Genomic DNA, 71,156 nt, shown 5'->3' on the forward strand with positions numbered 1-71,156 from the left:
TGGTACTGTATCAACTCCAAATGCACCCTCTTCATGCAAGAGAGTTCAGGAATAAGAAATAATCGAAGCCCCACTGTTCTACCACTCTAGGTATAGCTCACATTTAAAAGGTTTTAAACTAATTTTTGCAGTTGGTTGCTGTACAGTATGCAATGTATGCGATTATTCGTCTCAATTACATAAGACCTCACCACTGAAAGAAAATTTGTTTTTATTGAAACACAGAATAGTAAAAATGGATCTTTGGAAACTATCCGACCTTTTGTTCAAGGAAAATTGAGGCCATAAATCTCACAAGAACCAGGAACTACCTGCAGAAAGCAGGATTCCTCTCTCAGTGCACACGCTTCCGTTCCGAAAACCTATACTTTTCTCACATCAGAGTTTTATAAGTCTCCAGGGACAAGTTCCATGGTGTTATCACTAAAAAAGGTGTGTGTGTGTGTGTGTGTGTGTGTGTGTGTGATCAGTAGACAATGCTTTTGCACTTTTCTTGGCAACCCCTATGGTATGGTACGTTCTAAAATTCAGCTACCTTATCAAAGAGCTACCCTGGCGTAGTAGATAGAGCACAGCGCTCTCTCGGGCATATCCCTCTGAGCCCAGATCCTAATAACACTACTTACTAGACCATCCTGGCCAGTACACCCAACTTCCTTGAGCCTTAGTTTCCTACTCAATAAAATGGAGACGACTCAAGTTTGATGTGAACATCTGAAAGGAAAACATTTAAGCTACGGTCAGAGGAAGGTACACAGCCCACCAAACTCAGGGCAGAAGCGGCTGACTCCAGGAGGTTCGGGAACCAAGGTCCCAGGGCCGCCTGGGACTTCAGAGGCTGGAGTCCCGCCTACATCTTCTTGGCCTCGGTGGCTGTCACCCCAAGATCCCGACAGTTCTGGGCTTCGTTCCGGAATCTAACACTGTTTTAGAGCCTTGTTTTCTCTGCCCGAGGCCCGAGCTGGTCGAACAGAGCTTCCGGGCTCCTCCGCTGCCGCTGGCATTCGCAGGAATCCAGCACAGAGCTCCATCTTCCCGTCTTTCTGAACCTGACCGAAGGTGAGCGGTCACCGCCCCGGATAGCCACCGCCCTCCCGGGGCCGCAGCGCCACACACTCGAGCCAGCTCAGCAGGCGGAGGCCACGAAAGCCACGTTACCTAGGAAACTGGGGCGGGGCCTGGCACAGACCGCCTTTCGGAGAAAATTTGCGCAGGCGCACAGCCTGGTTCCGACTATCGCGAGAACCGCTTCCCGGAAGTTCCACGTCAGTGGGTCAGCCGGTCCACGGGTCGGTGGGTTCCTCAGGATCAGTGACGCCCGGAGCCTGTGAGAGGCTCGGGCTCGGACAGTCGGAGCCATGGTAGGTCGGGCCCTGCGGGACAGAGAGCGAAGCTCACCGGATGCGGCGGGTTCCGGGGGCTCCCGGGCTGGGGACCGTGGTGAGACGCGGTCTGCGCCCCTGCTGCGGCCTGGCGGGGTCCTCCCGTCTTGTTGGAACCCTGTTGGCCTGGAGGCTGGGGTGGTTTGGGTGCCTGCGAGTGAGCAGCTGCTGGCTCTCATGGCAGTCAGGGCGCCTGTCTGTGCACCCGCCTTCTGCACTGTGTCCAGTAGCGCCAAGTGAATGCCAGGGGCAGAAAACGGACCCCAAAGGCAACTTGGAGAAAAATCACTTCATTCTGTCATTAAGCTGGTGTCTGTCTGCTAATCCAGCATCCAGGTTGCGCGCGGTGTTTTGATAGTGTGCAGACCCCACATTGCAAACTTAGAGGAAAACAAAGTCAAATGTGTATGGAGTCAAAGGTGGCATTTCAGTCGTCGTTTTCTAGGGGCAAAGAAAGATTGGGAAATTGTTTCTAAAACTCGCTTATGTGATTTTTCTGCGCTTTTTAAAAAAATCATCACCGTCACGCCCAAATGTGACCCGAAATGCCTCTGCACAGGATTGTTACAATGTAAAACGTGTGAGGCTATCTTTCCTGGGAAAAAAAAGTAAGAAAAAAGAATCAGTATTTGTATTCGTAAATATTTTCTTGCCTGTTTTATTTTTTTATGGCTCACATGAGCAAATATTGTGGCGATTGAAGACTGGAGGGGAAATAATTCCAAGTCCCTTACCTGGTGGTTTAAAAAACACTTAAGACTACATTTTCACAAAGCAGATTGTGGAAAAGTCGAAACAGGATTGGCTAGTGAAAGGCATGGCAACTCCCAGGAAACCTCTTGGAGGAAGAGTTTGTGTTTCCAACTCCTCCCATACCATCCTCATTTGTACACTTTATTGGGTTCCCAAAGTCGAGAAGCCACCTCAACCGACCTTGTATGGTAATCATTTTATATTAGACAGCTCATGTTGATTGGGTCGTTTTAGAGAAGGCCTTTGGATCTGCCTAATTTCATCTTGAGACATTTTTTAATAGTCCAATATTGCTTTCATTTCTTTATGCGATTTCCACACCCACAGACGGAACCAGCTTTGAGTGGAAGACATTTGGGGGAAAATACCATGAACATGCATTGACATTTATCTTCTGATTGTATAAGTCTTTGACCTTGTATCGGTGTTTTAACTAATCTAGAGATGGCAGAGAGCAATGGGTAGATTAGAAGCATATACCACACCATTTTGTATAACTGGACTTGAGCAACCATGGGTTTTGGTTTGGTGGAGGGTACTGGAACCATCTGCAGACACCAAAGGATGACGATATTTTAAGTCTTGAGTTGAAAGCACAAAACATGAATGTATATGTTTGCCCACTTACCATAGGAGTATTTACTGTCTTGCATTTTGCTAAACAATTACCAGCTGATTTTCATAGCAGCCTGTAGATAATTATGAGTAATGCTTATGAGATGGTTACTATAAACCTTGCACTACTCTAACTGAACTCTGAATTTACTGCTCAAAGCACCAAGAGGTAGATATTATTATCCCTGTTTATGAAAGTCAAACTTATTACTGCATATCTAACTGTTGCAGCTGAGGTTTGAATGTAGCAAGACTCTGGGCCTTGTTAATCCACCTGTTCCTCTCCCCATTCCCAAATAAATAAGGTGTGGAGAGAAAGACCTCTATAAGCAGTGATCCTGCCCTTAAGAAATATTCACTCAGTAAGCAAGAAGAGCTGTGTGCACAGATGTACCTGGTGAATGGGGAGGAGTCCTTCTGGCTAGGCTGATCAGAAAGGGCACATTGGTGACAGTGGCATTTGAACTAAGTCTGGGGATGAGGACACATTGTGAGTACTTTAACCATCCAGGACCTGCTACAGTAGCTTTTATATTGTGACTGTGATGGTAAGTATGACTGCAGGAGCTCTTGCCTGCAGTAACAGACATTTTCAAAGTAGTGTCTGCGCATTGGAGTATGTGGAGTTGTACTGGGTTGTTCAAAGATCCCTGAGCACTTTGATCAATTTTAAATCATTGTGAGCATAGAGTATATATTTATAAGTATATACTTGGATGTGGTAGTTTGTGCGAAAGACCCCACTATGACTCCTGGCATAAATATTCTTCCTGTTTGTTGGCTCTAAGATGAGAGGAAGAAGTTAAATTTGTGACAGTAGTGAGTAGGGCAGAGGTTCAGAAGACATTGGGACGATGCCGCCTTCCTGATTGGCGTATGATTTAAAGATGGTGGCTTGAGGTGGATAGGACCTAGTGACAGTGGAAGTATTCTCAAGGGACCTGAAGAGTTAGAACATGGATCCTGAAAACAGTTGTTGGAGGTGAGGGAGGCATGCATTGATGAGCAGTAGACAGTGACCTACACCTGACAGAGATCCAAAAGAGGGGCAGAGAGACCGTGGTGGGTGTTTGTTTCAGGATATTACCTCTGTTGGATCCTCATGTGTTGAAAAGTCACCCTAAATTTCTGTCCCGTTCATGAATGGAACAGTGCAAAGAAGCTAGCCCAATAACTCATCCCGCCAAGAAAGCTTTCAGGTTGTGCTTTAGGCTTGTTGAAAGGGAAATGCGTTTTAAATTAGCCCACAGGAGAGAGTAGAACCTGCTGCTCCAGGGCATCGTTGTCTAATGGGTTACTTCTGAAATGGCATCCCTGGGAGAAACAGAAAACAGTTGGTCAAATCATTTCTGTTCCGTGGTTCAGGTAATGAGGCTGACTGGAAAGGGGCAGTTTTAAAACTATTGCTATTTTATGGCTTGGTTTTGTTCAAATTAGTTCTAATTTTTCAGTGTTTCTATAAGTTCAAAAGGCCTTCATGGACGTGAATAAACCTTTGTTGATCAGACATTACTGCTTGTCTACAGTTTAAATATCCCCCACCCCCACGTCTGATTAGTTCCAAAGAGCTCATTTCCTATGGCTTAGGATGACTATAGCTTCACAGTAGTTCCTCGTATAACAGTAATGGCATAGACATGAAATTGTGATTTAGTTTAGTTTGCATTTATTTACCTGTCTATAAAGTAGATGTTCTAGAAGTATCATCTGTAGTTCCTTAGAGGTCCCTTACTGTTTTCTGAAGTCACAGATCCGAAGTTTCACCAGTAGTAGGATGCTATTGGCCTTTCCATTAGGTTTATATTTGCACTGATGAGAGGTGACCATGCTGGAACATGCTAGACTGTGCTGACGACACACCCTTTTTGAGACAAGAGTTTTACCTTGTGGCCCAGGCTGACCTTGAACTCACAGTCCTCTTTTCCTGGGCCCAAAGTGCTGAGATTACAGGAGCACACCACTACACCCAACCTGATATATTCTTGATTGTCAAACAGTTGTTTTTAAAGTAAGACTTTTTGTAAGAATGCTCTTGATGAAACAGTAACTATTGTTCTGCTGTCAATCTGAACACCTGAGTAGGCATCTTCAAAATATTTGCATGACAGAATGAGGATGTGTAAAATATTTGTAAAGCCACGTATGTCTGGTGCAAAAGGCACTTCAATACAGATGAAGTTCAGGTTGCAGGCATTACCAGATATGGTGCTGCTTCTTCAGACATTTATTAGACATAGTCTGGTAACTGAAAGACGTTACCTGGTCCCTGACCATGTTTGTTACTGATGATAGAATTTTAGAGACTGAACTTCATGTATTTCTCATACTCAAAGGCCTATCAGCTAAAGTAGGTAGTGGTATTAGTAAATGTGACTTTTGATTCAGTGTAATGAAATATGTCATATTTGTGGATCTGTGTAACTCAATGAACCATCATTTCTCAAATGACCAGTGTATTATGTTATAAAAAGCCAGGCAGGAGTTGATATCTATTCAGAATATAGGATAGACCCGTGGATTTGTGACTTGAGATCCCACAATACAAGTGTTCTTTAAGGAACCCCCTTCTCACTCAGGCAGCATCAAAGCAACATCCATTCTCCAAGAAATGATTTACATACTCTGCTTCCTAACTAGACGTGTTTGAGGCCAGGGGTATTTGAGGTGATATTTTTGTTACATATCAACATTATCACTTGAAGTCCTCATAAATTTTAAGTGTATAAAGAAAGAAGTCTGGATAAGTAAAATTTAAAAACCACTGCTATAAATACAAACTTAAAAAATATCTCATTTTTCTAAGTGTGATTAACATGTGTGCATTAGACTTGAAACTATTCAAAATTTAACAAAGTCAAAACAGTTGTTTCATAAGCCTCTTGATATATCATTTCAAAAATATTTTGACTTAACAATTTAATTTTCTCAACAATTTTCTTTTCTCCTTAGCCTCTTCGACTTGACATCAAGAGAAAGCTAACTGCTAGATCTGATCGAGTTAAGAGTGTGGATTTGCATCCTACAGAGCCATGGATGTTGGCTAGTCTTTACAATGGCAGCGTGTGTGTTTGGAATCATGAAACTCAGGTAAGACTTTATTAGCAATAAAATACCACTACTAATAAAGAAGCACCAGAGTCCAACAGCTGTATGTGTTGCTTCTCAACAGGAGTTAGGTTTGTGTGGGTGTTGCTTGTGGGAGAAACTCTTCTGGGCATATTGTATGTGGTATTTAAATACAGCAACGTTGGTGTAGATAATATTATCACCAACTTTTGTTCTGCTTCTTTTTCCCCTCTGTCACGTTGCCATTCATGTATGTTGAGAGTGGCAACAGCATTTTTAGGGGTGAATCCAAATGCTCTTAAATTTCAAATAAGGAAATTTGGTGCTCTTTTTGAGGTAGTAGGTACAGTGTTTTAAAACAACAGCAGTGTTTTATTATTTGGTGCCTACCTGCTGCTAATTTACTGGCGAATCTTAACCATATGAGTCTTGATTTATTACTCTGAATGGATGATAATTGTTGTGATCTTTGCATGACAGAACTGGTAAGCTCGTGTAATAAATGACAGGCAGTTGTTTCTGACTCACAAAGAACCGTCTCAGTGTGAGCTGTTGCTTTCTTGACTTAGATGGAGCACTTCTATGGCTGGAGCATGCAGCCTTCTCCGCTCTTTAGGTGGTTTAGCTCCTGGAGTGTGAGTTGACTTTTCTTGCCATTTGTCCACTGCAGCACCTCATGTGTTACTCGATCATGACGGTTTGCTCTACAGCTGACCTCTTTGCACTGCTCCAAACAGCCTTGGATTTGTTAATGATTCAAAAGATTTTGTGCATTTTTCTGCTATCTTGCAGACTGCACATTCAGCAGCTCTGCTGATGTCATAGTTACCTGGTAGCAGCTGTGTATCTTGGTGGCACTTATTCAAGCTTTGTCTTAAGAATCTTTGCAGTTCTTAGCAGTTCTTGTAAACTAAACTCTATTGGTTTTTTTCAGTGTGTCTTGGTTAATGAGCTAGTAAGATGTGTTATGTTCCTGATACTCTTCATTATTGCTTTCTTGGTACAAAAAGAGGCGTTAAAAATGATAGCTTTGCCAGGTCAGGACAACACATGCCTGTAATCCTAGGCAGAGGCAGGTGGATCTCCAAGTTCAAGGCCAACCTGGTTAACAGAACAAGTTTCCAGGACAGCCAGGACTACACAGAGAAACTCTGTCTCAAAAAACTTTAAAAAAAAAAATTTAATTTTCATAATTTTAAAGAACAGACATTTAAAATGGAAAAGCAAAGAAATCTGTTCATATCTGACTTTTCTAGATTCCTGAATTTCCCCTTAACTTATGTAGATGATCCATTCTGAGCACCCAAGGGACATCTAAACTTCTTAGTTTTCATGCTTACTAAAACAAACGAACAATAACCACAAAATCCCCATAGTATTTTTCTAGAAATAATGTTGCTAAGATGTGAAAAAAATTATATCTTGTTTGAGTTATTTCTATGGGCTCAAAAAGTTTTATTTTTTTTTTGAAAACAGAGTCTCTCTATGTAGCCCTAGCTCTCATGCCTCAAAACTCACAGAGACCCGCCTGCCTCTGCCCCCAGGTGCTGGGGTTAAAGGTGTGCGCCACTGCACCACTACACCCCATTTATGGCTTTTTTTTTTTTTTTAAGATTCATTTTTATGTGCATTGGTGTTTTGCCTGTATGTATGTCTGTGTGAGAGTGTCAAATCCCATGGAACTGGAGTTACAGACAGTTGTAAGCTAACATGTGGTTGCTGGGAATTGAATCCAGGTCTTCTGGAAGAGAAGCCAGTGCCCTTAACTCCTGAGCCATCTTTCCAGTCCCTTGTGACTCAATTTTTAAAGGAAACTTAAGCTAACTGAACAGGTAGTTGAGTGGACTGCACAGCAGCTGAATTCAGCACTGTTGTAGGTGTAGGTGCACAGTGGTGATGCCTCCTGCCCTTGCAGAGCATAGTGGGAAGATAGAAAGTGAACGTGATTCCCCCTGAGCAGTGGTACTGAAGGGAGTAAAAGTTTCGAAAGAGCCAAAGGCAACACTTGAAAGGAGAGGAGGGCCAGAATGCCATCCTGTGACCATCTGCTTTCTCTTTTAATTTTCTATTTTCAAATCTGCTAAAGAAAGGGTGATTAGTCCCTCTCCTGCAATTTAATGTTGAGATGTCATAATTCTTTAACAATATTTTAAACTAGAAATGCTTTATAGTCTGATGTTTTAAGTACAGCAGAATGAGGCTTTTCAGTTATTTCCTCGTAATTCAATCTGTTTATTCTTGTTAACATTTCAAGACACTGGTGAAGACATTTGAAGTATGTGATCTTCCTGTTCGAGCTGCAAAGTTTGTCGCAAGGAAGAACTGGGTAGTGACAGGAGCAGTAAGTACTTCTGAATATCAAACTCTATCCTCTGATTGGTCAGTGGTTATAAATACCAGTTGCAGAATTGTGATGCCTGATTGGTTTAGATAATTAATTAGATGTAGCATTTGAAGGATGGATGTTATGCCTTGCCTTGAGCCTATAATAATACTGTTTAGCTTTTTATGCAGTTTACCTCATAGTAGTGACATTTTAAACTCTCTACTCCTAGGATGATATGCAGATTAGAGTGTTCAATTATAACACCCTGGAGAGAGTACATATGTTTGAAGCACACTCAGATTACATTCGCTGTATTGCTGTTCATCCCACCCAGCCGTTCATTCTCACCAGCAGTGGTAAGAGACAAGCTGTTTCAGTCGTGTGCACTCTGAGTAATGATTTCCTTTCAGTGAGGCATGTTAGACTTCAACTGCTGTTAGCAGTGGAGCTCTCACTCCAAGCGTCTTTTAAACTTTTGAATGCATTACTGTGCCATTGATGCTGCCCACCTGTGTATTTTAATGAAATAACTGTATTTAGGATGACATTGCAATTGCTCCAATTCCTGTCAGGGAAAATACAAAGGTCTAGATGCTTCAGTGTCTGGGGAGCAGAAAGCTCGTTAGTATGCTGATGAGTGAGCCATTGGCAGGTTGCCATGGACACTGGTTGGTTTGTCTGCATATTCAGATTACCTAGCTCCATGGTATTAGTGTAAAGCAGTGGTCCTGTGGGAGGGTGATTACCCTGGGTAGCCCTGAGTTGGTAGTAGTCTTTGAAATGTTCTTAAATTATCAAGTGAGAACTTTTATAAAAGCAGTCTGTCTCATCAGACAAATGCTGCCTCTTTCAGCAGTCAGCACTGTCCAGTCAGACTTAGATGGTGATCACAGTTCTTCTTAAATTAAATTAAAAGATTTTTTATCCTCATGGTTTTTGTCTGCTTTTAGTAGTTAATATATACATTTTGTCCCTGTTCTGTAGTTAGGTTTGCCATGAGGTAAATGGGTACTTGGAGATCTTTTCTAGCATTGGCTCTATGGTTTAGATAACGGAGTGTGTAAACTCTGCTAGTGTGTTACCTTAAAAGAAACCAAGACTGTCTCACTACAGAAATGAAAAGCAAATTGCAGCTGACTTGACTTTCTTATGTTGTAGATGACATGCTTATTAAGCTCTGGGACTGGGATAAAAAATGGTCTTGTTCACAAGTGTTTGAAGGACACACGCATTACGTTATGCAGATTGTGATAAACCCCAAAGATAACAATCAGTTCGCCAGTGCGTCTCTGGACAGGACCATCAAGGTAGGTGTCCACTCTGCTTTCTGCTTTCCTGGGCCTGGCCAGAAAACTGCTCCTGTGCTCTTGTAGAAGGAACACTTGCCATATTCAAGCAACATGGTGTAAAATGAGTGTACACTCTAGGATCTTAAGATAGGAAGCGTTGCCATGATTTTCTAGGTCGCCGTTTTCTGTGTGTCCTTTAGTCATTGTTACCTCTTCCTCATCATTTGTCTGTGTCACATTTAAATTCTGTCTCCTGCCATTTCCCCTTCCTGTCTCTGTTTGTTCTTCCTATGGGCTGCTTTTATCTATAGAGTTAGTCTTGTCAGTTCACACTTTCAGAGCAAACTACAGCTACCTAAAAGTGAAATACAGAATTGTCAGGGCCAATTTGGGCTGTTGTTATAGACACCAGTATAACCTTGGCTATATACTCTCTGTCCTCTAGAAATGCCATGAGTATTCACAGAACATTGCCTTCCATCAGCAATTCCTCAGGACTTCTGGTCTTTTCATTCTCCCATTTAGATTTATTTCTCTCCGGACATTTCTCTTCTGCATCTCTCTAAGGGTTTGCACAGTCATTCTGAGAAACTCAAGTCAAGCACCTGAGCTCTAGACTGTATGCCACTCTCCCTAGCTTTTACTTCTATTAACAGTCTTCACATTGAGTCATAATTTATGTAATTTGGAATCCTTTATCCCCATGACAGACTGGATGTTTGGGGCGGGAGCTGTGTCTCCCCTTTCACAGCCCCAAGAAGACATTCTGAGAGAACAGCACAGTGCCTTGGCTGTACTGAACACTGAGTACATGCATGCTGCAGCAAGTGTAGTCAGATTTCTGGACATACTGTCTCTCTGTACATTGACTTAAAATAAAATTCAAGTCATTATTTTTGCTTACATATATATAATATTTTTATTAATTTAACTCATATAAGCTATTATGTGTTTGAAGATCTTCAGATTTTTACCTAACCTTGTAACCTTTTGTTTAATTGCCCTTTTGACATAGGTGGGAAACAGATCAGCTCTAACTTCTTTACTAAATTAGGTTTATATATTTACTTTTGAGTCAGGGTCCCCAGTGTATCCTAAGGTGGTCGAGAATTTGCTGTGCAGCCCATACTGGCCTCACATTCTCAATTTTCTCAACTTCCCAGTTGCTGGGAACATAGGCTTGTGCCTCTCTGCCTAGGTTTTCTTTCATTTTAGTACATGTTCCTAATCCACTAAATTGCCTGTCAAACCCTTACTTACCTTTAAGCAGAGATCTTCAAAGTGTTGCACTCTGCCTGTATACCGGTGTTCTTAGTTTGCTTTCTGTTGCTGTGATGAAACACTGACCAGAAGCAACTTGGGGAAGAAAGTGCTTATTTATCTTATAGCTTTTAGTCCTTCATCTAGGGAGGTCAGAGCAGGAACTCATGCAGGAACCTGGAGGCAGAATAGAAGCAGAACTGTGGAGGAATACCATAGTTAATGACTTGCTCAGCATGCTTTCTCAGGCCATCCAGGCTCACCTGCCTAGGGGTGGCACCCCCCCTTAGTGTGCTGGGCCCTCCTGCATCAATCATTAATCAAGAAAAGGCCATTCTAATGGAGGCATTTTCTCAATTGGAGCCCTTCTTCCCAGATAACTAGCTGTGTGAAATTGACAAAACACTAACTGGACACGAGCTGAACCATAATTTGTATGGAGAAGCCTGGCAATTGGCATCTGCAGAGAGCAGTGATTATGCTCCCTGGAAGTTAACACTCTCTGTCTTGGCTGTGGTGTTTGCTGAGGAGTGGGTGGAGCTGCCTCTCAGAGTGCTGACTGGCAAATGTTGCTGTTTTCTGAAGGTGTGGCAGCTAGGCTCTTCATCACCAAACTTCACTCTGGAGGGACACGAAAAGGGCGTGAACTGCATTGATTACTACAGTGGTGGCGACAAGCCGTACCTCATTTCAGGTGCAGATGACCGTCTTGTTAAGATATGGGATTATCAGGTACAGTTCCTATACCCTTCCTTGCTATATGCTGGACTTGGTCTTTACTGCTTCCTATAGCACTGCTGAGACTTGGATGGAAGAACTCTTTAGAGAGTCTTAGTTAAGGCCCCAGTATTTACACCTAAATTGTGGTCCTAGAATTCTCCTACTTATAAAAACAAATACAAATGCATTTTAAGATTTTAAGAACAAGATGCCAGCATGCTTATTGTTTGTTTAAAGGGCTTTTACCTTGTCATATTAAAGCACACGTGTCTGAGTGCCCTCATTCCCAGACTTCTGTATCTGAAAGAACACAAGCACAACAGTGAGTGTTGTGATGTAACCTCGCTCCTAGGTGTGCACTCACGCCACACTTCTCACATCATAAGTAGTTTCCCAACAGCAGAGTATAGTGGTACCATTGATGTATTAGGGAGACTGAGGCAGGTGGATTGCTGCCAGGCCAGCATGGGCTACATAGCAAGACTCTGTCTGGGAAAAAAGTTTCCACAAGCAAGTAGGCCTAAAAAAATAAACAAACCACAATTTTACTTTGAAACTTTCTTAGATTTGTGTTAATCTAGAAAAAAAATTAAAAGGCTAAAACAGTATGGTCTCCTTTGACCACAGGTGAAGTCTGTGTAATAAAGAAATTGATTATGTCATAGATAAAAGTAATGTAATTATCAGGAAAATAATATTCAGATGAAACCTATCTCTTGGGATTTTCTTTAAGTGTAATAATCACATTTACTTTTACCTATGACATAATTAAAGAAAATAGTCATATATAAAACAAAAGAATAATGCTTTTAAAATGTCTGTATTAGGTCTGTTGAGTTTGCCATAACAACTATCAGGCAGAGAGAAAGTGCACTGAGAAAATTAAAGATGTGTTATTTGCTTTCAGTACTGAATCTGTTTTCTGTGTCTTGATTTCAGAATAAAACTTGTGTGCAGACCCTGGAGGGGCATGCCCAGAATGTGTCCTGTGCAAGCTTCCATCCTGAGCTGCCCATCATCATCACAGGGTCAGAAGATGGTAAGTCAGAGTCAGTGTCACTTGTGTGCTTGACGTGGCTCACTGCGTGTTTAGACCAAGTGGTGCCCAGCATTCAGTGGGAGATTTCTAGCTGTTTCCATATCTGGATTAGGATTCTAGGCTTACAATATGAGGAGAATAAAGCGGCTTTATCACCACCATTCTAGTGTCTTTTACACTACCACTTAAATAAAAGGATATGAGATATTTTAGAGAGGAACTGAAAAAGCCTGTGATCTGGAGTCTGACAGACCTGAGTTCAAATTTGACTGCCACCTTGCAAATACATGTTTTGGGTAGATTAAGAGATGAGAACATGCTACTCATAGAAATATAGCAAGAGGGAGAAGAAGTCACACCAGCAAACATGTGATACATGTTTTTACACTTAAATTTAATTGCCTAGTTCTAGTTTCCTAGTTGTAAATTTTTTGCTATTTCATTTTTGTTGCTTTGTAAACTCAGATAAAGAATATAGATCTAGCCGGGCGGTGGTGGCGCACGCCTTTAATCCCAGCACTCGGGAGGCAGAGGCAGGCGGATCTCTGGGAGTTCGAGGCCAGCTTGATCTACAAGAGCTAGTTCCAGGACAGGCTCCAAAACCACAGAGAAACCCTGTCTCAAAAAAACAAAAAAAAAACAAAAAAAAAAAAAAGAAAGAAAGAAAGAAAAGAAAAGAATATAGATCTAAATGCCATAAAATTACTAGAAATTACTTTTATTGAAATAGAAAGACTTCCATGCAGCTCATTCACCACAGTTTATCTTAGATGTTCATATCCAAAAGGAAAGCTCACATCGTTCATATCCAAAGGGAATGTTCATGTTGCTTTTTAGGAACGGTGAGAATCTGGCATTCTAGCACCTACCGGCTTGAGAGCACACTGAATTATGGAATGGAGAGGGTGTGGTGTGTGGCCAGTCTGCGAGGGTCCAACAATGTCGCTCTGGGCTATGATGAAGGGAGCATCATTGTTAAGGTAATTAGACTTTCTTTAAATGTGTAGACATAGGCAGAGCCACTGTTGTAAGGCCATCTTGCAAGTCATCAGTTGTGTTAAATTAACATTTCTGTCATTAACTAGAAGAGATTAGGCAATGACAGTTTAACATGTAAGAAAGGAAATAAGACTCCATGAAGGGGAAACGACTGTTGTGTGGTTTTTGACTTTGTTTTAGTCACTAAGAGCTATCTGTCATTGTTCAGCTTGGTCGGGAGGAACCTGCCATGTCCATGGATGCCAATGGAAAGATAATCTGGGCCAAGCATTCAGAAGTTCAGCAGGCCAACCTAAAAGCAATGGGTGATGCTGAAATTAAAGATGGAGAAAGATTGCCACTGGCAGTAAAGGATATGGGCAGTTGTGAAATATATCCACAGACTATTCAGCACAATCCTAACGGGAGGTAAGCTGTTGCTAACATCCCTCTCAGAGCAAGTTCGCATCTGCACAGCACATGTCCTTTATCCATTCCCGTGCTAGACCTTGCTCCATGGTTCCACAGTTGCAGGCAGCCACGTCAGTTGATGGAGTTGACATGCAGAGTGGCACAGTGTCATTGCATGGTATTGTTTCCTTGTACTTCAGATGCACTGGATTTGTGTTCTTGGGGTCAAGGACCTGGTCCTATCCTACGAGTGGGTGCTAAGTACTCCTTACTGTTCCTATGGAAGACTAGCTCCAGTGTCTTCTGAAAGTTTGGGATTAGAAAACTTGTGTTTCTTATTCACAATCTGAATCGTCAGTTCTGTTTTCCTTTAAGATTTATAAAATAATAACTGCTGTGTGAGAGAAGTTTCTACAACAGTAAGTTTAACTCAAATGTCTAGAGCAGTGGTTCTCAACTGTGGATCTTGACCCCTTTGGGGGGATCACGTATGAGGTATTTACGATTCATAACAGTAGCAAAATTTTACTCTTATGGTTAGGGGTTACCACAGCGTGAGGAACTGTATTAAAGGGTCACAGCACTAGGAAGGCTGAGGACCACTGCTCTAGAGCCTTATAAATCATTTTATAGTGTATCTGGATGTCTTAAGCCATCTTCGCTATCATAAATGACCAAGTATGATATCAAATTTTAATCAATGATGACTACATTTTTTTAATTACCTTATGAAAGTTAAGACATATATATTAATATCTTCAAACATTTTTTTGCTATAAGGTTCATTTTACCTTTGACTGACCTTTAATAACAGACATTATTATTTTCTAAATGAAATTTGAAAAGAGGTATTTTGTCTATTGGGGAAAGATGTTTGGGTATGTAACATTCTGTTTTTGTTATTTAAATGTTAATGATCCTGTTTATTTTAATAAATTTATCAGTTGAATAAGATATTTTGTTCCTCTAAATGATGTACATCGGTGTGCAGGTAAACTTGCTGTAAGGTAGTGCCTTGTGGTGTGAATGCCATGAGCACGGTGGGCATCTTGGTGCTCAGCAAGCACTACCGCATGACTGGAGTTCTCTGCATCTCCAGCTGTGCTTGCTCTCCTGTCTCTAGGCTCTGTTGTTCACCAGAGAGGGCCACTGCAACAATGTTTTTGTCATTTACCCTATATTGATAATTGCTTTTGGACTCGTTGCTTAGAATATTATATACAGCATATTCAAAGAAATGTGTAACTAACATTCTACATTATAATAATTGACTAAAGAAGCATTTATTACTGAGTTATTTTATTATAAATGTGGATTACCGTTTCCTGACACCTCTTGCGATTGTCATTGTGACTTCTGTCATTTCTAGGTTTGTTGTGGTGTGTGGCGATGGGGAGTATATTATCTACACAGCAATGGCTTTGAGAAACAAGAGCTTTGGGTCTGCCCAGGAGTTTGCGTGGGCCCACGATTCTTCAGAGTAAGTTTTAGTTGCATGATGCCTAATTGTAAATAGGGTATTGGTGCCAGTGTGGTTGGTGCTTTTCCATGTTAAGATAGTCCCCCACAACAGCTTCCTTGAGGTGTTTGGAGAGGATAAACTGCCCTTCTCCTGTCTGAGTTACCATCGAGCCGGCTCACTCAGGCTAATGTAATAAATCCATTCAACTGGGGATCTAAGACCTGTATCTGAGGGAATCCTATGATAGGACTTGATGCTTGGGGTTTAAGGCAAAGTAGGCCCTGCATCAAATTCTTAGGAAGCCATCACAGGCATGGCCTCCCAAGGGGCTGGCTGCCCTTTATAAAGTAGTTGGGCAAGATGGTGCTATGCCATGTCTCCTGGACAAGAACTTTAATGGATCTTCTTTTAAAAACTCAATTTCTGCATGTCCCCTATTGTTCATTCTTAACCCTTTCTGTCTGAATTCAGAATATTCATAAAATGCTCTCATGAAAGCAGAAGTCACCTTAGCTCTCTATAGTGTATACGGTTCATAACCACCAACAAAGTCAGATTATCCCCATCTAGTCAACTCACTCCCCAGCCCCAGGCAAACACTGATCTGCTTTTTGTTATGGTGTAGGTCAGAATTTCTTCTTTAGATGTCTTTGGGGTTGCATATCAATGGAACATTATAGGCATGCATTCAACTATCTGGCTTTTGAGATCATCCATGTTTTTATCTGTATCAATAAGTTGTTCTTTTGTGTGTAAAGTAGTATTCCTTTGAATGGATGTACCACAACCTAAACATTCACCTTTTGATGGATATTGGTGTCATTTCTGGTTTCTAAAATGGTTTGTAAACCTTAGTAATTTGCATAACATATAGTATGAAACTCATTCATTATTTGTTTAACTGTAAAGTTTTTGCTGTATCCTAGGACAAAAACAGGTCACTGAATTTTCAAATGGGGATATATTTTATATTTTTGAATAATTAATATTAAATTAGAAGTATTTGAAGATATTTCTAACATTTGATGGAATTATGGTTTAGTGTGTAATAAGTCGTTTCCTCTTTTCCTTAGGTATGCAATAAGAGAAAGCAACAGTGTTGTAAAGATTTTTAAGAACTTTAAGGAAAAAAAGTCATTTAAACCTGATTTTGGAGCTGAAAGTGAGTGCTATTTATTTATGACACATTTTGAGAATCTTTGTAATGGCTCAGAATATTTGAGTGGAATCTCTCTGTGTCCTTTTAAAGGTATCTATGGGGGCTTCTTGCTGGGAGTCAGGTCTGTGAATGGCTTAGCCTTCTATGACTGGGACAATACAGAACTCATCCGCAGAATTGAAATTCAGCCCAAGCATGTGAGTGTCTCCTCTGGTTGCTTTTGGGAGGTTTCTCTTTGAAATGTCTGAGTCCCTCATGTCAAGAAGGGCCCTTTGCACACTGCTATCCTGGTCCTGTTGCACTGAAGACCATGCCATTTATCTAAGAAGTGCTCACAATATCAGTTCTGCATTGGAATCAGATAGTAAACACGTTGGAATCAGATAGTAAACATTGGCTATTTGTAAAAACAGAATGTTATACAAATTCCAAATGCCATTCAAATTTTAAATGATCTTAACAAAGTGAATATGCATGTTGAAGAAAAGAAATTAGGGAATTTTTAATGTGGAAAAGCCTTTCCATGCTTCATATGCTGATGGTCAGCTGCCCTTCTCCAGTAACAACCTTAGAGATGCCAGTTGGTTGACAGCTTTCACTGTTAAGACATTGCTATTAGGGAGCATCTTGCCTCCCTGTGGTCCTGAATCTGTCTGCTAGAGAATAGGGCCATGACCCACAGAGGGTACTGGCTTGTGGTAGTGTTTTTTTCTTTATGTATGAGTGCACATACGTGTATGGAGAGAGAGAAATAAGGAGTAAAAATCACTGGTTTAGAGAATTGGGAGCAGAGCACCCTTCCTGAATGACAGCACTCCTGTCTCCCATTGGCTTTCCATTGCTGGGCTAAGTACAACAGCCCTGTGCTGTCGCCTTCCAGATGTATGTAGTGCACTACACAGTTGCTACCCTTCCTGTGAGACCGATCCTGGAGTGAACAGAGTGTACAGTTTTTGGTGGCTGCACAAGAAGGCAGATCAGTTATCTGTGTTTCTGTTTGTCGGGTTGCAGATATTCTGGTCTGATTCTGGAGAGCTGGTCTGTATTGCCACTGAGGAGTCATTTTTTATTCTTAAATATCTGTCAGAAAAAGTCTTGGCTGCACAGGAAACACATGAGGGGGTTACTGAAGATGGCATTGAAGATGCCTTTGAGGTAAGTGTCTCCGCTCAACTTAGGCTTTGTTTTTAATATTTTGTATTCTTAAAACAGATTACGCTGATTTTAACATTTCTGTGTAAATTAGGTTTGGGGAGAGTGAAAGTTTTGATAACATAAAAATTTAAATCTTGGCAAGTTGAAAGTAAATATGTTTGAAATAAATGTGTGCTCTGCAGGCATACTCTGATACCTTCACTAAGGAAAGTTGAAGATGTTTGGTTCTAAGACTGTTGAGCCAGAATAATTCAAATGAGCCCTGAAATGGGAGAAACAAACCACCCACTGTGGGGATAGACGTCCTAAAGGACTCATGTGTGTTGAGCAGTTTAGATAAACAGTGAGATTTCACAGTATGAATATTCATGTAACACTGTCTTTAAATGAAGACAGAAATTCCTGGGTGAATGTTCTCGAAATGAATTTTACTTTGCATTCCTTATGTTCCCTTACCACCTTCATCATATCCAGCTTGTTCACAGGTGTCTGGTGTTGACTACGATAGTAATAGTCTGTTTTCTTTCTATAGGTTCTTGGTGAAATTCAGGAAATTGTGAAAACTGGGCTGTGGGTGGGTGACTGCTTCATTTACACCAGTTCCGTGAACAGATTGAACTATTACGTGGGAGGAGAAATAGTCACCATTGCCCACTTGGACAGGTACTGAAGATTATTTTGCTTTTTTCTCTTAAGCAGCCTAAATTTAAAAGTTCTTTGTGAACCAAAGGTAGTGTTGACTTGGAACAGTGATGGGATGATTTCCCCACACTAGTTTTAGTAAACTTTCTGATGGTAACCAAAACCACATCCATCAAATGTAAAGATTTTGAGCAAGCGAGGAGTGTGTGTGTGTGTGTGTGTGTGTGTGTGTGTGTGTGTGTGTGTGTGTAATATTGTAATCATAGAATAGGGCTTCAGTTTTATTTCTGTGTCTGTTACAGGACAATGTACCTCCTGGGCTATATTCCTAAAGACAACAGGCTTTATCTGGGGGATAAGGAATTGAACATTGTTAGCTACTCCCTGCTGGTCTCAGTCCTGGAATACCAGACCGCTGTCATGCGGAGGGATTTCAGCATGGCTGATAAAGTCCTCCCTACCATTCCCAAAGAACAGAGGACCAGAGTTGCACACTTTTTGGAAAAACAGGTGAGAGGTTTTGCCTACCTTCCTTTTTATTTTTTTTCTCTTCTTTATTTTTAAAATGAGCATTTGACAGAATGTTGATATGGATTGTAGAATGCTGTCTCCTGTTTCTTACTGACCGCTGATTGTCTCACCAAGTCAGGTTTCTCAGTTGAGTTGCTGTGGCCGCATGCGGCACATTTGGCTTTTACTCGTCTTTAAGCTCGGCACTCGGTGCCTGTCAGTGTTGGTGCTGGTCTTAGCAGTCCTCTCATTCCCTTTTAAGTTCTTGATATTTTTATTTCTAGCTAGACATGGGAGTGCACAACTTTAATTCCAGTACGAGGGAGGCAGAAGTAGGGATATTTTTGAGTTCTAGGCTAGCCTTGACTACAGAAACTCTGTCTCCAAAACAAAAACAAAAACAAAAAGTACTGCATCTTGTTTTAACTTTTTTTTTTTTTAAAAAGTGTTGTGAAATGCCCATAACAAATGATCATTATTAATGTGCCTTTTGCCTAATGTAACATTTTTTACTTCAGTTACATATTCACAGCATATAGAGTAGGTTTTAGAAGGTATAAATCAGATGTTCTTTCCTGTCCTCCAGAGGCATTTACTGTTTTCATGCCTAAGGATAGAGTGATAAACTAACTTTATTTTTCAACTTTAGGCATTTCATGTGAGTAGGGATTCTTGGGTGTGGACATCACAGGAAGGGGTGCAGTCCAGAGAGTCACCTAGTGAATCTAGTGACTTTAAAACCTTCTAGGTAGCATTTTGGCCTGTCCACAGCTCTGATGGAAATGACACTTCAGTAGTTTAATGCAGCTTCCCCTTGAACTAGTTAGATATGATAGAGAAACTACATTTGCCATCATTCTGTGGACTGAGTAGAAGCCAACTCAGAGGCTGGACATTTAGGATTTCCTTTAGTTTCTCTGCATTCTTAACATTGTTTTCTCTCGATATTCAATACTCCCTTTTCCAGATGTTGTGTATCCCTGAGACTGGAGACCCTCAAAGAAAAGACCTGTGTGTCAGGGATTGGAGGGACAATAGTGGATCTGTACTGTCTGCCTGCCTTAGGCAGTTTTATCTTTAGTATTGTTCTTTATAAGCTACCGTGGGGTTCTAAGCTGTACACCAGGTTGTGCTCTCCTGTCCTCACTTTTTACTCTTCTACCAGCTTTCAACCTTTCAAAATTTGGTTCGGGGTCTGGAGATATGGTTATGTGGCTGGAGAGATGGCTCAGTGGTTAAGAATATCTGCTGCTCCTGCAGAGGACCTGGGTTTGGTTCCCAGAAAGTACTTACCAGCTTACAACTCAATAATTTCAGTCCCAGGGGAATCCAAGGCCCTTTGCTGACTTCTGCAGGCACCAGGCACACAACATAGTGTGCTTACATACATGTAGGTCAACATTCATACACATAAAATAAAAATAAATCTTAAAAAAGTTCTCTTTAAAATTCGTATTTTAATTTTATTTTATTGTTAATGTTATCAAGTTATTAACCCTATTAATACATTAATAATGATTTTTTTTATATTTTAATTTCACTTCACAGTTGTAGTTCCTCTCCCTGTTATTAGGAATTTATGCCCCCCAAACGAAAAACACCTTTAGTATCATCTTAGTGGAGATTAGAAATACAAAAGCAAGCACATGCTACCTCTGTTCTTCTCTCCCTACCTGACCAGTTTCAAATTTCCGTCTTTGCCCTGGGGTTTCTCTTGTGTCAGTGCTAGTGAAGAAAAGCAGTAATTTGGGATTATTTTGAACCAGTATTTACACTGCACCAGCGGGTAGGTGAGGGAAGTGGAGTGGTACATATCCTGCAACATAAAGCCATCCTGATGTGTCCAGATTGAACTCTGAAAGTTGTCTGGCTTCTGTCCTGACCACTCCATAGTAGGCTTTTTCCTCTAGTATGCTGAGAAGTAAAGCACCCTATTTCCTTTGACACTGCTACATTCCCAGAGCTAAAAACTTGCCCCTCAGTGGTTCTGTCTTACAGAAGTTAACTTTGTAATTACAACATTTGTTGTAAAATCCTGTCCTGATGGCTTAATAGAGCATGAGAAGGAGACCTTTGGCTTTCTTCTTTTGGACACTTGATAGGCTAAATCTGAGACCAAATAAAGCATAACTCTGACAGCTCATCACTGCCTGTACCCCAGCTGCTAGATGACCTTCAGATGATAGAAAATTGAAAGGTTTTGCTTTTCACCTGTCTTTCTCTTCCTGTTTCTGTCATTAACCTTTATAAAATGGAACCTGAACTAGATGACCTCTAAGGCCCACTTTTGAGGTTACCAGCAGCTGCATTTACCTGAGCTGTGTGCCCCCTCTAAGGCCTACTTTTGAGGTTACCAGCAGCTGCATTTACCTGAACCATGTGCCCCTTGAACCCCTGAGGCAGTCACTAAAATTTTATTTAAATTGTATTTAATTAGGACTTATTAAAATATATGAACTTTAGTTCTGACCCACACCCAGCTCTCCCAGAAACCTTTTAAGTTGAAGTATTTATTCCTATAGCATCCTTGTCACAGGATGATCTTAAAGATGTAAATATGAAGTTTAATTTTAGAAATAAAAGCACAAAAAATAGGAATGTGTAAAATTTCATATGCCAAAGATGGCTCCTGATTTGCACTGTTGGTAGTTAGTATCTTCTTGACTGCTAATGGATGTCAAATAACTTGGAGTTAAACTCCATTTGGTCCACTGTGGGCTATGGTTTCCTGTCAGTAAGGTCTTTTGAGAAATAGTTTGTAGTCTGTATACTCTATGTGCACATTCTTTGTAAGTCACACATTTTCTTTTTAATAATGTGTAGGGCTTCAAGCAGCAAGCACTTAAAGTATCCACAGATCCTGAACATCGTTTTGAGCTTGCTCTTCAACTTGGAGAGCTGAAAATAGCTTACCAGCTAGCAGTGGAAGCAGAGGTATGCTCTAGTCCATGACTTTCCATAACTCAGGAGGGTCAGTAGGTACTTCTGTGTTTTTGCTGAAACATTTTCTAACTAATGTTCCTCAAGGAATTAGTGACTCATTTTGGTGAAGCTGTTGTCTCTTTGATCTTTTTCAAAAACGCTTTGATAGCCTTTGCATAAATTAAATGGGTTAAACTTAGCATACTGTTAGTTGTGTAACCTGAGAAGTTTTTTCCTGTCTAGCTGGCTCTCAGAATCTAAACATGTCAACAATTTGCTGTATTACAAACTTGTGAGAGGCACTGATTTTAAAGAATTCTGATATTCTGTAGATCTTTGTATATACTATGTACTGGCAATTATGTGTTAAGTACAGCATTTACAAGAAAATTAATTTAATATTGTACAAAAAATTGTAGCTATCAAAAGCATTTAAATGTGTATTTTATTTGATTTCTCAGAAGCTACAAATGACCATAATCATTACTCAATATTTAAGGACATAATTTTCTACTCTTCCTAAAGAGTATTACTGATTTGTTAAAATAATTGCAGTCTAATGTTTAAATTCCATTTATATATGTAATTAAACATAAAAATGAGTTAATGATCCATGTACCATTTGAATTTTGTTCATGTGATTTTCCTTTCATTACACATTTTTATCATGCCTTTCATTGACTGACAGGGCCCATTTACCAAACGTAACTCAAAAATTATATAATGTGTGTCTATCTTCAAATGTCATCACAGCAATGTTCAAAGTAACAGAATAATACTGATATTGTTAGTTTAAATGTTTATTTCCAAAGATGTTTTATCTTAATTTCTTATAGTCAGAGCAGAAGTGGAAACAACTTGCTGAACTCGCCATTAGTAAATGTCAGTTCAGCCTAGCCCAGGAGTGTCTGCACCATGCCCAGGATTATGGGGGTCTGCTGCTCTTGGCCACTGCCTCTGGAAATGCCAATATGGTAAACAAGTTAGCAGAAGGCGCGGAGAGAGATGGCAAAAATAACGTGGCATTCATGAGCTACTTTTTACAGGGCAAGTAAGTATTATCTCAAGGTCTAAAAGATTTTAAGGAGTTGTAGGCAGTTACTTCTACGCTGACTGTGAGGATAGCAGTGTTTGAGAGGAATATGAAACACAAATCCTGGGAAGAGCCCGTGGACAGCTGAGTGTTGTTGAATAGTGGGGGCAGCCAGAGAATAGTGTTACTTACCGTAGTTGCATGAGCTGTTCAGGGTTACAGAGTCTACCAGTTACTTACTCTTAGACCATTTTTTCGAATGGTAGCAGGAGACAGCTGTTCTTTTCCAAGAGGACTAATGGCAGAGGACTATCTACACTGTGCCGTTTTGGGTTTGTTTTTTGCAAGGATGAGGGATGAAAATGCTATTTGCTGCTTGAGCTCCACTTTGGAAATGTCATCAATTTCTAGGTCTAGCAGAGTTAATGCAAGCCAAGTCATGTAGGAAGTATTATTACCCTTGCTGTACATGCCAATTCTTAAAAATCCTAGACTCAGTCATCAAACATTTTTCTCTGAACTGTATTACCGCTATACTATGACATGCTACAGGGTGCATACCAAGCTTGCCATAACTCTCCTTGAAAAGTCCCATTATATTCTTAGTTATTCAAACTAAGTAAGCTAAGCACTGCCATGAACGCTGTCTTATCCCTCACACCCCTGGTTTTGTAGACAATGTTAAGGCTGGCAACAGAAGTGAATGTGTAAGGGGTTGGGGCATTCTTCTTCTGCAACAGGTTCACACTTTAATCTCTATGTGCTATTACTTCTCTAACAATTCCTCTGCTTTCCTCTGTAGGCTTGATGCTTGCCTAGAGCTCTTGATCAGAACAGGAAGACTCCCAGAAGCTGCCTTCCTGGCCCGCACTTACTTACCCAGCCAGGTCTCAAGGTATGCACTTAGTTTAGGGAGAAATGTTTCAGCTGAAAACAGGGCCCAATTGCTTCATCTGTTTGGTTCTCTGATGTCTCTAATATTAGGGTGGTGAAGCTGTGGAGGGAGAACCTCTCAAAAGTCAACCAGAAAGCAGCAGAGTCCCTTGCTGACCCCACAGAGTATGAAAACCTTTTCCCTGGATTAAAAGAAGCATTTGTTGTTGAAGAGTGGGTCAAGGAGACACATGTGGATTTGTGGCCAGCCAAACAGTACCCTCTTGTCACGGTGAGTGGCAGAGCGCCAGCTTCATTTAGTGTGACTGCAAGGAGGAAACATCCATGAGCCTAACTTCAAATGGGTTAAGAGCTGATGTCTGGGATTTGGACCAAGTGTTCAGATTATTTCTGATTTCAGAGTATTTTATTTTATCATTGTTTTATTTTGATAGCCAAATGAAGAGAGAAATGTCATGGAAGAGGCAAAAGGCTTTCAGCCCTCGAGAGCCACAGCTCAGCAGGTTCGTGAAGAACGTGTGACAGCGTGATTGACATTGTTGATTGAAATCTCTTGGCAAGTTCCTCTGGCTTCATATTTACCTCTTATTGAGTTTTCAGGAACCTGATGGGAAACCTGCTTCTAGCCCAGTTATCATGGCCTCCCAACCTACCCAGAAAGAAGAAAAGGTGGGTCAGACATCCTCCACCCTCAATCAGGAGGGCAGGCTTTTAGATGTCTTTGGTATCATATTTCAAAGAGGCTTCAAGTGGGACCATGCTCTTGTCAATATCAAGGGAACTAGGTTCTGGCTTTGGACTGTGAACCAGGTAACTTAGTACAGCACTGTGTAACATTTGCCATCTCCCTTTCCTTGTAGAACTTACTAGAACTAGAAGTCGATTTGGATAATTTGGAATTAGAAGATATTGATACAACAGATATCAATCTGGATGAAGATATTCTGGATGACTGAACAGTTTGCCGTTTACTTCAATAACAGATCAAGACAAATACAAATTGATCATCACCCTGACCAAGAACTATGGAAACCCCTTGATTTGCATATGTAAACAGGGGGAACACTGCCTTTTCCTCATCTTCAGAGGAGTTGATGGGCAGCATTTAAGTTACTATATTCTCCTTGTTAACTGAAGCAGACGTGCACTTTTGTTTTGTTTTTTTCATACTGTCTGCCATTAGACCATCTCTCATAAATCTTTTGAACTAATGAAAAATTCCTGAGTTTCCTTCCTAATGAAAATGGATATTGAGTTTTTAGATTTTTAGATGTCTGAGCCAAATATCTCACTGGGAATCAGCTTCATCCTTCTTTCTTTGAATAGCTAGAGACATTTTTCCAACCCTCCTTCTGATCTTGTATCACTATCTCAGGCTCCATAGGTTGGCTGTGGGCATACCTCCTGACTGTCCAGCTGGGCTGTCAACACTTTGGTACTCTGGAAGTGGTTTTGGTTTTACCTGCATTGACGTGATTAGAGAAGTTCAAACCAGGCACTCCAATATACACTTCAATTATCCCCATGTTGTGCAGAAATTGAGTAGGGTAACAAAATTTTCAGACTTTAAAAGGCAGAAACAAATTACAGTATTTTTTTCTTTTGGTTTTCCGAGACAAGGTTTCTCTGTAGCTTTGGTGCCTGTCCCAGAACTAGCTCTCGTAGACCAGGCTGGCCCCAAACTCCCAGAGATCCGCCTGCCTCTGCCTCCCAAGTGCTGGGATTAAAGGCGTGCGCCACCAAATTGTTCTCAGGACGCTGCAGAATGGCCGATGACTATTTCTTGATAAGTCTGGAGTGCTAATTCTATATATGCTCCTCTCTGTGCTTCTGTTTGTGCGAAGACCTATTGAAATTAAAAAAAAAAAAGTTCTAGAGCAACAGGATACCAAGTGTATATCAGTTTTAAGACATCATGAATATTTCTGCAGTAGGAAAACCATTCCCAATAAGGTTTTTGAGTGTCACAATAATCTCCCTGAATAGAAGCAGTAAGTTTATATAGACAGAAGTACTGTATCCAATAACTGCAGCAATACTAGTTCTAAACCCCAGAACAGCTTTCATCTGTAGTAAAAGATTAAGACCCTGACATTGTACCTCCTGCTAAATCAAAATGAAAACCATTATATTCAATAGAAACCTAAAGAGCAGAGATGACAAGCTTACTTTTCATTACAATTTTTTTTTTTTAAGTTTTCTCCAAAACAATACTGCTTTCTGCTGGGCAGTAGTGTCGCACTCCTTTAATCCCAGCACTCAGGAGGCAGAGGCAGGTGAATCTCTGTGAGTTCAAGGAGGCCTGGGCTACAAGAGCTAGTTCCAGGACAGGCCCCAAATCTACAGAGAACCCTGTCTTGAAAATACCTTCCCCCCAAAAAGTACTGCTTTCCCTGGTCTAGCACAGAAAGTCGGGCGAGTACCAGTTTCTATGCTATTCTTACAGGCATCACACGCCACCTCTGTCCTTAGGAAGCCCAACTGCTTTTGTGATAAGCAAGACCCAAATGGCAAATTTCAGTGACCTTCCCTTCCCAAATCAACATACCCTTTCAATGTAGCAATGAGGATAAATCTGGGGAGTCCATGGTTTGAGAAGTGTGCAATTGGAAAATGATCATACAACCTAGGCTTCCTGACACCTGCCCTTTTCCAGCCCGTGCCTACACTAAGGGGAGGCTGCTTGGTACCTGTGGGGACTTGACTACCTTCAGTGCAGCATGGACTCCAATGCTCCAAAGAACATGCTGTTTCCACTATCTGAACCTCTCAACTATAGCTGCCAGCATGCCTACCATACCACCTAGAGTGCTGCACAATTCCCCAAATGCCCCCCATCCAGGTAGAAGAAATACAGGGCTTATAGTCATACTAATGTTTTCAAGACCCAAAATGTTCCATAGTCAGTCACAACTGTGTACTATTAAATATGACCCATTTCTGGATCTTTCCTGACTTGATCATTACCACAAAACTGACAAAAAGGACTCTACCTTAATTAAATCCACTCCCTTAGCAGCCTGCTCTTTGGCCTCTTGAGCCGACTGGCCATCTGGATGGAGCATGTGATACAGCTGGACCAGGCTGGTGGCATCATCAATCCTGAGAAGGAAAAACTTAACATTACCAAAGAGGTCTCAACAGCCTCACAGTCTTGCAGTGTTTGCCAACTCCAAACTAAATTACATTTCAGACTTCACTCTGGTAAAGGAAAGGGTAGTTCTGTAATTCCAAAAGTATTTGAAGGAGCCAGAGGGATGGCTCAGCAAGTAAGGTACTTGTTGCACAAAACCAAGTCCACAAAGCTATCCTCTGACCTAGGAGGCAGGTAAGGCAAGAGGCAATACAGGAAGTGCCCACTCTATGAAAATATGGCTGTGTCCTTTGGGAGATGGAATATCCTTTCCCACGGAAACAGCATTCATTCCTAGTGGTAGAGGATTTCCAGGCCAGCCCACTTAGGCAACATGAAACAGGTTGCTCCGACTCAGGCTACAAATTCTGTTTTATAAGTTTGAGGTTATTGCTAGACAATGTATCAACATGAAGATTCTCTTAGCTGTCCACAAAACTAACAGTCACAATCTTCCCATAGTGCATACTTTCTGTCCACATGCACCTCAAAGCTGAAGGTTGGGAGGACATAAAAATATCTCCAAGTGTTCACATTTTGACACTGCTGTGTGAACGTAGTCCCTGGCTTCCAGGTGGTGAGGTAGGGCTAAGGCCATCATAATTCACTGCTGTGCCAAAGCTGTCCCTCTTTGACCAGTCCCACTATCTAAACACCTGAGCTGAGAGACAGTAGAGTACAGAATGCCTGAAACCACAATGGCCTAGAGATGCTCTGGGCTCCTCCCAGTCACTGAAAAGGCCGTCTCTCGGGGAAACAGCTCTGCTCATACTGAACAAGCTTTTCTGGGGCAAAAAAGTTGAAATGGCCGTTACCTATTTATCAAGCTTACTATAATCAGTTCAATAAAGGTAGCGACAAAATGTCTCTGCCCAATAAGTAGAAAACATTTACAACTTGAGCATGCTGGCTCTACGGGTTCTTTCCACATGTCAAAATTAATGCATGTCAAGTTAATGCTCAAGTTAATGCCTGCCTATGTCTGTCTCAATAATTTAAATGTAGCTTTCCGAACACTCTACACTTGCTAAACTTTCAAGAATAACTTAAAAGAGGATGCAGAATCCTAAGTACTGGATTGGTCACTTGGTCTCTGTCCAGTGAAGAGTGCACCCTCTACGGTCCAGCCTGGACTCTGCAGTCAGTTCACTGTCCAGAATCTTTAGGTAAAAAGCTGCCCGCAGGCATGGAAAACTGCAGCTGTAACTCTTACATGATAAGGAGTAATAGGAGAACACACATACTACTACATACTTTAGCTTCAATATCTTAAACTATGCTATCATTATACTAAGTTCAGGATGTCTGCATTTGAGAAGCTTGAGGAGAGAGTTCATAAGCCATGTAAATCAGAAAGTACTGATCATCCCCAACTAAGCCAGCTGGTGGGGAATGAGGGAGCAGTGCTGCCTTCTGAACTGAATCACACTGTATGTGCTGATGAAGCGAGCTAGCCAGGAAATAATTAGGAAAGTTGTCCTGATGAGAAGCACTGCTGCATCTTAGGCGACACGAGTGTAACCTTTGTGTATGATGTTCAAACTGCAAGTAAGACACTTCTACAGTCTGAGGGTGGACTGACTACTGACAGCTCTTACTCATCTTAGAGTCCAGCAGGGGTTTTATGGAAAGTTAGTTTTCTCACAGTAGCCATGCTGGCTTCTTTCCCTGTGGTTTTAGATTTTTTCACTTCATGTGCAAAGCTATTTTCTTTCCAGTTTTATCTCAAATAGCATACTACAAGAAGACCTCCAAAATACAAAGATTAGTTCCTAACCACAATAATAAACAAGTCATATAACCTCTTAAGTTTACCAGTGTAGTTATTTTTACACTATACAGTAGTCGATTAACTGTATTTGAAATATTTTTTACAAAATGATAATAATCTTTTAAAAAATATCAAGAAACTTGGTCAACTAAAGGTACCAACCATCAACTTGTTTTTGTTTTTAGACAGGGTCTGACTAAGTAGACCAGTCTGCCCTCAAACTCAGAGATCCTCCCACTTCTGCACCCATGAACACCACACCCAGGCCGACCTCAGTGTGTAAATACACTACTTGAAAATAACCTTTCTGAAACCTTAGAAGCCTCTCAACAGCATGGGCTATTTTAAAAAATGTTATTTTTATAAGTTAAACATGCTCTCCTGGAAGCCCTACGGGTAGGGCAGCTCTGCCAGAATATAAGCACCCAAGAGATCTTGCATCTACTTCTTTACAATTCCCATGTAATACCTCTGAGTGCCTGAAAAACCCACCAATACCCAGGAACACTGGCAAGAAAGGGTAAAAACTCAGTCTCTATTAAGACCCAAAGTCACATACTTTCTCTAACAATCTAGATGATTATATAACAAAAGCAACACCTAGAAAAGCGCATCTGAATGGAGATTAAGTGCCAACTTCCATTTATCACTGAACAACACTACCACTGGAAAATACTGATTTACTGTTGGACAATAAACAATTGTTTTAATTATTCAGATCATACTCACAAGTCTCTCTGGATTTGATCGATGAGCAAACCATCAATCTTTTTTTTATTTACATAATACCAAGCCATGCCACCAAAGTGCCTTGTGGAACGCAGAAGCTCATACTTTCCATGTCTATCTATATCTTCATAGGTCTGATGATGAACCTATCCACAGAAAAGACAGAGAGAAATCGAAAATGAGCAATGTCACATGGTTCAGACCAACTAGCAGGAATCCCGCCACCAGTCAGTACAACCAGGTCTACGTGCAAGCTGCACGCTGCCTTTCCAGCCTCGACTCAGTCAAGTGCTTGTCTACTGTGCAGGATCTGAGTATGAAACCCAGAGACCACATAAAAACCCTATGTGGTGGGCACAGTTGTATTCCCAGTGAGGGCAAGATGGGTCCCTGGAAGCTCATTGGCCAGCTAGTCTAGCCAACCAAGCAAAGTTCCAGGTCCATGAGAGACCCCATCTCAAAACAGAGAACACAAAGAACCCAAGGTTGTCCTCTGGCCTGAATATAGGAAGAGATTTGTCTACATGACAGCAAATCTGTCTTCCCTACTACAGAGTGTGGTAGCCTAGAGCAAACAACAGCAAACACTCAAACGCTTTGTCAGCTACTCTTGAGCAGCCAATCTTAAGTAAGCATTAATATGATATATTATGACCCCTAATAAAGACCAAAATCTCTTGATCTCTGGGAAGAAAGCAGGATTTTTTTTTTAACTGCTCTTTCCCCATATCACAACCCCTCTACCCTACCAGCTCACCCATGCCATCCAGTTTTCCTTCCAGACAAATCTTCCTGAAGGTATTTCTGTCCAAAATGGTTGTGTGTGCGTGTGTGTGTTCTTGTAAGCATATAGGCCAACAAGGTCTCCAGGGTCCCCCAGTCTCTGCCTACTCCAGCAGGAGTTACAGATTGCCTGGATTTTACTAAGTGCTGGGAATCTGAAGCTCACACAGCAAGCACTTTACCTACTGAGCGTTCTTTCCAGCCCTGTTCGCAAGGTTTAGAACTTCTTGATGAAGACCATGTTCCTCACCTGGTGCTGCGTCACATGTGATACAGCCCATCTACTTTGAACCACTCCCCTGCAAACGTGCTATGCGTACATACAAACTAGATGTCTGGCCACATCTCAAGCTTACTTGGTTATTTTCTACCTACAGCTTAGTCTGTCATCTCTGAAACAGCTCTATTCACCAAACACCCCTCATTCACACCATTCCTTGACCTTCTAGAGCCCTTTTCAAAACTCCTATGAAGCCTTTCCTGAGAGCACTCTTAACATCTAACATTTCAGGCTGGAAGTGGCAGTAATCTGCGTACTGTCTCATCCCAGCACATCACTGATAGAGTGCAGGCCTAGTTCCTGGCATCAGCTCTGCTGCCAACAAAACCAGGTTCTAATGAACACATCCTCACTAAGCTGTACCTTACACACAGCACCGTATACACTGCACTTTGACAAATTTTAGTGGGTAACTGTTCCTGTAAGATGAATAGAAAAGAGAAAAGGCTTTGTCATCATCTGGGTCCTAAACCGATCATAACAGCAGTGCAACTCAGAGCAAGCTATTTCACTCTCTAAGCCTGACTTCCTTATTCTTAAGCATAAAACATGTACCTTCACTCAGTAAGTTTCCAGGTAATTCCCTTTCCTATAATCTACATCAAAGCCAGTAGCCAAAATCAAGTGTTACTTCGCATAACCATATTTAAATCCCACTTTGGAAACTATTAAATCCACTCACCTTGATATACTCAGTGGAATCTGGCTCAAACTGGGCAACACAGAGATTGAGGACATCAGCATGGCGGTCTTGGCTGTACATGGTCTAAAACCACAAAGCAAAATGGCAATTGGAAGAGAACATAAAAGTTTGTCATCTGTCCTGACACCTTGTCAGGCCTATCCAACATAGAGGTCACCTATATGCCAATCAAGAGCATACAGGGAGCTGGATATAGTTTTAATCCCAGTATTTGGGAGGTAGAGGCAGAAGGATCTTTGTGAATTTGGGGCCAGCCTGGTCCATACAGTGAGTTCCAGAACAGTCAAAGCTATATAGTGAGACCATGACTCAAAAAAACAAAATAAATACATTTTAAAAAGCATACAGAAACGGCACAAGCTTTGTAAATGCCACACTTGAATTCAAATCCCAACTAAATTAACTGTACGAGAGCCCCCATCAAGTTATTATTACATTAGTACCCGTGTTTACCATAATGAAATGCCAGCAGCCCCAGGGCCCAGTTTCAACAAACAAATGAACATCATGGAAATGGAATTCACCATACCTTAAGGTTTTCATCTTTGAAAATTACTGGTGGCAAAACTCTACGACCTTCTTTTGGGAAATAAATTTGTATCACCCGGTCCCGTTCTTCCCACGAAGCTTTGCGTAGTGTGCCACTTGGTTCTCGAACAACAATAAAACGTTCCTGAAACATAAAGTAGTCAGATACGAGTTATGAAGACTTCCGCTCAGCTCTTGTGATAGCTAATACTGCCAACTTGGCAGGAATTAAAATCACCTTGGAGGCAAGCTGTAGGGGTGTATATGAGGCATTATGTAGATTAGGTTGAGATAGGAAGCCCCATCCTAACGTGGGCAGCATCATTCTCTGAGCTGGGTCCTGGACTGCACAGCACTCAGCCCTCTGCCTCCTGACTGTGGATGCCTCCTGACTGTGGATGCAAAGTTGGCCCACAGATAAAGACAAAGTTAAGCCCTGTCTTCTAACCATGAACACGTATGACCAGAACAAGAAATGTGGGGTCACTTTCCTAACCTCAGCGTTCGGCAGCACTAGAATGTATTCTGTGGCCCCAACTACAAACCACTCCCATCCTGGAGGGCTGCTCTATAAAAAGCTGCTGTATTTAGACAATAGATCTCTCTTTTAAATTGGCAATTGAGAACGAAGTGGAAACAATGATATCTGAAAAGTATTGGCAAAACTTCCTGTGGTTTTACTAAAAAGTGGAAGTTAGTGATTTTTACATTGTTGAGAAATAGCTAAGGCAAGGCAGTGGTGGCACAAAACTTCAATCCCAGCACTTGGGAGGCAGAGGCTGCGGGGAATCTCTGAGCTAATGGGCCAATCAGTTTATAATTAATATAGACCTCTGTGTGATTTCTTTGGGACTTAACAATTGTGGGAACCGGGCAGAACAAGGACTGGGAAGGACAGAAACACCTCGACAACACAGAGTCTTTATAAATGCCAACACTTTAAAAGTTCAGTCTCGAGCCGGAAAGGTGGTTCTGTGGTTAAGAGTCTTAGCTACTCTCCCAGAGGACCTGGGTTTGATTCCAAGGATTCCAAGCATTACACGGCAGCTTACAACTGTCAATAACTCCAGTTCTAATGGATCTGATGCCCTCTTCTGGGCCTTGTAATACACTGCACACATGTAGTGCACAGACATCTATGCAAGCATGAAATATAAAAGATCAGTCTCTAAAAATCCAAAGTGAAGCTTCAAAATCTCTTTTAAAAATTCAAGCCCCTTAACTGTGGACTCCTGTAAAAATAATATTTTTTACTTTGAGAGGAAAGAACCAGGGCACAATCACAATCTGAACACAGAAAAACCAAACTCCACTGCATAAATAACTCAGTGTCCGATGCCTGGGATCCACTCAATGATCTGGGCTCCTCCAAAGGGCCTGGGTCACTTCTCTGGTTCTACTCTCTGTACCCCACATAGACGGTCTCTTAAGAGCAGGACAGCTCCACTCCACAGTCACTGTTCTTGGCTGTCATCTCCAAAATGCTGGGTCCCTTGCCACATTTGGACTGCACTGTGTGCTGAAGAAAACACTTCCCTGAAGAGTTCACCTCAGGGATGCTGCTCGCTCCCTAACCACTGCTCATTTCTCAGCTCCAGCTGACCAGCATCAATTGCCCCAGTAAAGCAAAGTGGTGCTGTTCTCTTGTTAATCATGACTGATTCTTCAGCCCCAGCTGACCAGAACCACAGATTCTTAACTCCAAATATACAACAGCCTCCATAGAGTCTTTACATGACTCTCAAACCTCAAGCCAGGCCACAACTGTCTGCATAGCTATCAACATTCTTATCTTCCGAGCTCCCACAGAACAGCCCACTGAATTCTCAACACTCACTGGCTAACCCAAAGTTCCAAAGAACTTCTACGATCCTCCCCAAAACAACATGGTCAGGTCTGTCATAGCAATACCCCACAATCCTGATACCAATTTCTGTCTCAGTTAGGATTTTGAATGCTGTGGTAAACATCATGACCAAAAGCAAGTTGAGAAGAAAGGGGTTTATGTGGCTCACACTTTCTCATCACAGTTCATCATCACGGGAAGCCAAGGCAAGAATTCCAAAGGGTGGGAACCTGGAGGCAGGAGCTGATGCATAGTTGTGGAGGGGTGCTGCTTACTAGCTTGCTCAGCCTGCTTTCTTATAGAATCCAAGACTACCAGCCCAGGGATGGAACCACCCACACTGGGCTGGACCCTCCCCCATCAATCACTTATTAAGAAAATGCCCTACAGACAGCTCTTATGAAACCATTTTCTCAGCTGAGGCTCCCTCCTCTCATGAGAACTGGCTGGCACAGTGTCTGTTGCAGTTACAGTGGCTCGGGAAGAAAGAGATGCCACTTTCTTCAGTGTTGGACACGGAAAAAGTTGCCCCGGCTTCAGTAAATACCCTCTCACTTAAGCTCACGGAAGGAACCCCGATGAACTCGGCAGATCACAAACACAACCCAGAGAAAAGTAGAGCGACTCCTTGAGGTGAAGAAGGATTTAAACAGGAATGGGCACAAGAGAGGAGTCTAGAGACTGAAAATGACTAAAACCACATTATACACATGTATGGTGCTGTTAAGGAATATTCTTAAAATTAAAGAAGAAAGAAGGGTGCCATGACCTCCCCCCACCACCACACACACATGAAAAAACACCAAACAATCCTTGCCTTAGGTTTCAGCAGGAAATCAGTACAGCCTAGGGGAAAAGAACGTCTTGCTCACTGTCTTCGGTTTTAGCCACTGCTGTCTGCCTGGCCACACTCGCCTTGTTGTGTCTTAGGTTTCTATTGCTATGATAAAACACCGTGACCAAGACAATCTGGGAAAGAAAGGCTTGATTTCATCTTACAACTTTCAGGTCACATACATCACTGAAGGAAGTAAGGGAGAACCTGGAAGGAGGAACTGAAAGTGAGGACATCAAGGAGCAGTTTTTATTGTATTGCTCCTCATGGCTTGCTCAGCCTGCTTTCTTATAGCACCTAGGACCACTGGCCCAGGGATGGTACCACCCACAATGAGCTATGTCCCCTACATCAATCAAGAAAAGGCTGGTGTGGTGTCCTTTTGTCTATGTGTTGCTTTTCTTGGTTAATAAATAAAGAACTGCTTTGAGCCTATGGCAGGGAAGAACAGAACTAGGCGGGGAAAACTAAACAAAATGCTGGGAGGAAGAAGGTAAATTCAGGGAGAAGCCATGGAGCCGCCCGAGAAAGACGCTGGAAATTTTACCTGGTCAGTCACAACCTTGTGATGATATGCAGATTAATAGAAATGGGTTAAATTAATATGTAAGAGCTAGCCAATAAGAAGCTAGAGCTAATGGGCCAAGTAGTGATTTAATTAATATAGTTTCTGTGTGATAATTTCGGGGCTAAGTGGCCAGGAACAAACAAGTGGCCCCTCCTCCAACAAAAGACACCACAGATTTGCCCACAGGTCAATCTGATGGGACATTTTCTCAATTGAGACTCCCTCTTCCCAAATGACTCTAGCTTGGGTCCAGCTGACATAAACTAGCCAGCACAGGGCTCTGATATCAGTCTGAAATACACCAAGTCTGCAGTACGTAAAGAAATGGTAACACCATGATGTGGAATTGCCAGCATTTCCTTCCTCTTCAGCGGCCCTCTGCTTCTGAACTTCAGAGAGAGGGATGTCACATCATCTGAGCCTCAGACCCATCTCCTCATGGCATTTCAAAGATTATTCTGCAATCTAGCATATACTCACCCGATGTGGTATGTTATATGATATGTCAGTAAACACGTATTTGTTTGTTTCTGTTCCTTCCAAAATCTTATCCTCAGCTAAGACGTCATTTATTGGCGTTCGTTCTTCCAGAACTGGTGGCATCTTTAATCGTACTTTAGCTGCTTCAACTGCCACTCTAGTAGCCTAAGGAAACAAAACATCTCTGAAGGAAAGGTACAGTGTCCAAAGGGATCACCTGATAAAAACAGGCACTCATCAAAGACGCTGATGACTACACAGAAAAGAAGCTGTAGCTGTGAACCCGTGAGGGAAAACTCAGAGTTGGACTGGTGGGGCCTGTCCTCTGGTGTGACAGGACACAACACCAGCTACCACTCACCCACCACCTAAGCAGCAAGGACTGCCATGAGACAGAGCCAGGCTGCAAGAGATGCTTAGAACACAGCAAGCCTGTATTTCTTCAGTGTTCACTATGTGCCAGACATCATTCAAATACTTCAAACGGGTGCTGGTGAGATGGCTCACAGGACCTGGATTCAGTCCCCAACACCTACATGGTACGATGGCTCACAACTGTTTATAATTCCAGTCCCAAGGATCCAGTGCCCTCTGACTTCCATGGATACCAGGCATGCACATGGTACACCTACATACATACAGGCACAACACCCATACACATAAAACAAAGAAAATCAAACTACTGGCTTCACTCAATAACCCACACCTATAGGAGTCTGGTGCCATTATAAACATCTCTATTTGACAGAAAACAAGAGTTTCACGGAAGAGTAAGCACTAGGAGCTGCAGCACTGGTGTCTAAACTGAGCTCCGAAGCCTCCACTCTCAGCCAGGGACTATGCTGCGTTATGCCACATTATTTCCACTGATGACCTTTGCAGGGAGAAAAGCAAAGTGTCACTCTTCTTCCAACACGCTATTGGGTAGTGATGTCACTGTTGAGCATCGCTGTCTCTTATATTCCTACAGTGGTGTATTCCAGAAGACCCAGACTTTCAGCTGGGTCTTCTTGTCACCAAACCTTCAGCTCCACGGCAACTCAGAGCAGAAGTTCCTCCAGGAAGGGAGCTGGAGTAGGCAAGACGAACGATGAGCAGGCTGGTTTGGGGCAGGGAGGAGTTCAGCCTGGACACCTGCTCGATTGTGGTCACACCCCTTCTCCTCTCTGCCTCCCTACTCACATTTCTTTCCTCTCACCCATGCCTACGGAGGACCAGCACTGAGCATCCACAGGGAACTCTATGAATCACAGGTATTCTCTCAATACTCTGGGATTGACATACCTCTTCCAACTGGGCCTGGGTCATCAACTTATAGGTGGGTGGCTTCAGTGGTTGTACAGCAGGCTTGAAAGTCTTCTTCAAGTCCAGGCCTGTCATCTTGGTGAGGATACGCTGGACTTCCTCATCCATAAATGTAGGTTTCTTGATTTCTGAGCTACCAGAGTCTGTTAAAATAGATTTCAGTAATAAGAAGCTGACAACGACAGCAAGCCAAGACATCTAAATGGGAAAGTTAACAGTAAAAACCATTTGTACAGAATACACCTCAGAATTACGTGATGCTAATAACTATGAGATTATCTCATTTGTTCAACGTGCACTTAAAATTTCCTGAACATCCACCACTACAAGCAAACACTCTGTCAAGAGGATGCTGGAAAATGAAGACGACAAGAACTGTTACCGTTCAGACTCCTGCTTCTTTTTTTTTTTTTTTTTTGGTATTTTGGAGACGGTGCAAACAGAACCCAGGACCTGGCACACAGCACACAGTTACACTTCAGCCCTCACATTTGCTTCCTAGAAGCCAGACATAGCACGTCCATGAAATAGATCCTAACACTCCAATTTTAAGGATGAGGGCGCCAATGCTAAGCCAAAGATAACTAGCTATTAAGAACAGAGGAAGGACTAAGCAGGGTCACTGGTCCTGGAGCCTCAATCACTTCCAATCTAAGCTCAGCTCTGGCTCACGCAGTTTCCCTCGTCCTTGGTCTCTCTACATCTTCTCTTTCCACCGGGAAAGGGCCTTCTGTTCCTAGGCTCCTCTTTGCCATTAGTCCTATAGCTGCTGGTATCTTGCAGGACCCTAATCAATTTCCTTTTCTCTCTATTCGGATTCTCACTGGGGCTTTCCTCGCTTCCTATGGCTTTAATTACATCCATTTGCTGGGGACTCTAAAACCCCAATCTCTAGCCAAGATCCTCTACATCCACAACCCAATGGACATCTCATCTCTACTTCGATACTGCCAAACCATAACCTCCCCCTGCTTTTTCTGCTCTCATACCTGCTTTCCCTACTGCTCTCTATCACAGCACCATCCACTGGGTAACTCAGTCCAAAATCTTAAAATTATTCCTGATTTCTTCAATACCCACCACATCCAGCCAAGAAAGCAATTAAAATGACAGGGATGGTTATTACTAACATGTATGAGTGGTTATTACTACACAGTACTTACTGAGCTAAATATATACCATACTTGGCAGAATCAACGCTCACAGTAACCCTGTCAATTAATATTGCAAAGATCCTTTTTAACAAAATTGAACATAATACAGCATTTTAGTTGACTGTCTCTCTTTAGCTCTATTTCCCACTGTCATTACTATGGCCAAGGCCATTCTTATGCCTCACCTTGGCTTTCCTGCCTCTTCTCTGACCTCACTACAAACCGTTCCTACAAAAAGATTACTTGAGAATGAAAATGAAATCAAGATTACACTCATGTTTAAAACTCAAGTGACTGTTTGACTGTGTTCCCCACTAGGAAATTTATTCTGTTTTAGGGTTCCTATTGCTGTGATAAACACCAAGACCAGAAGCAAGTGGGAAGGATAAAGGTTTATTTGGCTTATGCCTCATCAACACTGTTCATCTTGGAAGGAAATCCGGACAGGAACTCCAGGGCAAGACCTAATACAGAGCCACGGAGGGGTGCTGCTTACTGGCTTGCTCAGTCTGCTTTCTTATAGAACCCTAGCTGTATATTGACGATGGAATAACAAAGGCAAATTTAATACAAAACAAACACAATTCTGCCTTTTTTGTCACTTTTATTTTCATTTTACCTACTCACCAATCCCAACTCAAAAAACAAACAAATCCTGCTTCTACCATTAATATTCTCCAGCTTGGCACTACTTTCCAGCCAACTGCTTACCATCGAAGCCTGCTCAGGTGCTCTCAATCCTAACTCCAAAATAGGTTCCCCCAAAATACCTGCGTTCACTTTCTTCTCTTCTGCTTACTATGTGATCCCCTCCGTTAAGAATTATTTTCACCTTTTAGCATGGTTAGCCAGATGGCAGCTCTGGCTCTATTTTCCCTGTAACCCATCCCTGTGCGTCCTCCCTAGTTTGAAAGTTCCTAAGGTGCGCGCCCGATGCAGCCGGGATCACCGTGCTGTCAATCGTCACTCTGCTAGGAGAGAACCCACGTCCCAAACTAAGTCGTGCTTTGCAACGAGCGCGTCGCAAGCACAATTGGCTAAGTGATTGAATGAACAAAGGAAGGCTCAGAAAAGCTCTGCAAGGACAGACGGAAGACGACTGAGTCTAAGAAGCCCGGGCGCAGTTTTCTCCTGCTAGAGCAAGCTCTAGGTCTCTCAGGCGCGCGGCGGAGCTCTGGCGGTCACTCACCTGCCTCGGAGCTGAGCAGGCGGCATGGCTGCCCCACCTCGAAAGGCTGGGGCCGCGTCGCGAGCAGAGCATCGGGGTGGCGCTGGGCTGCGGCTCGAGCGCAGACCCGCTCTGCTCGCCGAGAGCCCAACTGGAACTTCCACAACCTCAACGGAGTTCTGAGAGCGGCCATGATTACCCACCGCCCCTTGCGCCGGAATCGACTAGATCAACTTCTGGTTCTCGAGCCTTGTACAGCATGCTGGGAAGTGTAGTCTAGGTAGCGCCAAACAGCCGCGGAAGCGTTTTGTTATTGTTGTTTGTTTTTTGTATTGATTTGTTTTTAAACTGATTAAATCTGAGGCTTCGTGCGACCAAGGCGAGCGCTGTACGGAATGAACTATGAGACTGTCTCACACTGCAGTGTAAACTGGCCTAGAAATCATTATGTAGCCCAGGTTGGCCTCAAACCCACAGCATTCTGCTTTCTTTTTTTTTTTTTTTCTATTTTTTTTATTAATTAATTTATTTAATTATTAAAGATTTCTGCCTCTTCCCCGCCACCACCTCCCATTCCCTCCCCCTCCCCCAATCAAGTCTTCCTTCCTCCTCAGCCCAAAGAGCAAGCAGGTTTCTCTGCCCTGTGGGAGGTCCAAGGACCACCCACCTCCATCCAGGTCTATTAAGGTGAGCATCCAAACTACCTGGGCTCCCACAAAGCCATTACGTGCAATAGGATCAAGAACCCATTGCCATTGTTCTTCAGTTCTCAGTAGTCCTCATTGTCCATTATGTTCAGCGAGACCGGTTTTGTCCCATGCTTTTTCAGTCCCCGGCCAGCTGGCCTTGGTGAGTTCCCGATAGAACATCCCCATTGCCTCAGTGTGTGGGTGCACCCCTCGAGCACGAGCATTCTGCTTTCTGATTACAGATGTGGGAACAGATTTTTAAAATTACAATATGATGATGATGATGATGATGATGATGTGTGTGTGTGTGTGTGTGTGTGTGTGTGTGTGTGTGTAGGTCAGAGGATAACCTGTAAGAGTCGCTTCTCTCCAGAGAAGAAACTCTAGGCAGGCTTGGTAGCAGGTGCCTTTACCCGCTGAGCCATCTCATTGACTCCTATTTACTTATTGTTTGTTTGTTTATAGGCTTAGTTTTCTCATTTCTATAAGAGAAATATTAAGAGTACATACATACATGCAAGAGAAATGTTATAGAGTACATACATTAAAAACTCAATATAACTAAGCAGTAGAGTACTTGCCCAGCATGCATGAGGCCCCAAGTTAAGTTCCCAGCACCACACACACACACACACACATTCATGTGCAAAACCGTGCAAACTGTTTATTCCCAAGCAGATGTCTGAGTCTTTTGCTAGGTGTAGAGTTAAGTTTTTGCTATATGCTCCTTTTCTTTTTTAGTTTTTATGGTTCTAAATAATAGATTTGCATTGCCTGCCTCAACTTTTTCTCCCACCCGAAGGTTTAAATCCAACTGTTTGTGGATCTTCTTTCAAACTTGCCATACATACCCCAGATATTAGTTCTTCATTTTGAGTCCATAAACACTACAGAGTCATACACCTTATTCCTTCCCTTCATAAGCCATAATTTCTGATCATTTTGCTTATTATCTGCTTATTTTTCTCACACATGAAGGTAATTCCTTTACCTACCTTATTATATATTTAACCTGACCATGTACAACTTAGGTGCAAAGCAAAAATTTGAGTGGAAGAATGGGTGGATGGATGAACGGATGGATGGATGATGATAGATGGATGGGTGGATGAATACGGGTGGGTAGGTGGGTGGCAGAATGGGTGAGAGGATAGATGATTAGATGGATGGATGATGGATGGGTGGGTGGGTGGATGGATGGGTGGGTGGGTGGATGGATGGATGGGTGGGTGGGTGGATGAATACGGGTGGGTAGGTGAGTGGAAGAATGGGTGAGAGGATAGATGGATGATGAATGGGTGAATGGATGGATGGATGGATGGATGGATGATGGATAGATGGATGGGTGGATGGGTGGGTGGATGGATGGATGGGTGGATGGGTGGGTGGGTGGATAGATGGATAGATGAATGATGGGTGGATGGGTGGGTGGATGGGTGGGTGGGTGAATAGATGGATAGGTGGATGGATAGATGGATAGGTAGATGAATGAATGATGGATGGATGGGTGGAGAGTAGATGGATGGATGGGTGAGTGGGTGGATGAATAACAAATGGATATGTGGATGATTTCATCCTGTTCTTTCCCAACCACGTAGGGAGTGCAAGTCTTATCCTTCCCTAGACGATGATGTCTAAGAACTTTGCCCAAGGCCTGGCTAAAAAAAGATGTTGAGTAGACATGTTTGAATTAGCCGGATAGACTTAACTCCTACCCTCACCTCTTTTCTTCCTCTCTCACCACTGTGAAAATTCATTATACAAAATGGAGTCATTCCTAGCATACCCCACCATAAAGGAGTCTAGGACCACAGAAAACACTACAGTCATGCACACTTGCTCCAAGAGCTGGTTCACAAGGCAGTCCGCTCACAAAGGCTGCCCTGTCTTTAAGAATAGCTTTACTTAACAACTAATAACAGAACTGCTCTAACCAGCAGACTGGATTTACATAGTTATTCTTGCTGTTTACCAGCTTTCTTAGACAATACCCCCTCAAAAGAAACCACCTCCCTTCATTTCAAAATGATTGAGATTGATTGTCTTAGTAAAACCCCTGACTTTTTCTTTGTTGTTGAATTTATCAGAGAGCATCTCAGTTTATGAATTCCTTATATAAGCCTTGCTTCCAAGGAAGCCCCGCCCAGGCATGGCAGGGGCCTAGGGAGGGAGAGACAGCCCAGTCCCACCTTCGGGAACACACCAGTGTGCATGTGGGCACGAGTGTGCCAGCCAGCCTGCCTGCCTAATTGTGTATGTGTGTGTGTTTGTTTGAGTGTGAGGGTGCTGTTGTTGTCGTTGGTAGCTGTTCAGAGAAGGAGTCAAGCCTTAGATGTTCTATGGTTTGTATTGCCTTTATTTGTCAGTATACATACACAAACACGTGAAAACTCTTTAACCACCCCCTACCACAGTCTCAGGAACTCTTTGTCCCACCCATACCTAAGTGGTTCTAGAGATCTTAATTTGCAGGGCTGGAGAGGTGGCTTAGTGGTTAAGAGCATTGCTTGCTCTTCCAAAGGTCCTGAGTTCAATTCCCAGCAACCACATGGTGGCTCACAACCATCTGTAAAAGAGGTCTGGTGCCCTCTTCTGGCCTTCGGGCATACAGACAGAATATTGTATACATAATAAATAAATAAATATTTTAAAAAATTTGCAAATGCTAATTGAAACGGAAATTAACAAAGTGACAACTGAGGTTTCCGTTGGAGGTTGAACTTGGTAATACAAGTGGATACTTTTTTTTTTTAACATGGCTGTTTGGAATTGAAAATCGACAAGGACATATATGTCACTGAGTGTAAATAATTGATCTAAGACAATACCCAATGATAGCCTAGGGTTCTGGAGGCCAATGGCTTTGATTTCCAAACAAAATCCAAAAAAGATTAATGTGAGGACTTTAGGACACCTTTAATCCCAGGATGAGGGAGATGAAAACAGGAAGATTAGCAGTTCAAGGCGCCTTTAATCCCTGGATGAGGGAGACGAGGACAGGAAGATTAGCAGTTCAAGGCCAGCCTGCTACTGGATGTGTACTAGGCCAGTCCACATGCTCAGTGAATTCAAGACTAGTCTGCAAGCGTGAAATCATGTCTCCAACATTTAGTTGATCCACCCAGGTCACAGGTGGGAAAGAAAACTCTCAAAGTGGACAACTTGTTGGTTTTGAAAATGACAATTAAGCACAGACCTGCTTCCTATATAAGTGGGATCTTTGATATTATCCCTTCCATTTCTATCATCTTGTTGTTTTCTATCTGTGTTTGACACTCGAAACCATGTTTACTCTTTATGACTGTCTTCCTCTCCCTCTCCATTCTCCCTCTTTCTCTTTTGTTACTCTCTCCTCTTCGAGCATATTCTCACACATGCTTGAGAATCACTATATTTCAGGGTGACTTTCTGGCCCCTTCTTAGGATCATGTATGTATGTGTGTGTGTATGTATGTATGCACGCATGCATATATTTATATCTAAAGGGGGTCAGCTGACCCTGTCTTGTGTTCAGTGTGGCTGCTACATAGCCGTGAGTTGATAGGCAAGTTGCCACACTTTCTCAGTTTCATTTTCATTAAAATTTCCCCACCACTTAAATAATATTTCTCTGTATTTACTACATGGATATATTCTTCTTCAATTTGAAAATATGTTAAAAGACAGGAAGACAGTCGTATGATCATTCTGTCTGCCCTGGTGAGTAAACATTTTGGAAAAAAAAAATCTGCCAAAAGGTTTCCCCTACCTATGTTCTTTCCTTCTTCTAACATCTATAGAAAATACTGGGTATCACTATGTTGGCTGAGTTTTCTGTCCTGCCTGGTTCCCGCAATCATTAAGCCCCAAAGAAACCACACAGAGGTCTACATTAGTTATAAACTCATTGGCCCATTAGCTCAGGTTTCTTATTAACTCTTATAACTTATATTAGCCCATTATTCTTGTCTATGCTAGCCACGTGGCTTGGTACCTTATTTGGTGCAGCAGTTACATCTTGCTTGCTCTGTGGCCAGGTCAGGACTGCAGACCAAGCTTTTCTCTTACCAAAATTCTCCTGTTCTCATTGACCTGCCTCTACTTCCTGTCTGGTTGTCCTGCAAATACTTTCTGCATGGTTACAGGCCAATCAGCATTTTATTAAAGTACAATTGACAGGTACAAACCATTGTTACACAGCACTTCCCCTTTTTAAAAAAAAAAAAACAAGAAATCTGAATCTAATATTTTTTGTTTAGTTTTCTCCTGACTATTATTCATAAAAACTTGAAACCAACATTCTAAACTAAAGAAAATATCCATAGTCCATTTTTTGGGGGAATGTGAGCATAGTTTTCAAGGCTACTTCCTGCTGGTTGGGGCACTGATAATCTTATGGGGACCTAAAGAAAATTTATAATTATGATCAAGTCATGACTGGTGTATCCTGTGAGTCTTGATCATCTCAGGCAGCAGTCTTGAATCTGTTCTGGATGTAGAACTCAGACATCTGGGCCATCTGTTGTTACCAGAGATTTCTCAGGTGGTCTTCCTTGATCAAACCTGATTTTTCTTAACTCAGAATGGATCCACAGCCTCTCATTTCCTGTGGAAACAAAAGCAAAATCTCTCCTCCAAAGTAACATAACTTTTGACTTCAGTTTTAAAGTCAAGGTATTTTCAAAATACCTATCTTGGATTAATTTAGCAGCAATTATAAGCAAATATCTTTTAGCAGCTGTTGCTCCTTCCTCAGTATTCAAACAATTCAATGAGAGCATAATATCATACAGTATCCTGACTCTCTGTGTTTTTCATCTTCACGTAGCTTTATATTAACCTCTATTTCTTTTATTTTTATTTTGTAATTTTTGGCTTTTTGAGACAGGGTTTTTCTGTGTATCATTGTCTTGGAACTTACTCTGTAGACCAGGCTGTCCTTGAACCCACAGAGATCTGCCTGCCTCTGCCTCCCAAATGCTGGGATTAAAGGTGTGTGCACCACACATTGAATTCACAGAGGTCTGCCTCTTCTGTCTCCCAAGTGCTGGGATTAAAGGTGTGTGCACCACACATTGAATTCACAGAGGTCTGCCTGCCTATGTCTCCCAAGTGCTGGGATTAAAGGTGTGTGCACCACACATTGAATTCACAGAGGTCCTGCCTATGTCTCCCAAGTGCTGGGATTAAAGGTGTGTGCACCACACATTGAATTCACAGAGGTCTGCCTGCCTATGTCTCCCAAGTGCTGGGATTAAAGGTGTGTGCCACCATACCCAACTACTCTCTTTCTTTCTTTTTTATTTTAAGGACTTTAACCTTTTTTATTTCACTCCCAAACCTGCATATATTTTTAACATGCTGTAAGCCATTTAGAGTTTTTTTTTTTCATCTTTGAATCTATCTTTATTGTATCTCTCTCTCTTTTTCTGACCACATGGGTCTATAATTTGCTAAGCAATATGGGTAGGTTTAAAGTTGTGGCTTTGACGGCTGGATCCAGCCCATTCTTTAGTTTTCTGAGATTCCAGCTTCATGGTGGAGGTACCTGCTATAGCCATGTTTATTGCTACAACTCTATGGCATTTCAAGGTCCCTGAAACCAAGCAAGCTGCAGGATTGTCTCACATACCACACTTAAATGATCTGTAGCCAGACCACCTGCCTGAAAGAGTGAGAATTTGCATTGTCAGGACTGCCCAGAAAACAGGCATTTTAAAATGGCGTGACTTTTTTCCTCCTATGGCTGAAAACCAGAAAGCATGCAGTCAGCTTTTCATTAACACCATTTAAGTGTTTGATGGCAGAACCTTTTAAAAGAGCTGCAAGGTTTTACAGCTAAAGCTGAGTCAGGAAGCCTCTCAAATGAGACACATTTGCCTCTAGCAAACAGAGCCCACCTGAGAAAATGCTGCTATCAATAAGCTGTGCTTAACTCTATTCGTTTCTGCCTAGAATAACTTCCCAAGCTCTCTCAGGTTTTATGTGGATGCAGTTGTCCACGTGGGTGCCATTGGTTGACTGAGTTTTCTGTCCTGCCCAGTTCCCGCAATCATTAAGTCCCAAAGAAATCACACAGAGGTCTATATTAGTTATAAACTCATTGGCCCACTAGCTCAGGCTTCTTATTAACTCTCATAACTTATATTAGCCCATTATCCTTGTTTATGCTAGCCACAAGGCTTGGTACCTTTTTTTTTTTGGTGAGGCAGTTACATCTTGCTTGCTCTGTGGCCAGGTCAGGACTGCAGACCAAGCTTTTCTCTTCCCAGAATTCTCCTGTTCTCATTGACCAGCCTCTACTTCCTGTCTGGTGGTCCCACCTATACTTCCTGCCTGGCTACAGGCTAATCAATGTCTTATTAAAATACAATTGACAGGCTACAAACCACTGTCCCATAGCGTTCTTACATTACGGCGTTCTTACATCTGTGAGAGATAGATTTTGATTTCATTGATGCCCTACTAAGCTCATCTCTTGCAGGCTCCATTCCTTTTCCTAACGATTGCTCAGTGGGGCCTAAGGACTTTGAAGTCCCTCTAGCACTTCTTTTCACCAAGTCCTGCAACCGTCACAATTGGTGTAAAATACACGATGGAGTGAGGATAACCTTGGTCTTGGAATGGAGTGTCTCCTCCTCCTCCCAAAGGCTGGAATGCATGGAGTGCCTTCACCTGCTATGCTGGTGATCCTTCCACCGCCCAAGGACTGGACTGAGGGTGGGGCTCCTCACTTCAAATTACTCAATCCAGACAAATAGCCCAGGATTAGCCTGGTTCCTAAAACAGGTGTTTTAGTTTATTCAAGGTCTGATCGAGTTGAGAACCAAGAATATACACCACACATGCTCTGTCTACAAAGGTCTTCTTACCTTCTGATTTTAATCATTATTTTGTTCAACTCTAATTTATTTACTATTATTTTTTGTTTATGTGCATGTGTTTGTGTGCCTGTGCTGACTTTTGTGTACTGCAGGCATGAAAGAGCCTGGGTTGGAGAGGGTGTCCGTCCTTTGGTATCATCAAGGGTCTTCTTCATGTGAGTGCTGCAAGAGCACTAAGTCCTTTGATGTCAGTGGTTCTCAAGCTTCCTAATGTCTCGATCCTTTAATACAAGTCCTTATGTTGTAGTGACCCCCAAATCATAAAATTATTTCTGTTGCGTCTTCATAACTGTAATTTCGCCAGGGTGTGAATTGTAATATAAATGTGCAGGTTCTTTAATTGGGTACCCGTAGGAAAGGGTCGTTTGACCCCTCAAAGGGTTCTCCACCCATAGGTTGAGAGAGAACCTTTATTCTAAGCGCCGAGCTATCTCTCTGGCCATGCTTTCTTTTCTGATATCTTTCACATTGCTGGATGTAGCCCAGCTTACCCTTGAACTTTTTCTGTTTCTGAGTGTGGGCTCCAGCTCCTGGGTCATCTGCCTTTACCTGGACGACAGGCATGCCCCACCACCCACCCACATTGTACCCACCTCTCTCTCTCTCACACACATACACACACACACACACACATACATACAAACATATATACAGAGACAAAACTCTCTCTAATAAAGCCATTTATCCACACCATATACTATGGTCTATATATTTTATTAATAGTAAGTGATTTTGGAATTAGAAACATTGCTTTGAAAAGGAGCATTTTGCAGTAAGAAATGAATTTGAGTTTTTGTTGGATAGCAAGCTGGACTTCACAGAGATCTGGTATCTTCGGCTTCTCAAGAAGTATGAACTAAAGGGCCATAAAAACTGCTTTCTTCAGTAGCTGTCCTGTCTGTCTGTCCGTCTGTTTTTCAAGTTAGGGTTTCTCCGTGTAGCCCTGATTGCAGGAAGAGTCTGTGAAGAGAAACCACTCCAGCAGGTGAAGGGATGGCTGCGAAGAAGCCAAGAATCATCGTCCACTCAGAGCAAGGAAACATCTTCTTCTACTGGGGTATTTGTCTGTTCCCCAGAGAGCAGCTTGAACTGTCCAGGGGGACCAAGGCAGGCACAGTTCTCCTTCCGGTCAGGGGCACACAGAAAGGAGACTGGCAGCCTAGCAACGCCAGTGCTGCCTTGGTTCCTGAGATCCATGCTTGGGTCGCCTAGGGTTCTTGAGGGAACCATCCATGCAGAGGAGGTGGCAGGGAAGGTTTTGAGATGAATCCCAGAACTGGAAGAGAACTTTCTGTCTCTGCAAGGCAGCTTTTGAGCTTGAGGGGTGAGATCCAATGTCTGCACCCTTCTCCAAGTCCTTCTCTTCTCCCCTCCATAATGTGCAGCGAAAAGTACTCGCTGTTCGCCCAGTCTCAATGGCAGGTTACTGGGTGTCTCGGGGCACCCTGGGAATCCCCTAGGGCAGCCAGATAAATGTCCGAGGTGTTGTTTGTTGGGGTGCAGTCGTTCCTTTCCTAGAAGAGGCGCCTCTTGGCCCCGCACGGTGGCCGTGGAGGCTTCTGAGGACTCTCAGAGGTTTGTTCTTGTTGACTTGGAGGAGGAGATGGAGGGAGAGGCTGCAGTTGCGAGCTGGGTAGACGCCAGCGCGTGCTGCTTTTGAGGCTCCAGATGGAGCAAGGAGCATACCTCTCGGCATCATTGAATCCCTGGTCGAGGGCAAAGACGTGGTGGTCCTGGAGCATGTCCGGGACAGGGGCCTCCTGCGTGCCGGCGGGCCAGAACACAGTCTGCCCAGGTTGGGAGGAGGCTTGGAGGCCCTCGGGGATTAGTATGATGGTATGTCCAGGTAGCGACACTCGCCTGACCGAGGTCGGTTCGGGCTCCAGCAGCAGGTCGACGCCTTCCACGTGTAGTTGCATGGCACATCCGGTGGGAATGACCACCGTGGAGGTGAGCTCTTTGCTGGCAGGCCTGGCGGATGCTTCCAGGTCTGGCTGTGCCAACGACCCCAGGCAGGCAGGCTCCTGGAGGCGGTGGCACTTGGCAGGGTTGGCGTCTTCTGGCTGCGGGTCCCAGCAGGGCCTCGGGTAGGCCTCGGGGCTTCGCGGAGGCGTTTTCAGCATGTTGGTGGCAATGCGCTCTTGCCCCTCGGTTGCGGTTGCCGGTGCACAACAAGGTCCGAGGCAGGTTATGGACCTGGACTCTGCAGTTCTTTGTTCAGGAACAGCTGTCGTCTGGTTTCTGCAAGACACTCTGTGGACTCTCTGGGACAGAGTGGATGCTACCAGGTTGACAGGCTGCTGATCAAGAGCAGTGGTGGGAGGACGTGAATTCCTTATATAAGCCTTGCTTCCAAGGAAGCCCCGCCCACGCATGGCAGGGGCCCAGGGAGGGAGAGACAGCCCAGCCCCACCTTCGGGAACACACCAGCGTGCACGTGGGCATTAGTGTGCCTGCCTGCCTGCATTTGTGGGTGTGTGTGTGTTTGAGTGTGAGGTTGTTGTCGTTGTTGGTAGCTGTTCAGAGAAGGAATCAAGTCTTAGATGTCCTGTGGTTTGTATTGCCTCTATTTGTCAGTATACATACACAAACACGTGAAAACTCTTTTCCTGCCCCCTACCACAGTCTCAGAAACTCCTTGTCCCACCCACACCTAATTTGCAAAGCAAATTGAAATGGAAATTAACAAAGTGACAGCTGAGGTTTTCATTGGAGATGAAGCTTGGAAATACAAGTGGATACTTTTTATTAATATGGCTGTTTGGAATTGAAAATCGACAAGGACATATGTGTCACTGAGTGAATAACTGATCTAGGGCAATACCTCAACGATAGAGTGTTTGCCTAGCGTGCTGGAGGCCAATGGGCTTGAGCCCCTAATGGAATCCAAAATGGATTAATGGGAGGATTTTAGGACACCCATAATCCCGGGATGGGGGAGAGGGCGGAGACAAGGACTGGAAGATTAGCAGTTCAAGGCCAGCTTTCTACTGGGCATGTACTGATCCAATCCAGGCGCACAGTGTTTTCAAGGCTAGCCTGCAAGCATGAAATCAAGTCTCCCAGGATTTAGTTCACAGATCCTCCCAGCTCAACCACCTGCTTGCTCAGCATTCATACCCTTCCCCTCTAGTGTTTGCTCAGGTCTCCGCGGCTACTCCTAACTGTCCATTTAAGTTAGTACTGTGCCCTACTTATGTACAGCAGCGTAATCAATCCCCCTTCTGCCAACAAAACTTCCTGATATTTATTTTACTCACAAATCTGCAAATCTGGGCAGAGCTTTGGAGGGGTAGCTCATCTCTGCTCTCTCTCTCTCTCTCTCTCTCTCTCTCTCTCTCTCTGTTTTTATTAAAAATTTCCACCTGCTTCCTTCCTCCCATTTCCCTCCCTCTCTGCTCTCTCTTATACTAGCTGGGGTGGCTCTAAGACTGTGGCTGTGGCTAAGGGAAGGCTCATTCTTTCCACTTGCCAGTTGATGCTGGCTTTGATAGGGATCTCAGCAGAACTGGAAGTTATCAGACCTTCCTATGGATGCTCAACCTGATCATCCTGGTATCTGCATCTCAAGATGGCACACCCAGGAGGGACAGAGCCAGTGAAAACCATGCCACCATTTCTGACTCTTCCTTCAGAGGCCCACGCTATGTTTCCAACTCACCTTGTTCTTTAAAAGCAGATAGCCAGATCAGCCCCGATCCCACAAGAGGTGATTTGGGTTCCACATTTGAAGGGATGCATTGCAAAGCATTGCCGGCATGTTTGCACACGTGCAGAGCACCTCAACAACACGACAGAACAGTGCCTTGTTCTCACATCAGATGGGGAAAGGACGACTGTAGTGAAGGCAGCAGGGAATATCCAAGCCCCTCATCTTGGGATCTGGAGGTCTGCAGAGAGACCTTTCTGGAGGAGGGACCTGAGTTGTGGCATGGGGAGAGAGCACTTCCGGGGAAGAGCACAAGGCAAAGCTATGAAGGTAGGTCCTTGCATGCTGGGGCTGTTGAGTGACAGAGCGGTTTAGCACCCATATCTGTGTGGTAAGAGAATCTATGTTCTTTTCCTCCTCAGTAGCTCCAGAAAGACGGTGAGAGGCCAGTTCTCCTCACGGAGCCAAGCACCCACCGGCTCTGTCTGATACTAGCAGGGTGAGTTTGCACGTGACTTCACTTTCCTGAAAGTCAGTTTCTCTCCCATAAAGTGAGTTTGGTAATGTCCACCTTTCAGTGTCGCTTGGGGTTTAAGTGATGACCCTCCTGAAGGGATTAGCCTTTTTTGGGTGCAGAGAAGATCTAGCGAATGGCACTTGGTACGCAATACAATAGGGTGCTTCACCCGTTTTCATTACAGCCTTCATTCCCCCCTCCCCCCCAAAGAACTTTATAGAGGGAAAGGGCAAGGATAGTGGTTATGGGCACAGATGAGGAACAGAGAAGCTCAGAGATGCAATGCTAAAGGTGGGTGGAGGTCCTGGTCCTCCCGTTAGGAGGGACTGCTCACTACAGATCAGTTTCACACCTCACTCAACGCTCAGCCGTGTTTTCCCAGAGGGACGCTAGGTGGCGCTGTGGGACCGCGATGGGTACCCAGGCGGGCCCAAGGGGCCTCCCAGCAGGCTCTGCCTTGGGCACCCTTCCAGGCCAGGCCTCAGCAGGCCTGCTTGCTCTAAGTTCCAAGTTCGTCATCTTCCCTAGGGACATGGAGCATCCTTTTACATGCTGTCTCATATTTCCTTCTCCACTGACTCGGAGGACAACAGACAACTAACTCTTCCCTCCTCCTAGCCAGAAGACAGGTGTATCCCAGTATTAGAGGTGGAGGGTACAAGAAGATCCCTCCAGGAGAGAGGGTGGCCTAACTGTACAGATCTTTTTTCCATTTCTCCTAAACACTAAAAATTCACAGACTCTCCTTTCTGGTTTCAAAATTTAATGATAAATCAATTTCCATGATCTGCGTCTTTCGGGACCTGCCTTTTCTACCACATCTGTTTGAGAGGATTTGTCACGGGTCTTTTTTTGTTTTAGTTTTTCGAGACAGGGTTTTTCTGTAGCTTTGAAGCCTGTCCTGGAACTAGCCCTTGTAGACCAGGCTGGCCTCGAACTCACAGAGATCCTCCTGTCTCTGCCTCCCCAGTGGGGGGATTAAAGGCGCGTGCCGCCACCTCCACCCTGCTGTCGTGGGTCTTTTAAAGTAGAGTGGATGAGAGAGAGAAGGCATCAGGAGTCCACGGGAGTGCAGTCTCCACAAACCCTGATATCAGTGAATAGCTGGGAGTGTCACGAGGAAGTCTTGGGCCTAATTTAGATTTGGGGACATCTGTGTTAGGGAGGTCACCATGCAGACACAGTGACCAACTTCAGCAGGCTTGGGGAAAAGTACCCTGTGGCTGGGTAGACACTGAGTGTTGAGAGGGCAGAGGAGGACACGGGAGGTTAGAAGAGAGCGCTGTGAGAGCGGTACTCCCGAGAGCCCAATCAGGATTGTAACAGTGCCCGCGAGCGAGACCCAGCCTTCGTGGCTGAATCGTGGCTGAAAGCCGATGACCGAGCCCAGTCGGGGTGTCTTCAGTGCCAGGAGCCTCAGGCAAACCCAGTGCTGACACCACCAGGGACTTCTGTAATTCCCAGTTTCCATCACAAGGACCCTGCAGCAGCTGAGAAAAGTGGAGATGGAAAGGGGCCTGGGGGCCCCAGAAACCACTGTTTCACCCTGCCCTTGATGGCACTGAGTCATGGCTCCTCAGGCTCTTCATGACCCTTGAAAAGAGTGGAGAGTCAGGATGACCTCATGCTTCTGTCTGCGGGGGGTGGGGGGATGGAGGGGGCGGGGCCAGACACAGCATTCATCCCACCCAGTGCTGCTCTCACGCATGCTCCTGTCTGCGCTGATGCCACAAAGTGTCCCCATGGCTTCATCTCCCAGCCCCAAGGCAGGAAATCAAGCTTGAAGTCCATCTGTGATGTCTCAAGAGAAAATCTGGTCTACGGAGCCCAGGGCAGCCCCAACACACAAGCGCGCGCACACTCGGGCATGGAATGGAGAGCCTGCAAGGGAAGTCCCACGAAACCATAAGGCCACATTCTATGTCTACATGCCAGCTTGCAGTGCTGTGGCAGCCAGCCTGGCCTCACTGTCTCCCTCCACCACAACCTTGTGGACTGTCCCCCAGAACTGTCCTTGGATCTGTCCCCTGGAGGCCTTGGCTGTTGCTGGGAGGTTTGGGGAAGAGGTGGAATAAAGAAGAATCTGAAATTGCTTTATCTGCCCGCAGCTGATAATCTCCTGAGACGCACATGCTCACAGTGGCCAGGGCTTTGGGCAGCTTTGGAGGACAGGTCCCTTGAATACAACTCTGAGCCCCAGCCACAGAAAGAGGAACATGACAGACACCAGAGAGAACTGAGTAGGCCTGTAGGACCCATGTGTGGGAAGCCTCCAGAAGACAGGCGGAGTCTCTGTTCATGCCTGATGCTCCTACCGCTTATACGCTGATGGCAGAAGCCGGGGGACACTTGGCTTATGCTGTTGGCGCTTAAGATGTTGGTTCATAGATTCAGGAGTCATTTTGCATGTCATGTGATTTTCTTATGTTAGAGCCTGGTAAGGCTCCAAGTCAGGAAAATGTCAAAAGTGTCCTTCTGTGTTTCCTGTTCCCCTTCTGGGGCTCCTGAACAGGCCCCAAAGTGCGCTGTCAGCCCATGTCTCCATCTGCAGAATGGGGCCAGCAGCACTCAAAGCAGCGCTTGGGACTGTCATAGGATTATTGGGTAGCTGTAAGGGGATCCGGGGAAGGGCAGTGCGCCATTAAGTGAAATGGCTTTTTGCTCCCTATGGAACAAAAAAAGCAATGTGTTCTTAAGACACACAAGCCAAACCTCCGCCCCCAAAGCCAAGTGAGTTCAAGACACTGAGCCCAAAGCAAACCTGAGGGCTGAGGTTGGGATTCTGCGGAGGAGGCCTTTGAAGTGAGGGCTCCCCCGCCCTCCCTGGCTCTGGCAGCTCCCTGCAGCCCGGCCTGATGAAAGAGAAGAAGGACTCTGTTGTGGTTTGACACATGCCCCAGATGTCAGGTTGCAGCTCTGTTCAACAATTAGCTCTCAGAGGTGGCAGCTGTGTGCAGTGAGGAGCCCAGGTCCCAGTGCCAGGCAGACCCCATACTCCCCTCTGGGGCGCTATCCAACTTTTCCAGTAACCTGGAGATGGCACCGGCACAGGTTTCCTTCTCAGGGTAGCCAGGCTGAGCAAATAGTCAATATGTTCTCATAATGTGAACCTCAGATAATCAACAATCTTTCAGCCCAAGTGTTTCCCACGTAACATTTTAGCACATACCTGCATTAAAAATAATAGTCAACATTTATTTGGGATTCAGCTTTAACTGGTCATGCTGTATTTTATTTGGCAAACTTACTCTTTCAAGAGGTTTTTTTCATAAGCAGTCACGAGGGTGGAGGGGCTTTGAAACTGAAAGCTCTTTGGGAGTATAGCATAGGAGACATTCAACTGCAAGCAAAAGGGTCGTTCTTTTCATTCTCCATTTCCAACCTCCCTCTTTCCTCCCCATTCCTCTGGGGTCTCTTTCTTTCTGGTGGGCTCCACTGTCCTCCCCACACCTATGTCCCTCTGACTTTCACCCCCCCCCATCCCAGGAGTCTGGAGAATTCCATGTAGGTACTTGGGGGCTGTTGAGGTCAGTCTCTGCTCTGCCCTTCCTGGTTTCTAGTCATTATGGGTTGTTCTGACAAATTATTACAGGCTGGCAGAATAAGAAATAGAAATCTGCTCCTCACAGTTCTGCAGGCCAGGGTCCAGCGTGAGTTCTAGCGTTCTAGGTCTGTGCCTCCTCAGAGACAGGGTCTTCTCCCAGTGTGTTCCTGTGGCCTTCCTCGATGAGAGCTTATGGAGGGACGGGAATGTTTCCTTCCATGCATGGATTGCCTCTGTGGCTGACTGACCCACTTGCATTGCTGCTTCTTGGGTCCAGGGCACACAGAGGGTAGCCATGATTGAGTAAAGAGAGCTTGCACAGGAAGAAGTTTGGGTTCCCTGGGATACTATTCAGGGGCAGGAAAATGCCCAAGGATATGTGGGCAAAGAGGGATTGCGAATAATGATAATTGCTATTATTTTACTCACATACATACACACTTATAGCATATGTAGGCATAGCTGGCAAGTTTAAAATTTGGCCATCTCAACTGCTGGCAAAGGTATTGTTCAACCAGGATGTCACATCCTGCCACTGAAATGTCAGTTCAGAACAATGGTTCCAGAATGGTTTTTGGAAAGGCCCATCCCTGTGTCCCAGGGATTCCACCTCTAGGTGTGTGACCTGGGGAAAGAGCCTCCTGTGCCCCAGGAGAACTGGACCTTTGCATCCTGGCATCACTCTCAAGAGTTGCAAAGTGGAGGCCCCGCCCCACTCCCCAGGAGCTAGAATATGAGTGAATGAACAGGCCACACCATAGAAGGCTACGGGGCAATGGAAACACGCACAAGGCCGCACAGGCAAATAAAGATGACTCCCAAGGAGTCAGCGATAAGCCAAAGAAGCCAGACACAAGAAAGATGCAGGACTCCCCATTTCTACAATGCTTCAAAGCATGTTGGGCAAAACTGGGTTATGTTTTGAATGTGCGCCTGGAGGAGGGGAATCATAAATCTACAAGTCAAAGCCAGGATGCACCCCAAGTCAGAGAACACTCCCCAAAGCCAGGATGTACCCCAAGTCAGAGAACACTCCCCAAAGCCAGGATGCACCCCAAGTCAGAGAATGGTTTGCCTGTTTGTTGGTTTCCTCCACGACCGAGTCTCAGCTGGGGATGATTTTACCCCTCCCCTAGGGTTTCCCTCAAAGGCCCTTGTGAGAAAGACTTGGTCATCAGTCTGTGATGCTGTTGAGAAATGGGGGAACTTGTAGGAGCTGGGGGCTAGTGGGAAGAAATTATGGAACTGGGACTTACCCCTAAAGGAGATTTGGGGGTACGAATCTCTTTCCATCCTCTTTTCTCCCTGGCCACCACAAAGTGAGCAGCCTCCACCACCTGCGCTTTCTCCGCACACCCGAAGCAGCTGGGCCAGATGGTGATGGATGGAAACTAAGAACCAAAGTAAACCGTGCCTTTCTCAGACATCTCACAGTGACAGACAGCTAACTCACATTTGGGTGTATTTGGCAGTGTCAGGAGCTCTCTTTTGTGATACTCAGGGCCAGGGGAAGAGAGGGAAGCACACCACTGACGTCTACTGAAAGCTCTGAGGAGGAAGCTGGCCAAGAATGCCACAACATAGGACAGTTTCGCACCCACCGCACACTCAAGAGTCATCCTTCCCCGAATGCCATAGTGTTGATCTTGGGACATCTTCCCGGGGAGTATGTAGGCAGATGCTTACAGGGGTTGTCTAAGATCTTGTTAATATAAAAAAGTTGTGTGTGTGTGTGTGTGCTATACCCTTTAAACTGTATGTAAATATTTTATAGCCTCCAAAGCTAAAACCGGAGAATGCAATTGAACATCTGGGGATGGGTGAAGCCAGTCTTGTCACCCAGCTGCCAGGTATGCCCAGGGAAGCTCTTAAAAGCACATCAGATATCTGGGCAGTGAAACCCTCCTGCTCAACCTTAAATGAAAGAACAGCTTGGCGGGTCTCTCTATGCCTGTGCAGAGTGCCGTGAGCAGGGAGGGACATGAGTTCTCTGGTCTCTCCTCCACTCCAGGGCACAGCGAAATGTGCAGTGGAAAGTGAGGAGCACAGGGGAAGACCCCAGGGAGATGGAGATGTGCAATCCCACCCCAACACACTTCTTAAGAAGGTGTAGATTTCTAGGGCTTCATTGTGGCATTCTGAGTGGTTCTTGGAAGTAGATTTTTTTTCCAGTTCTTGGCTTCCACTTGTGGGCACACCTCCAAAACAGACTCATTTGTACCTCAACATTCACAAGGAAGGGAGTCGGAATTGACACTCAGAAGCATTTGCATCTTGGCTTGCTTCTTGTAAGCCACGAGGGCTTGGACAAGTTACTTGGCCTAGTTGAGCCCTAATTACATCATGCATAAAACCCAATGTCTGTATCATGAGCACATATCAATGTTGGCGTGAGGGAAGATGAAGTAGTGTGTTGTAGCAGGGGCATTCTAACATTCAGGACACAGCAGCTACCGCCAATCAGCAGCTTCCACTGTGGGCATCATTGCAGCTGTGGGAACCCCCACTTTCTAGGGAAAGTAGTTTAGTGGGAGTGGCCACCTGGAACGCTCATCCCTGCACCACACCACTGACGGTGCTTTGGGCCTCTAGCATTCTCTCCATCGTGTTCCCAATAATGACTATTAGTATTGAAATAATTAAAAAAATAATAAAAAGATTAACTCCGTATGGATCCTAGGGAAAGAACTTGAGTCCAGACCTGGAATAAAGCCAAGGAAAAGCAACCAAGGCTCCCCTGGCACAGGCGGTGGCGTGAAAATTCACACGTCAACAGGAAAGATGGTACCTCCTGGTCCTGCTGTCCTCCTTCCCACTGGCACCCTGATTCTCCTGCCGTAGTCCCAGCCTCTGTTTCAGTCCACCAACATCAGGCGAATGTCAATTGGGTCCCTGGAGGGGAGAGACGACACTCTGATAGGGATCATTTGAAGATGGTTTAATTAACAAACTATCACAAGCCAGGCAGTGTGAGGAAGCTGTTGGGAAGCAGCTGGCCAGCACAGACTGGACGATAGGAGGGTGTCAGGCTTGCCAGACCCTGGAGAGCTCAAACAGTCTAGACAGGCTGTCTAGAGGCATCTGGGACCTTCAGAGCAGGGATGTGGGAAGCCTGGAGCATCTCTGCAGTGCTGGCTAGAGGAATAAACATTGCATCTTCCACTTGGAGCTCCTACTGGTACCCTGATTCACTCCAATCTAACAATGGGCAAGACCTGTTCATGGCTTCCTTTCTGGGCAGAGTCCTGGACACTGAGTAGGGCAGGTACAAACAGTACCCATCACAGGTGTGTATAATAAGATTTCGTTTTAACAGAGTATTGTGTGAATTCTAATTGGTCTTAATAATAAAAACCTTGAGTCAGATATTAGGGGGTGAAAGCTGAGCAACCAACTAGTTCTTACCTCTATGAAATCCTCAGACCGAATGGGGTATTCTGTCTCTACAAGTCCTCACACAGAATGCTCCTGTCTTCCCTTGCTTTATATTCCCCTCTCTGCCCTTCCTGTCTCCACCTTCCTAGTTCTGGGATTAAAGGCGTGAGACTCCCAACTACTGGGATTAAAGGTGTGAGCCATCACCACCTGGCTCTGTTTCTCTTTTAGACTGGATGGATCTTGTGCCTTGAACTAATAGAGATCCATCTGTCTGGGATTAAAGGTGTGTGCTACCACTCCCTGGTCTCTATGGCTGGCTAGGGGTTTAGCTCCATACTGATCTTCAGGCAAGCTTTATTTGTTAAAGCACAAACAACATATCATCACAACAGGGTCCATTTGGAGCTTCTCATTGGTGTTGAGTCCCCGTCTTAGATGTCAGTCTTGTGAAGGCTGCTTCATGCCAAAGTGATTTTTTTTTAAATCATCCTTATTGAGGTTCAATTAATACACAATAAAATGCATTTGTGTTAGTCATGTATTTTAGCGGCAAGTGTATGGACCCACATAAATACTGACACAATGTATAGAATTTTATCTTCAGTCTAAAGTAACCATTGCCCTACTCTATTGGACTCATACCAGCCTGGTCCTGAGCACACACTGGTTGACTTCCTGTTACTGTAGATTCCATCATTCTTTTCTACAGAGTCCTATAAACGGCACATCTTCCCTCCCGTGTCTGTTTTCATCCTCCCTGAACTGCTCCCAGATCCACCCTGTCACTGTGTTCGCTGGCTTCCTGGCCCGAGTTAGTATTCCACTGGGCTAACGCGTCACAATGGTCGGACATGTGGATTGTTTTAGATTTTGGCCATAGTGAATAAAACATCAATGAGCATTTGCATACAAAGTTTGGTGGACATATGTTTTCACTTCCCGCAGGTAAATATCTCTGAATGGTATTGCTGCGTCGTATTATAAGTATGTTGAACTTTATAAGAAGCTGACCATTTTCTGAGGGAACCGTATTATTATTATTACTTTTGCAACCCACCAGCAATGTGTTATAGTTCCGGCCGCGCCACGTGTTTGCCAATGCTTGGTTTCTCCAGTCAGTCTAGCAGGTGGCGATGGGGCTGCATTCAAATTAATTTGAATTTCTTGATGACTAACCACACTGAGCAGTTTCTCGTGTGCCTGCTAGTAGTTTAGATATCTTCCTGAGCTGTCTGCTCAAATCTTTTGCTTAAAAATTGTTTTAATCACTGATAATCAAATTGTTGAGTTGTTTCCTACAATCTATGAATTACCTTTTTCATTTCTAAACAGTGTAGTTTGAAGAGCAGAGAGTTTCTAAATTTTCTCACTAAGACTCTGCCACGATTAGGCTGTACAAGTAAAAAGGACTATTTTTCCTTCGGGGCATTGGTTCTCAGTCCTTTTTTAAAAAATTGCCTTTTGTTGTGTTGCTATTTCTTTCCATTGAAATGTTCCCTCCTGCAGGGTGGGGAGGCGCCTCACACTGCTGGGGAAAAAGTTACATGTCCCATGCTATGCAAGCAGTAGGCAGTTGCTCGGGGAGAGGGCACTGTTTGGGGGCCATGCAGGTAACTTCCCGCACGCAGCTTTCACGCACACTATTGTGAGTGTTTTGGTGGTGCAGCTGCCTGTGGGTCATCCAGGCATCACTCCTCACCCTCGCTCTTATCAAGGGACCCCAGACAAGGCATTGGGTCAAGCTGGACTTGGGTGGAATAATTTCTCCGGTCTGTTCTTCTCTATCTGGATGAATAACAAATAGATTTTCCAGGAAAAAAATAACAAAATATCTCTAGACGAGACAACTGATCTCAGCAAGAACACTTTAGCCTTCCCTTGATCTGAAAGCAACCCGAGGAACCACTGTGCCTGAAGAAGCCTGAACAGGGTCCTGTTGGAGCTGCTGAATCTTTACTGAAGTTCCCCTTCATTACTAGGCCTGGGTAAGTCTTTTTACAAGGAGTCTCCTGGCCAGCTCCTCATAGCCACTGTGTTGTAACATCCCTGTCCTATAAGATAAAGAAGAAATCGGAGGCATGGACAGGTGTGTCTATCAGGAGATGATACATCCTTCCGACAGCAAATTTCATAGTGGAAACGACAGCACAGATACACAAGGAAAGGATTCCTGCAACTCGGTGGTGAGAAGAAATGAGCTTAGGTGTTTAAAAACTAGGCAAATGGTTTGCGCAGATACTTTGAAGAAATGAGCATATGAAGGATGTTCAAGTTAGCAGCAATCCCCAGGGCTGCAGCAGCAAAGGCTAGGGTTGGGGGTTGAAGGTATAAGACCCGTAAGGCTTTCGAGGGACCTCTATAAGGGTCCCTCAGCACTGCCTCCGGAACTGTGCAGAACCAACACTTGCTACAGGGGTAGAGGGTGCGGGGTCTGGTTGGCACACACATTAGGGAGGAACACAAAGCACAAATGAAGGAGCAACTCCCTTCTGCCTCCAGCCTTGCAGGTCCCTTCTGCCTCCAGCCTTGCATGTTCCTCTGGCAACCCTTCCTTCTCAGCACAGCCTGACAGGGAGGTGAAATTTACCATGGGAAGGGGAAAACATGGCTTCCCCTCCATAGGACATCGTAGTGCAGTGAAGATGGGGTGGGTTAAATGAGAAAGAGGGAGAGATAGATAGATAGATGATAGATAGATAGATAGATAGATAGATAGATAGATAGATAGATAGATAGAATGAAGTTGGGAGGGAAAAGCAAGGGAAATGGGGAGGAGCTGGAGGGATCCAGGCATATTATATGCATGTATGAATATTAAATAGAATATTTAATTAAGAGATTAAACAGTGTAAGCCCTCCAGCAGCAGAGCTACTGCAGTCAGTTCTGATTCATCTTCTAGGCTTTCCTTTGGCCCTTCACCAACCTCCTAGATACAAGCACACAGCCTCCCACACCAGGCCCACAGGTACTCCTCATCTATATTCCTAGCCCATCACCCTGACAGCATGTATCTGACCGATTCCCTAGGCTCTGGTTTTGGAAAGAGAAGTCACCAATACTAGACCTCTCCAGTTGTACAACTGTTCCAGATTGTGGGGCCAGGGCCCCTGGCCTTTAGCCGGCAGGCCTGTCAGCTTCAAGTCCCCACCTGCTTCCCCCATATTCCGCTTCAACCCCTGGGAGCAGGAGGATGCCTCTTCTGCTTTGATCAGGACAGGGGGGTGCTCCGTGGTTGGTTTGGGAGCATCTCTGTGATGCATTTTGACAGCCTCGGCCAGGCATATGCTTTAAATCCTAACGAGAAAGGACCTTTGTGAGTGAGAAGGGAGCCCACAGCAGCCTTCAAAGGGCTTTTTGGACAAGAGAGGACACATGAAGAAGCCCTCTAGCTCAGTGCCACTCTGGGGCCCTGGGGACAAGGTCAATGAGACCCCAAAAGGAAGACCTCTGGCATGTCCCTCAACCCACACAGGTGTCTGTTGAGTCGATCTGGGGGACCAGCTCTGCCTTGGCCCTACCCGGTTTAGTCCTCTGAAACCCTTGCCCAGAGCTCTCTGGCCCGACTGTGTGTTGACACTGAAAGTTTTCCACCACAGCTCACGTGGTATCGTCCACAAACCCTGCATTCCTTCCAGTGCCTTCAGAAGGAATTACGTAACTTGCAAGGGACTCACCTGGTAAAACTTAATGAGAACAAATGACATCCAAGCACAAGAACTTAGGAGAGTGGACAGCCGCTCTAAACTAAAAAAAAAGATCTCCCCCTTTTATCACCTTTTGTTATTAGTCACCCTGCTCTAGTTGATACAAACATGTCATCTTGAGGCAACTGTTACTCGAGGTCACAACTCTCTGGCTGACAGCAGGTCAGCCTCTCTTCCTTGAGGTGCCCAGCCCTAGACTGTGCCTCCAGGAAGGCAGAGAGAGACAGAGAGGCTGCTCAGATCTGGCGTGCCCTTCTGTGTTTAATTTTCCCACAAGTCAGCTCTGATTATGAGGATGGCCTCATGTTTCATGTATTTGGAGCCGAGTTCTGCAGAGCACCTTGGAGGGGCAGGGGAGCCCCTTGGTTGGCAGGCAGGGGCAGAGGGATGACTGCATGCCAGGTCACCCCCAGCACACACGTCTGCTACCTATCAGGTATCACTGCAGGAATGACCCGCCGGACACTGAGCTTCCCCCACTGACAGCCCCCTCCTAATGAGACCCAGTGCTGCCGTTGGCTGGTGCAGAAGACAGGATGGAGAGGAACCATGTAACCAGGAGAAGGGTTCCCAGTCCGCTTTGCTATTTTGGTAGGCTCAGGAGCTTCTGGGAGGCAGGTACCTTCCACTTTCTGCAGGGGGCTGTGGTTTTCAGGTTAGAAGTGGGAGCTTCTAACACTTTGGCACTCAGCACCTCATTTGGAGGCTCAGTGCTGATGCCCTCAGGCAGGTGCAAAGTGGGGGAAGCTCAGCTCTCACTGCATGAACTTGCAGGCCTGGGGAGGCAGGATAGAAGAAGCATGGGGCAAGGAACATGAGCATGCACCATTTGGAAGGGCCATGCTGTGCCCAGGGGAAACCTAGAAGCGTAAGTCAAACAATGTATTCTACTGTCATCTCTGCTGCATTCCTCATCACTAGAAATGAAAACCTGGGCCACAAGGCAGTATGCACCAGCCCCTGATCTGCAAAGTCTTCCCACCAGCGTGGTTTCTTTTGGTTTTCAAAAGTTGTTCCCCCTATACCCCCACTTTCCTGTGCCCTTACCGATTGCTAGGCCTGGCATTCCCATCCCTCAGGTTTTCCACGTGGCCCATCTCACCTTGAAGCTCTAGCCAGGACCATCTCAGACACTCTTTCCCAGACTCATAAGCAAAGAAAGCTTATTGATTAGTTGATTATTAGCATGCCTGCATTCTGCTAGAAGGGAGCTCTTGGGGAGATGGATCTTTATGTTTTCCGTCCTCCACTGTCCCCAGGAATGCCAGTGTGTTCAATGGGCCTAACAGGAAAGACACTGGGTACTGATTAAGTCTACGACAGAAGAGAGAAGGCACCTGCACACGTGCATGGCCAAGCCTCGGAGTACTTCCTATAGCCCGCAGCAGCAGCAGGACCACACAGAAAAGATCTCAGCTCCAACACTTGAGACCAAGCCTCGGCTCCCTTCTAGAGGAAGCAGTGGGCTAGAATGGCTGAGGTGACGTGTGGTTTGTGTCCCTTAACGTGTAGCTCCCAGTTCTATCTTCCCCACGCCACAGCTATGACTGTCATCAGTGTCGCGGTTGTTCTTGATCATGAACTTGATGGGATTTATAATCACCATGGAAACATACATACCCTGGGTGTGCCTGTGAGGGCATTTCTAGAAAGGTTTAATGGAGCAGGCAAGAGCCACCCTGAATGTGCCACCATTCCTTGTGCTGAGGTATAAAAAGGAGAAAGCAAGCCTCTCTCTCGGTTTCCTGACCACAGATACAACGTGACCAGCTGCCTCCATGTGATCCTGCCACCATGCCTCCCTACCATGGAAACTGTGTCCCCAAACTACTAGCCAAAGTAAACACATCCTTCCTTCAGTTTTTTCATCAGAGAATTCACCTCCATCACAACCATCACTATCACTGGCAGCATCAGCACCATCCGCTCTGAGCTCAGCAGGGGCGACTTCGAACATTCTTTCTGGTCTGACTTTCATTTCTGCCACATGAAGCTCCTTGCTCTGTGTCCTTTTTCTGCCTTGTCCCACTTACGTCAGTAGCAGACACTGTTGGTTTCCTGACCCACAGTCACTGTAACTTCCTCACTGGTTCCGTGATTGGTGTCTTGATTTTGGAGAAAGTAGTCCTAGCTCACCTTTTGGGAGAAATGTCCTTCTCAGAAAAGAGAAACATGTGATGCAGATTTGAACACAACTGCATGAGAAGGTGATGTCTCGAATTGTAGGAATTGTAGTTGCAATATTGTAGCCACAAGGCAACACGTGTGGAACGGATAATACCACCACGAAGGGTAAAACACAGAAAGAGCTTTGATCCTTGATGGGACCTCTGTGTCATTAAACTGGCTTTGGATTCATCTTCTTGCTGCACAGTCAGGTTTTCTAAATCTCTTAGTTACTTGCATCCCTAAAACGAAGACAGCAAAGACTATTTCAGACTATCCAGGTTTTCTAAATCTCTTGGTTACTTGCATCCCTAAAACGAAGACAGCAAAGACTATTTCAGACTATCTACGAGGCTCCGACTGACAGGCATCTGTCTGTCCTCCTGTCCTATGGGGACAGCAGCTAAGCCTAGCGACCTGGAGAAGCCACCGTCCTCTTTTCGTTCTCTCCCACCTGGCCCCTGCTTCTGGGGTTTGAGTGAAAAGATAAGGGGCACGGCTAGAACACTCCCACTTAAAGGGAAAAGTAGGGCAGAACGTCTTTAAAGGCCTGCCATTTTGAGTGTTTACAGCGGTGGTTCTTAGGGACAGCAGGTAGACGAAGAATCAGTGAGGATTCGCCTTTTGTGAAAAGAGAGACTGGAGAGAAGCGAGACAGAAGCCTGGCTGTTTTCTTGTCCTTCCGCTCATACTTGAGTCTGAGAACCTGTGTCCTCTGGGACCCCTGGACTGGCTTGGTTCATCCTGTCTCGGGGATGCTGGGGAATCCTCTGCCTTATCCATATGCACCAACTGGCCCTGCCCAGTCTCCCCTGTTCTGAGGAACCATTTCTACCCTCACGGTGGCGGCCCCATACAGCTCTCACTTCCTTTTCTCACACTGGTAGGACTTGGGGACAGCTCCAGGCTCCTGTTAGGGGACAGGAGATCATCACTGGGGGTGTGGTCTCTTGGCCCAGCCCTGATCCTGTCTTTGCTGGTAGCACCATGTTGGAAGCTGTACTTCTCTGAGAAAGTTCATCTGCTTCGTTGGGAATAATAAGCCCTGAAGTCAGATCCACCCTCCAGCTTACCTGCATGTCCTTATACCAGGTCTCTCTTAGGATTCCTGAGGGACAGCATGGAATCTGAGTGATACGACTTAGTTTTCTCCCTTGTTTTCTGATGGGATTCTCAGGCTGCCAGTCTTCTGGGCCATGTCTGCTCTTCATTCTGCAGCACCAACTTCCTGACTTTGACTTTTCAGTAGGAGGACTCAAAGGGTCCTGGTGTTAGGATATATGATGAGAGGCATTTACACATAGTCTCCTAATTAGATAAGTATCTACAGGCTCTTCAGGCACCCTTTTGGCTGTTACAAAGATGTGCCCACCAGTTCCCAGGGCTGTCTTCCGACTGCAGTTCTTTGTCTATTTGATACTCCATAGGAAGCCATGATTAGCGCCTTCTCTTGTTAGCAAATGGAAATGGTCTTTCCTTCTCTTCCTCTGCCTCTTCCATTTCAATAGACCTCTTTTCTGGCTGAGCTTCCCCGTAAGCTTCCTCCTCTGCAGCTTTCTGGAATTCATCATTTGGGCTTCAGGTCACTGACTATGCACCTTAAAAAGGTAACTGGAAAGCAAACACAGCTAGCTTGTCCTGTCATGGTTACCATAGTCACCAATCTGCTGGGTGGCCTTGGCAAGCTCCATAACCTCTCTGAGCCATGTTCCTCATTCAACAAGAAAGAATCACAGCGTGTCCCTACAGTGGGCTGCGGGTTGCATGCTTTCGTATCTACAGAACACTTAGCACATTGTAAGCACTCAGTTAAAGGCACTATCTATCTCTTCAAAGCTCATCTGTTTAGGCTGTTCCTACATGTTTGTCACAGGTTTCCTGGCAGCCATTACCAAGTTCATCATGGAGGCAGGGTGTCTTCCCTGCAGGGCTCCAGCCATCCCAGGCTCTCCAGTCTCTGTATCCTCCTGCTGGGACCCTATTGTCTGCTTGTTGTTGTCTAGTTCCTTGTGGGGTAAGGCCGAGAACAGGACCCCTCTAGGTTCTGCTCGTTCATCTTCTTACACCTTTACCTCCAACACGCTCACACTCCCACACACTCACAAAATCAGCTCACATAGGATTTCGTATATGCTTCAGAGAACCACATGCACACTCAGACGCATTAGATTTTCTGAAGCAACGAACTGAGTTTTGAGCCTACCAAAGTATCTTGAATAGACAGGGAAGAGTAGATTTAGATGGCACCCAAGGACAGAGAGGCCAGTTCCCTCTCACCTAGGAAGTTAAGATCAACTACATGACACAGACTGTCACAGTCTATGTGATTTTTTTGGCAAGTCCCATAGCCTCCTTGGGTCTCCATGCTCCATCTGGTAAACAAAGTCAAGAGAATTCACCTCTGCACAGGTTGAATTAATTCAGATCATATGTGCAAAATGATGATCACAGACTGGGGCAAGTCCCATGAAAAACCCTCGCATTCCAAACTAGCTGGAGGTTCTTGGCCTTGGAAAAGCATCCTTATTGTTACCATAGCACTGGTCTACGCAGTAAGGAAGCTCCAGTCCAGACCCCAGGTCAGAGCCGTGTTGAACAATCCAGGACTTGCCCAAATCACAGTGGAGCCTGGACAGACTGGGGCTTAGGAAGCAGCAGTTCCAGCTTCCCTTCTTACTTAGTGGCCACCAGAGACACAGCCCCTGGCCTCTCAGAGCTTTATGACATGGGCCTAAGCCAGAATCTGGCAAACAGCAGGTGACCTATGATGGCTGTAAGCAGCCATGGCCTTGGTGCCAGTCACTTCCCAGCTCTGTGTCCTCCCAGTTCCACTCACTCCCATATAACGACCAGGACCATGTGGTCCATAATCTTCCTCCCCTCCCCTCACTGTGGACGCGGATGCTCTTCTCCTCTCCGGAAGAATTCAAAGAGCCTTGGAAACTTGTTTATTAGGAAAAGCTGTGGGAGTCTGTCCTGCTTGGCGGAGGCACTGACCTCTCCCATCCTTTCCTGCATATTTCTCCCCAGCGACATCTTTTCATGTTCCTTGGCTCACTCTGGTGAGTCACAGATCTGTAAATCCCGCCCACAGGAAAGCTTGGCAAAGTGCATTAGGTGTTTATTGGAAGGGGAAAGAGGCAAATGATCAAAACGTTGGCCGTGGCTTGAGTCTAGGACACTTACTTGCAAGAGTCAGTTTTAAAGGTTCGGTTTGAAGCATCTAAGCAGATTCATGGAGCACTCCTCCACTCCTAAGCCACTTGCTGGAGACTCTATGCTACTTAGCTGCAGTCAGATCGCTAGGCTCTGTTAGTTTAGGGCCAGATTCCCAAGTGTGGAAACAGATTAAAACAAATGAGTTTTGTTTTCAATTTCTGTGTCGCCTAGATGCAGTCTTCCTGCACAGATGCACAGGCCACAGGGCTGTCACCCAGCCTGCCTCGTGCCTGCCTCGTGCTGGCCTCCATTCCTATGCACACACCATTACCTCTGTTGCTACCTCCATCTCACTGTCTGGCCTGGACACTGAGACCAAAGTCAGACACAGCTCTTTATCTCAAAACTTAGCAAGGGAAAGAGTGGAATGGAGGAAGAAACCCAGCTGAATTCTCAGAATGAGCAAGAGTCCTCCAAACAGGCAGGCAAGAAAGGGGCCTTCTCAGATGAGCAGCTCAGCTCATCCTGCAAGAGCTAGCTGCTCTCCCCTCTGGGGCTATATCCATAAGGATTAAGTTGTAATATAACTTGGTTGGATATTGATACTGCAGGGCTGACATCATTTTGAAGTTTTCTCAGAGAAGACTGATAATGATAATTGATTTTGTAATCATTGATGCTGAGAACACCATTTTGCATAAATGTATAGCACAGAATGGCAGAAGTATGTTTAGGGCCTTTCTTAGGAAATCTGTCCTTGTCTCAAGCCTAAATTCACAGAATAATTTTTGTTTTATGAAACTTAATTCAGAATCCCAAATAGCAATTTGTAAAATTAATTCAATTCAACCCAAAGATATACCAATTTGATACGTTAGTGTTGAGGAATGAATATAAGAAAATATTAAGTTTCTTTTCTAGGCTGGAAAGAAAGCAACATTGGTAAAGTGTTTGCTTTGAGAACTTCAGAATCTGAGCAAGATACCCAGAATTCACATAAAAGCTAGGCGCAGTAGCAGGTCCCTGTAGTATAGGGAGCCGCTTGTTTGCTTCTGACTGCTCAGCCCCGAAATAATCACACAGAAACTTTATTATTTAAATCACTGCTTTGCCCATTAGCTCTAGCTTCTTATTGGCTAACTCTTATATCTTAATTTAACCCATCTCCATTAATCTGTATATCATCATGGGATCGTGGCCTACCAGCAAAGTTTCAGCGCATCTGTCTCCGGAGGTGGCTTCATGGCTTCTCTCTGACTCTGCCCTTCTTTCTCCCAGCAATGAGTTTAGTTTTCCCCTCCTAGCTCTGTTCTACCCTATCAGGCCAAGCCAGTTTCTTTGTTAACCAATGGTATTCATAGCACACAGCAGGGAATCCTACACCAGGTCCCAGCACTGGAAAGATGGGGACAGGAGGATCCCTGGGGGCTTGCTGGCCACCCAGTCTAATTTGACTGGTACAGGCTAATGGGGAGACCCTGTCTCAAAAGGAGATTGATGGCATTTCTAAGGATGACACTTGAAGTTGTCCTCTGGCCTCAACATGCACCTACATGCACCTGCATACGTACCCACATGCATCTGTATACATACCCATATGCACCTGCACACACGCTCAATGCACCTGCACTCACGTGAACTCACAAGCACCTGTACAGACACCTACATGCATCTGCATTCACACATACACATATGTGTGCATAAAAAGTCCATTTCAGTAATTAAATCACTATGGTTCTATAAAAGCAGAAAACTTTACATGTGAAATAAAACACTGTCATTCGTAGCATTCAGTACTCTCAAATTCTGAGCCACGCTGTCCTAGGTGGCATTCACAGCACTTCATGGTAGAGTGGCAGGCACAGTTCAAGGAAGTCACATGACGCAACACAGGTGAGCACCACCAGAAATGCCTGATTCATTGCACATTTGATTTTAAATTCTTTTTGGTGTTTTCTTGTCCAGAAACCTTGTATTATATGACTCCGTATGGGGTTTCAGAGGGCAGCTTATAGACTGGGGTCTATAGCCAGCCTATAGACTTTTGCTGAGCTAATGTTGCTTCTCCGAATCCCTAGTGCCCAGCTCCTAACCTCTGCATGCATGGCAGATTCATTAAGGGTGTATAGTGCTTACAAGCTGTGTATCACCAGCATCAACCAGCCAGGGCAAAAGCTCCCAGCAACATCACAAGGGTCCTAAGAATGAGAACACCACCCTGATCCCCAACACTGAGCCCACTGAGTCGTGCTTCTGAGCCCCACAGGGGCCTGGGTAGGATTAACCCCTGGATCTCAGCCTCATTCCTGCATCTTGGTTTGGTGGTAGTAGTTGGGGGGCCATTCAATCAAGGGGGAAATATGCTTTGAAATGAAAACGCTTCCCTTTCTGATCTGCCTGGTCCCTCTTGCTCCTGCCTTCTTAATATGCATGTATTCAGCCCCCATCTCAAGCCTTCCCTTCAGCATCTTCTCTAGCCTGATGGCTGAGCTTCAGTCCTCTCCAAAGACAAATTGCTTACATCTGTCAAGGGTTTTCTGATTAATAGAGGAATACGCCATGGGATGTCATCAGGGGTTCAGAGGCTTTTGATCAAAGGGGTGGGGGAGCCAGGCCACACATCTCCACTAGTTCATTTATCAGGTCAGTTCAGCACCTTGCCCTCTCCCCAGTTCCCCTGGCCAGGGCCTCTCCACTCGCCACCATCAGTTTGTATGCCCTGTGCAGGGTGCAGAATAGGAGATGATGCCACCAAAGGGGCAGTATGGAGCCAGAGGTGAGAAGAGAGGAATGGGAAAAGTGGGGGCACAGTCTAGGTATGGGAGTTCTCTGGGTTCTCAATCCTCTGAGCGGCTCACAAAGCATGGAATAGAAGGAGGGAAGGTGGGAGGGAGGCAATGGGTGGATGAGTGGATCTCAGACTGAATGAGGGAAAATAATGTGTAAAGGAGGGGGAGGGTCATCGAATTGAGTCAGCAAGTGTCTTGGCGAGTTGGTGAAGCCATGGGCACAGAGGTTCCGATGAAGCAAGCACTATGGTGCAGGCTCAGTTCATGCCTCCTTCCAGCCAACTGTGGCTCAGTGCCAACGGGTCCTGTGTTTGAAACCAGGGCTCCAGCGAAGTCCCGTGGTGTGAGACATGATGCTCAGCGCTAGGACAACTTTGCAGGGTTCAGGTGTCAGCTCCTCTGTCTGAGGGTTCTTTTCCTCCTCAGCCCTCTTGGCGACTGAAATAGTAGAGGGTCAGGGTGAAGCTGAGGGTCTTGGGGGTGGGAGGACAGCTCATGCGGAGGCAGGAGCCATGCAAGGACAGGCGCTGGTTCAGGCTTCCTCCTGCACTGGTCCCTGAAAAGCAGCTGGTGTCCCTCACGGGTCCTGTATCTTCAGTCTGCCAGGCCATTACTGTCCACTGTTGCCAAAGAGCTTGTCTGCCTACGACTTTATAATAGGAACTCCAGAGAGGCATAGAGAGGTTGCCTGGAGGCTGCTAAATTAGGCTCTGAGGATTTAGATTATCCTAATTCAATGACACGGATGGATGACTGGATTGAAGTTCCTTACTACAATTTTTTTTTCTTTCAACTCACTCGACAATTATTTCTCTCAAGTTGGTTGCAGATGCAGCCCATGCAGGAATAATAATCTGTTCCTTAAAGCAGCAAGCAGGCTGGAGAAATGTCGGCCCCATCCGTGTGCACACCACCCAGGCAGGGGGCTTGCAGGGTTGGCAATGTCATGGGTTGTGACTATGCCATGACTCAGGGCTTCCAAAAAAGGTTGTGGAGAGTCCTGTCGAGCCCAGCTGGATGTTCTGGGCCCTATCGGGCAAAAGGCTTCAGGAATACAGAGTGTCTAGCTCTTAGCTCAGAGGGAGCATCTTAGCTCAGAGGGAGCATCCTCACAGTACCATGTAGCACACACATATGTTGTCATGGAAGACATATGTAGATATATGTGGGATCCCCGCCCCCCGCCCCCCGCCCCAGAACAGACCCACAGGCCAAAATCTATCAGGCATGGAGTGATGCCTGGCTCACTAAAATCCCATGACCTTAGCACAGAATCTGGTTCAGTTCAAGCTAACAAGCATATCTAGAGTGCTGACTGACCCAAGTTCTCTGTGACCCAACAAGGGACACTTAAAGCCAGGACCATAGGACATAGAGCCACACTGTTCACTAATTGGTGTCGATAAGGGCTGTCATGAAAGACCTGTAATGATCATGGCGAGCATGTGAGAACATGCCAGACCCAAGACCAGTCCTCGCAACTCTAGTGACAGATACAGAAGCATTATCCTGGCCTCTTCACCAAAAAACCTGGTTTTAAAGGAGACCTGGGATGGGCTGGGCCTTGGAGGACATATTCCATGCTCTCTGGGACCTCCCCTCCACCCCATCACACCTGGCCAGACCCACACTCAGAGGGACAGGTCACTCTCCACCATGTTCCAGGGCTATGATGGAGGTACAAAAAGTATGAAGTACTAAGGAACCCAGGGCAGGGGTTATGGAGGACTTCCTGGAGGAGAGGTTTATGGAATTGGCAGGCAGGCAGGCAGGCAGGCACTCTAAGTCTGAGGAGGAA

General features: G+C 44.6%; 3 protein-coding genes across 3 annotated transcripts; 1 reads left to right on the forward strand and 2 right to left on the reverse strand.

Annotated features, from left to right (window-relative positions):
• The first annotated feature begins 1,230 nt into the window (after nt 1-1,230).
• Nucleotides 1,231-25,203, forward strand: Copb2 (COPI coat complex subunit beta 2). Its single transcript, XM_057766661.1, has 22 exons — nt 1,231-1,361; nt 5,700-5,837; nt 8,071-8,157; nt 8,372-8,498; nt 9,301-9,449; nt 11,277-11,423; nt 12,351-12,450; nt 13,288-13,430; nt 13,658-13,857; nt 15,209-15,319; nt 16,375-16,463; nt 16,551-16,657; nt 17,472-17,615; nt 18,148-18,278; nt 18,560-18,767; nt 21,591-21,701; nt 22,526-22,740; nt 23,525-23,617; nt 23,707-23,887; nt 24,051-24,119; nt 24,217-24,285; nt 24,477-25,203. The coding sequence occupies exons 1-22, from the start codon at nt 1,359-1,361 to the stop codon at nt 24,570-24,572; spliced, it is 2,718 nt and encodes a 905-aa protein (XP_057622644.1). The 5' UTR covers nt 1,231-1,358; the 3' UTR covers nt 24,573-25,203.
• Nucleotides 25,204-25,358: 155 nt separating this feature from the next.
• On the reverse strand, nt 25,359-39,096 carry Mrps22 (mitochondrial ribosomal protein S22). Its single transcript, XM_057766662.1, has 8 exons — nt 38,921-39,096; nt 36,557-36,720; nt 35,273-35,437; nt 31,545-31,688; nt 30,995-31,078; nt 29,250-29,395; nt 26,610-26,718; nt 25,359-25,462 (listed from the first exon to the last, which is right to left on the reverse strand). The coding sequence occupies exons 1-8, from the start codon at nt 39,090-39,092 to the stop codon at nt 25,367-25,369; spliced, it is 1,080 nt and encodes a 359-aa protein (XP_057622645.1). The 5' UTR covers nt 39,093-39,096; the 3' UTR covers nt 25,359-25,366.
• Nucleotides 39,097-47,965: 8,869 nt separating this feature from the next.
• On the reverse strand, nt 47,966-48,574 carry LOC130873563 (proline-rich protein 23A3-like). Its single transcript, XM_057768401.1, has one exon. It carries the CDS (start codon nt 48,572-48,574, stop codon nt 47,966-47,968), a length of 609 nt encoding a protein of 202 aa, XP_057624384.1.
• Nucleotides 48,575-71,156: the final 22,582 nt, after the last annotated feature.

Source organism: Chionomys nivalis, chromosome 4 (assembly GCF_950005125.1).
Source record: "Chionomys nivalis chromosome 4, mChiNiv1.1, whole genome shotgun sequence".
Classification (NCBI taxonomy): Eukaryota; Metazoa; Chordata; class Mammalia; order Rodentia; family Cricetidae; genus Chionomys; species Chionomys nivalis.

Bases quoted from the DNA above. Each gene is read 5' to 3' on its own strand.
- Mrps22 (XM_057766662.1), bottom strand. From the start codon at position 39,092: ATGGCCGCTCTCAGAACTCCGTTGAGGTTGTGGAAGTTCCAGTTGGGC. The intron at 36,721-38,920 runs GTGAGTGACCGC...CTATTTTAACAG, and splicing joins CCTGCTCAGCTCCGAGGCAG to ACTCTGGTAGCTCAGAAATC. The intron at 31,079-31,544 runs GTATGGTGAATT...TTGTGGTTTTAG, and splicing joins TCAAAGATGAAAACCTTAAG to ACCATGTACAGCCAAGACCG.
- LOC130873563 (XM_057768401.1), bottom strand. From the start codon at position 48,574: ATGCTGAAAACGCCTCCGCGAAGCCCCGAGGCCTACCCGAGGCCCTGC.
- Copb2 (XM_057766661.1), top strand. The intron at 18,279-18,559 runs GTACTGAAGATT...TGTCTGTTACAG, and splicing joins ACCATTGCCCACTTGGACAG to GACAATGTACCTCCTGGGCT. The intron at 24,286-24,476 runs GTGGGTCAGACA...CTTTCCTTGTAG, and splicing joins CTACCCAGAAAGAAGAAAAG to AACTTACTAGAACTAGAAGT.